The 72,089-nt window shown below is 38.8% G+C and overlaps 1 long non-coding RNA gene across 1 annotated transcript; it reads left to right on the top strand.

The window, feature by feature from the left end:
* Positions 1 to 17,750: 17,750 nt before the first annotated feature.
* On the top strand, positions 17,751 to 69,335 carry LOC144330845 (uncharacterized). The gene is made up of 2 exons (XR_013397408.1): positions 17,751 to 17,978; positions 68,169 to 69,335. It is a non-coding gene; the product is annotated as an uncharacterized LOC144330845 (long non-coding RNA).
* The last annotated feature ends 2,754 nt before the right edge of the window (positions 69,336 to 72,089 follow it).

Here is a 72,089-nt window from a genome sequence, read left to right as displayed (position 1 = left end):
TGGCAATTAAAGCACTTGAGATAAAATGTGAGGGATATACAAGGGGAGTTGTATAAGAAAAGAACATATCTTGATGTTATTCTAGGCCTCTTTCCTCCCCCACCATATACTACCTGCCACCTCGTCAATTCTTGTTCCAACAATCATTGGGTCACTGACCTCCTGAGCTTAAATCTGATCAACACATTCAATTCTTTCCAGCCTTGTTAGTCCCACTGAACACATGCCATATGACCATCCTTGGCACAGAATGCTACTAAGCTCAAACTGTTACCAGAAAGGGGTCCCAATCCAGACCCCAAGAGAGGGTTCTTGGATCTTGTGTAAGAAAGAATTCAGAGCAAGTATGTAAAGTGAAAGCAAATACAGGAAAGTAAAGGAATAAAAGAATGGCTACTCCGCAAACAGAGCAGTCCCCAAGGGCTGCTGGCTGCCCATTTTTATGGTTATTTTTTGATGATATATGCTGAACAAGGGGTAGATTATTCATGCTTCCTCTTAAACCTCATAGGGTAACTTCCTGATGTTGCCATGGCGTTTATAAACTGTCAAGGCACTGGTGGTAGTGTAGCAGTGAGGATGACCAGAGGTCACTCTTGGTTTTGGTGGGTTTTGGCTGGCCTCTTTACTGCAAGCTGTTTTATCAGCAAGGTCTTTATGACCTGTATCTTGTGCTGACCTCCTATCTCATCCTGTGACTTAAGAATGCCTATCTGGGAATCCAGCCCAGTAGGTTTCAGCCTCATTTTAACCAGCTTCTACTTAAGATGGAGTTGCCCTGGTTCAAACGCCTCTGACCAAATGATCCCTAAAGATCTGTGACCAGAAGATCCACTCTCCTTTCCTGACCTTTTTCTACTTGTCAGCTGTAAAGTCAACAAAGGACTATATGGAGTCCTTCCCAAGGTCACCTTACATGTTGGACTTGGGAGTTGATGTCAGTCACCTTGAAACTGTACTCAAATAATAATCCTCAAAGGAGTTCTCAGCCTCTTAACCTCCTGGACCAGGTCAGACCCAAAAGCATTTTTGCAGATATTATTTATATTCCATTCCCTCTAGTTTGGAGGAAGAATTAGGGATAGAGCTTGAGCTTTAAATCAAATCCAGGACCTGTCATTCAATGGCCTTGTAGTCTGAAGCATGTTTCTTCAAATAGCTGAGCCCTGGTTTCCTCATCTACAAAACAAAGACAAGGCTGCTACCCTCACAATATCATTGTAAGGATTATGTAAGAGAATACATGAGAGAATACTTTTTACCAAGGTTGCCAGACATGACTACATTACCCATCCACCCACACACCCTCCAAAGGAAAACTCCCTCAGTAGTCCCCGCTAATGCTATTTAGCCTGTCTAATTGCCATTCCTGTGATCTGAGATCCCGTCTCCCACTCATCCACAGTGACTAAACCAGGGTAGTCACCTGAGCCAAAAGCAGGCAATCCATAGACCAGTCAGCTACCATGACAGGTTGGCCTGGGTCAAAATCAAATAAACAAATCAGCAAGCTGAGCCAACCAAATTCTTCTCTTTGGAATTTATTATAAATTTAGAAAAAAGGAGAGGCTGAGATAGTTAACAACAAAGAAAAAGTAAAAGGAAGTTAATGGCTGCTTTAGTGCAATGGCAAGCTAAAGTCATAGGCAGGCATAATTTATGAACAGGCAGGAAATGTGTAGACTGGAAATTGAGAAAGACAGCTATAGAAAGAGGCAGACAAAGCAGACACGCAGAGAAAGAGAAAGACCTTGAGAGGACACAGCTTCCTCTTAGTTCCTGAGCCTTCTCTTCTGATTCTATGTCTCTAAGGGGATTCTTAGAATAGCCCCATTTGTATTGAGATAACTTGGGTTGAACAAGAGAGGCCTGATCAGGCGTTCGATAAATCTTAGTTCCCTTGCCTTACTTATTTAGTTAATTATTTGTCTCATCACTTATTCATGCACCTATTCTTTAATTTATTTACTAAGTTAAATAATTCCTGACCACCTACTCTGTGTCAGGTGTATTCTATCTGCCATATTTGTACTGAGGGCTTAACTTGTATCCTTCCCAAATAACATGTTTGGAATTATCTGGGTATTAGAGAAGGGGACAAGAAGGACGCAGGAGTGATCCTGATGGTGAGAAAGATATTTAGAGAATTAGTGGAAGACTTATCAAATTGTCTGTGGCGGTGGAGCGGTCCACCCCTCCAATTCTGACCAGCATCAGTCCCGCTAGCTTCAGCATCCGCCCCAAAGCCAACAGTAAACTGCCAGGCTTATGTCTAAAATCACATCTTCCTGTATTTCTCTCTCAACGTGCCCAGCCTCAAGCAGGATTAGGGGAGGAACATTCACAGCCTCTCCCTCTGATCCCGCCCTTCATGACTGTGTTTCTTTTCCGCCTGCTCATTCCTAAGTCTTTCTCATATACCATCATCTGTCACAGGGATGGTGACAGCCCAGCATAAGCCAGCTTTAATTCCATGGATTATTTTCTCCTGTCAGCTTTTAAAAAAAGAAAGAAAAAAGAAGGGGAAAAAGCAGTCTGCCCAGGCTCTCCTTGAAAAAGGATAAAGAACCAGACCATGCCAGAGATCCGTGGAGCCATCGGCTGGTCTGAAGAGGTCGGTAAGTTCAGGTTCGTGTTAGTGTCCAAATGTTAAACAAACAGATGGCTTGTCACACGGATGTTTACTAGCCTCACAGCTCCGCACTGGCCATGCTTTGAAAGGACTGCTGCTGCGAGCAGAGTATATGTCAGGCTTTTACCCTGCAGTCACCTGGAGTCAGCCTATCTAGGTCAGGGACTCCAAGTTGCCTCTTCAAATATGGGAGTGGGAGCCCATAGCCTCTGTTCAGTATTTCCAAACCTAACAGACACTGCCTGTTTATCCACAATAAGACTGCACAAGCTGCCAAAACATCCAACTTCTTTGCTTTGGGCTGGAATGATATTAACCCAGGCTGGCTGTGTTTGTCATTTCTCAGTTTCCAGAAACCAAAATTGACACTCAGCAGTCTCTTTGATGAATACCAAATAAACAATAAATTAATTGCATTTAAAAAAAACGGATTTGTTGGATCATAAAAAACCTTTCAAATATGGGGGGGACGATGAAATGGAGGCCTGGTGAGGAGAAAGATGGCAATATTCTTCCCTGATGTTACAGAGCATCTCAGCATTTCCTCCATCCAGATTGTAAAAGGTTCCTCCACTAGAAAAACCAAAACCTTCCTTTAGGAGAAGAATAAGGCTAATGGTCCATACTATCACCCTCCAACATGCTTTAAAAGGTCAAATCGTGGTTCCATCAAACCTGGGCTGGCTCCCAGTTAGACCGCTGAAAGGATGAAATTTTGACTTTTCCAAAAGGAGGAGGATGGAGAAGGCAATGCTGTCAGTAGAGAAATTAATTCCTGGCAGGGCAGTGTTAAATATCCTAGTGGATTCTCTGGCTCGCATTTGTTTAAAGCATCTTGCGGATGGAGCCATGAGAAGCACAACAGCTCGGAATGTGCAGCTAGTTCTGAGGCGGAGGGCGCCTTCTCGCCACAAGATGGCAGCAGGAGCCTGCGTTTGAAGCCAGGGCTCCGCGGTCCTGCAGCAGTATTTCCCCCACCGCCCAGGAGGATCTGATTCCCCTTGAATTTTAACCAATTGTGTTACAGCTTTTGTCTCCAAAAGGACAGAAATAGGTTTTCTCTTTCCCTCTAATTGATTTTAAGTTTCCTTTTGTTCAAGCTCTGCTAAAAAGAAGAGAGAGCCCTATTTTTCAAGACGTCTATTAAGTGGGCCAAATAATTATACCCCAAAGATAAACCTTTTCTCTGAAAACCACGCTCAGTATTTGCTCCAGAAGCAATGCTTGTGCTCTGTCAACCCGCTGACACACCTTAGGGAAGCAGTCCACCCCCCTGGGGATGCTTTGGCTTTCTCCTCCAAACCCAGTTGTTGGCTGATTGAACAACAATTACCTGCTGGGACGCGTCCTCTGGTGACTAGTGGGCGCGTCTAAAAAGGTGATAAATTTGCCCTTTGGTTTCCAGGCCTCCTTACTGGATTCTCCATCACCCTTTTGCAAAGAATAACATCACCTAATAAGGACAAACAGCCTCCAATGTGTACTCAGTCATTTGTCCAGTGAATAAACAATGTTACCGATTTCCTAGTCTTCCTTCCATACTGACTTCCTGTTGCTTACCGCAGCAGCCCCCAAAACAATGATGAATTCTTAGTCTTTGTGTACCCGGATATCCCTCTGCCTGAACACTCTACCCCAGGCTCTTCACTTGGGTAAGACCACTGCCTCCTTAGTTCTCAATCTAAATGTCACCTCCTGTGGATAGGCTTGTCAGCTGTCAAGGCCAGTCCTAATGAGAGTCCCCTCACAAAGCTCACATCACATCCTGCGCTTCCATCATTACAGTTCTTCCAAAACTATGTAATAACTACTAGTTGATGAGTCATCTCTCTTCAAAGAATGTAAGCTTCTCAAAGGCAGTGCCTCCATCTGACTTAGTTTACCCTATAGCCTGTAGCTTAAAGTTGCCTCCTTAGTACTTCATTGAATAAAGTAATTGCAGAACTAAAAAACATACTGAAATTTTCGAGCTTACCTTTTCACATAATGTAACTATGAATTCCACCTACTGTTTTTTGAGGTATCTCATTTACTTGGATTTCAATACGCCATTTTCAACCCAGAGTGGTGCTGGGGCAGGGCAGGTAGAGAGAATTATAAATCGAAAATGTGGAGAATTGTGCAAATCTCTGAGTAGCTAACGGGCACATGTCACAATATTATCTGTATTATCATTTTCTATGGGGGAAGTGTCTGGGTGTCAGAGCTTAAAGGATCAAGTTAAAATACCCCTGTTTTATAGTCAAGTTATTCTGATATCTGACCCTATCTTTATCAATCACCTTTATCACCTGTGTGGTATCTCCCCAACCAGGAGGATCTCTCATTTTTCCAAATATATGCCAGGCTTCTCTCACTTTTGCGATTATTCTGACTGCCTGATGTAGGATGACTTCCCGGGTGTCTCTCTATTCACACACTTCCCACTCATCCTCACAAACCCACTCAAGTTCTCTTCCTGCCGGAAGCTTCTACTGACCAACAAAGCCCATGCTGATTTCCTGTCTGAAAATCAACAGTTTGGAGGGTCTGGATCCAATGTCCTTGGTTTCTGTAATTCAAATCACAACTAGATAAGCTCTAGCATGCTAGAATCCTAAAAACCAGGCTCCATGTTAACTGGGAGTGAACACTCTACATTTTTGCTTTTTCTCTAATTATATGCTGTCTGGAAACTTATTCTCCCCAACCTAAAAAATACAAGCTACTCAAAGAAAGCTTTGTGTTATATATCTTTGATATCCTGCAGGGTTTCTGATATGATCCTAAGCATAAACCCTCCATAAAGGTTGATTCACATAAGCAACCCTGTAAACTGACTAATAGTACTACATTAGGCCAGGTGTGGTGGCTCACGCCTGTAATCCCAGCACTTTGGGAGGCCAAGGCTGTCGGATCACCTGAGGTCAGGAGTTCGAGACCAGTCTGTCCAACATGGGGAAACCCCATCTCTACTAAAAATACAAAAATTAGCCAGGTGTGGTGGCACATGCCTGTAATCCCAGCTACTCGGGAGGGTGAGGCAGGAGAATCACTGGAACCCGGGAGGCGGAGGTTGTGGTGATCCAAGATCACGCCACTGCACTCCAGCCTGGGTGAAAAGAGCGAAACTCCCCCCCCACCAAAAAAAAAAAAAGCACTAAATTCATAGCCCCCCAATCTAGTATTATTTAGCCTATTCTAAGTCTCAGCAGGCTGTTTCCCAGAGGATGACTCCCAAAGCAGGACTTTAAACGTAAGGAATAAAACAGCACCAGCTTCCTTGGGTCCAGACCAGATAGGATACATTTCCCAATTCCCGCCCCACCTCACATACACACATACATGAAAGTCTGCAAAATTCAGTCTGATTTAGGCATTATCCAAATAACCCTGCCTGTTACCAGGATCGTCACTTAATTATGGTCCATTTCCTGAGCATTCAGCCAAAGGAAGATGTAAAGTGCCGTGACTGCTTCTGCAGAGCTCACAAATTAAAAACCTTGAGGTTTTCTGTGGTTTCCGAAGCAAAGCCGGAAAAGCTGAAAGATGACTGATATGGTTAATACATTTATTGGCATTAGGACATTGTTATTTTATTGCTGGTATCAGGGTGATATCATTTTTCATAAAGACACCATAATTGTTCTTGAATGTCATAAAAGGTGAAATTCATTCTCATGAAAATTAAAGAGAATATTACAATGCTTCAGTCAAAAGGGGACTAAATGATACAGATGATAAAATGTACTGGCTTTAAATTTCTGTCCATAAACCAGGAGTGAGACTAAAGATAATTAGGCTAGAGATGAAGACTGTAATAACCTGGAATTAGTTTAGGCATCCCTTTAATCTCATTTATTCATGGCATAGACTATTCATTGGGAAATCTGTTTTCCTTCATTGGCCAATATTTTAGCTGTCTATGGCCCAAATGAAAACACTGAATGGCGGGATGAAGAGACTGTAATGAAAATACATCTTACTGAAGATGGCAGAAGCAACTCACTTCTCACTAAAACACACAAGACGTAGGACCTAAAGTAACTAATGTGTCAAGTCCTTTGCTCAAAATATACTTTCATCCCCTCAACCATCAGATTTTTTTTTTTTTTTTTTTTTTTGAGACGGAGTTTAGCTCTTATTGCCCGGGGTGGAGTGCGATGGCACTATCTCAGCTCACTGCCACCTCCACCTCCCGGGTCAAGCAATTCTCCTGCCTCAGCCTCCCGAGTAGCTGAAATTACAGGCACCCACCACCACGCCCAGCTAATTTTTTGTATTTTTAGTAGAGATGAGATTTCACTCTGTTAAGCAGGCTGGTCTTGAATTCCTGACCTCAGGCAATCCACCTGCCTTGGCCTCCCAAAGTGCTGGGATTACAGGCGTGAGCCACCTCGCCTGTCCTGCCATCAGAAATTTTCAAGGGCAAATTCTAGAATCTGTCACATACAAATTCCTTTTTTGACCTGCTGAGGTGATGAAACTTGGAAAGTGTTTAGGAATTCCTTTCTGCTGTATGTCCAAATTCCATTTCTTCCTCTTCTCCACCCCCATCTCAACCTGAGCCCCACTAAAAATTCCTTCTGCTGCCAAGCGCCTTAGAAAACCTTTACATTATTTATTGTTTTCTGTGGATTCATTGTGTGTTGGAAGCCTCACAAGAAGCTGAGTGCATAGTTTCAGGGCAATAAAACAGTCAGAGCAAATGGCAAACTCTTTGGTTTGGCACTGAGGAATCCAGCATGCATCTGTGCATTCCTCCCTGTGTGGCTGGAAACCTCTCAAATCTGGTCCTCAGTTTATGTCCCTCGGGTGACTGGTTCTTTGGTTACTCTATAGGAGAAAGCCCCTAACAGAAATGCAACATCATGGGCCAGCAATTCCCAATTTTCACGTGCACAGATGTCTTTTGGGGGTCTTGCTAAATGTAGATGCGAATTCAGGAGATCTATGTATAGGGTTGAAAACTCAGCATTGCTAAGAAGCTTCCAGATGATGCTACGAAGCTGGTTCATGGGTCACACTTTGAAATGAAAGGCGTGCATTAGCTCACCTTCAGTACTAGATTGGGCTTCCTGCAATTCAGTCAGTGCTTACACTTGCCTTCATTAAAACAAATTTGAAATTAGCCCCATTCACAATGTTTGCAAAAATGAATTCATTTCATTACCATTTTGATCCTGTATTTACTTGGAGGCAAAATAGGTATTAATTAATCTGGGGAATGAGCTGGGTGAACAAGGAAAAACTCTTTGATCTTTTTACTAAAGCATTTTTCTTTCTCACTTTCCAACTATATATTTTGCTTCCTTGTTAAAGTAGCTAATGCCAATTTCATCTTGCAGTTTATTAAAAAGTGCATCTTGGCTAAGTACCAATCAGTTCCAGAAATGTCACTGAAGCCCGTGTGCATCAGGCACAAGGATTAGACAGAGCAGAGTTTTGCATGGCCTGTTTTATTTTGCTCACCCAAAAGGAATCTCATGTTCATTCCAACCCAGATGTCATTTGGGGTGGTATTATATAGAAATTCCAGTAATTAAACTCACTAAACTATGACCAGCTGACATTAACCCTGTTGTTAGGTCACAAATTGCTTCCTTCTCTTGTACGAGAAGATATCTAAGAGCTCCTCTGTATTCTGAATTAGTCACAAGCTCTCAGGAAAATGACCTCTGAAGACATGAGCTCAGAAAGTCACAGTGATCAGAAAGAAATTTGTATGTGTCTGTAAGTGTAATGTCCACGGGCATATGTACACAGACAGGCTAAGTGAGATGGGGGAAGAAAAACAGTGAACTTGAATTTCAGATGTTAGCACAGACATATTAGCATCATGACCTAAAGGAAGCATCCTCTCCTTCAGAGGAAAGCTCGGGGGGAGAAGATATTTTATCAAAAGGCCTAGAAAGGTCAGAAGGTCAGAAAAAAATCAAAAGCTATAAAAAATGGCACTGGAGACTCTGTCCTGCATCTCAAATAACAGTTAAAGAAATGTATCTACTTTCTACACACCTACTATATGCACACTAGTCGTCAAAATACAGAAAAACTAAAAACATAGTAAAAGCAAGATATTGTTCAGCTATTATTTACTGATACCTCCCATTAGGAGTGCAAACCATTGCCCTCAAGGGCCCACTTGGGTAGACAATATTGTGAAGGCCTCAACAATGTCCTCTTCTGTCCTGGAAGAGACTAAAGCTCAGTTGGGAGGCACAAGAGAAAGACAATTACATTACAAGACTGTCTGTATAAGGTATGGAGCAGAGCCTAACGTGACTACAGGTATCAAAAAAGGATTCATGAATAGAATGGGATTTGAGCTCCACAGAATGTGTAGCAGAAAAAGCAGCACCAGAGCTGAGCAGAAAGATTTGCTCAAAAGGATATTTTTGTCTATTAAGAAAGACTTGAGCCGTTAGACATATTATTAGAAAACAAGTAAAATAAAATTTTAATGAAAATTAAAGAAAAAGTTAAGAATACATACTACTGAACTTATGCATACTGATCTCCCTCTGACACACACAGAGTAAATATAGATAAACCTAGGCACAGTGTTGTTGTCAAGAAAACAAGTCTTCTCTCCTGTAAGAGGAGTAAAAGATGAGCAACTAAACTGAAGGTGGAAAATACATCTTATTCCCTTTTCGAGCTTCAGGATCCAGCATGGGGTCTTGTTGCAGCAGGTGCACAAGACTGTCTGAATGATAAAGGAATAAATCATCATTTATTATTTGAGTTCCAGGTCAGAAATGAGAATCTCCGTGAGTATTTCTGCATCGCTCTCCTGAATCTCTCTGCTGTTTCAGCTGGCACTGCCTTCCCTTCCTCCTTGGCAGTTCCACAGCCTTGACAACTGCACTTAGGCATCCTAAAAACAAGAAATGATTCATAAAGCATCTTCAGAGATCCTTTGAAAACACTTGTGGGATGGTTGTGATGACATAACAACAAGCTATCTTTTCGTTTAAAATCATCTTATTGGTTACCCAGGGGAATTGTGAAGAATACAGAAAATGCTTCAGGCAGGCCAAAGTGTGGAGCATCGAACATTCTCAAGCGTGGTTGACAGAGTATCTTCACCTTTCTAGAGTACAATTTTACTCTACCCATTGCAAATTAAAATTCATATACATTTTAACACTTCCACCTCTGGTGATTTTTTCCTACAGCTATACCCACATGCACAATGATCTACAGACAAAAATATTTATTGCAGTATTGTTTGTAGAAGCAAAATACTGAAAACCTAGTAAATGTACATTAGTACAGGGATGGCCAAATGAGTTCTGGTGTGTTCGTCTAATAAACACTATACAATCAAGAAAAAAAAAAAAAAAAGAAACAATTTCCAAGATCCATTGTTAAATTGAAAAGAAATCAAGATATACAGCAGTAGATATAATGAGTGGTTTCAAAGGAATGCATACACACATAAATTATCGTTAAGTGCATAGAACCTCTTTTAAAAGATGTACATATCGATCTCTGGTGTTTTGGAAAAAAAGTAAAAATAAAAAAAGATGTACAATGAGCTAGAAATAATAATTACTTCAGGGGCAGGGAAATTTGGGGGCTAAAAGAGAGCCGTAACTTATCATGTAAACTTTTCTGTATCATTTGCTTTTACCAAGTATCCACATTAGTTTTGAAGAACAATTTTATAAAATTACTGTTTAGAGAAACAGAAAAGCTTGAGGGTATTTAGATACCACATTCAGCCTCAGGATGGCAGTCTAGTTCTTCCATTTTTTTCATTACCCTAACCAGAACTTAATTTGGATTTCCTCTGAGTGTTCTCTAACTTCACCTGCAATGTCTGAATCTGCAGTGAATTCAATTATTAAGGAACTACTTCCCCAAAAGGAAGACTTCGGTTTTATTCTATTTAATCCACTTGATCATTTTCTTTTCTAACTTTCTCTCCCTTTCAAATGCTTTCCAGTCCAATCTCACCTCCCTTACCACAGATTGCACCTGCTAAAGTGAAGTTTTCCCATTACTAGCTTGATGGGTGGTCAGTTTCCAGAATCTTTCCCTAAGGAATCCCATTTAGACACCATAGATGTATATGCCTTGTTTTCTCATTATTCTAAGTGGTGTTTTTATTTTATTCCCTTTTTAACCCCTATTCCTCCAGCTCTACCCACTATATAGTGAGTATATTATTTTATACCCACTATGTGGGAGGGGGAGCTTCTCAATGGTGCATTTCATCTCAAAAACATTGTAGAACTATTCATAGGGTCAAAGTTGGTTTCTCTGGCTTAAGTGGTGGATGAGGAGGGGTATGGTGACCCACCTGCTCACTTATTCATCCCACTGTTTACCTACCCTTCCTCTCCATTCTACCCCAACCCTATGGACAATTTTGCAGGATTGCCAAAAGATGCTAGGATTCCACAGTTAGCCTTTGAAAACCTCTAATCTAGAGCAAGAAAACCTGGCAATATGAGAAATCTGCTCAAGTCAATATTTTCAGAAAGAGGAATTTATTATGGTGAAATGAGGAGAATGCAGATCTAGGATTTAGTTCTTCTAATTCAGATTAGAAGAACTACAGAGCATGCCTAAAATATTTTGTGCAGCAACCTTCTAGGAAAACCACAGCACATTAGTAAAATGGCAGCTAAACAGATTCCTGTCTGCCAAAAAAGAATCTACTATTTTTTTTAAAGGTGAGAATAGAGGATTTTAATTTTTTACGATTCCAAGAAAATGTTATAAAGGTTATACCTACAAAGCCTGTCTTCCTAACATGAAAAAAAAAATTTTTTTAAATTGATGTGCTAGAAGGCTCTATTACATCTCTCTCTCTCTCTCTCTCTCTCTCATCCCAGGCAGGGTTAAACAGCCATGGTTCCAATGCACAGCTGCCTTCTAAGGCAGAAAGATTTATCAGAAAATATCAAGGCCTTGGAGCCCAATTAGGCTCAAATTCCAGCCTTGCCATAAACTTGGGCATGCTACTTGGCCACACTGAATCTCAGTGATATGGTCTGGCTCCATGTACCCACCCAAATCTCATCGTGCACTGTAATACCCACGTATCAAGAGAGGGACCAGGTGGGAAGTGATTGAATCATGGGGGTGGTTTCCCCCATGCTATTCTCGTGTTAGTGGGTGAGTTCTCATGAGATCTGATGGTTTTATAAATGTTTGACCATTCCTCCTTCACACACTTCCTCTCTTGCCTGTTGCCATGTAAGACATGCCTGCTTCCTCTTCCGCCATGACTGGAAGTTTCCCAGCCATGTGAGACCACCCCAGCCATGTCAAACTGTGAGTCAATTAAACCTCTTTTCTTTATAAATTACCCAGTCTTGGGATCTTGGGCACTTCAAGCAATATGAGAACAGACTAATACAGGAAATTGGTACCAGGAGTTTGGGGCACTGCTATAAAGATACTTGAAAATGTGGAAGTGGCTTTGGAACTGGGTAACAGGCAGAGGCTGGAACACTTTGGACAGCTCAGAAGAAGACAGGAAGATGTGGGAAAGTCTGGAACTTCCTAGAGACTTATTGAATGGTTTTGATCAAAAATTCTGATAGTGATATGGACAATTAAGTTCAGGCTGAGGTGGTCTCAGATGGAGATGAGAAATTTATGTTTAAAAGGGAAGCAGAACATAAGGGTTTGGGAATTTTGCAGTCAGATAATATGGTAGAAAAGAAAAACCCATTTTCTGGGGAGGAATTCAAGCTGGCTGGAGAAAGTTGCATAAGTAAAGAGGAGCCAAAGTTAATAGCCAAGACAATGGGGAAAATGCCCCCAGAGCATTTCAGAGAACTTCACAGCAGCCACTCCCATCACAAGCCTGGAAGAGTAGGAGGGAAAATGATTTCATGGGCCAGGCCCAGGGACACACTGCTCTGTGCAGCCTTGGGACACAGCACCCTGAGTCCAAGCTGCTCCAGCTCCAACTGTGACTAAAGGGGGCTGAGGTATAGCTTTAGAGGTGCAAGCTCCAAGCTTTGGCAGCTTCCACATGGTGCTGGGCATTCCAGTACACAGAATTCAAAAACTGAGGTTTGGAAACCTCTGCCTAGATTTCAGAGAATGTATGGAAACACCTGGATGTCCGGGCAGAAGTCTGCTGCAGGGTTGGAACCCTCATGGAGAACCTCTGCTAGGGCAGTGTGAAAGGGAAATGTGTGGTTTGAGCCCACACACAGAGTCCCCAATGAGGCACTGCCTAGTGGAACTGTGAGAGGAGGGCTACTGTCCTCCACACTCCAGAATGGTAGATCCACTGACAGCTTACACCCTGCACCTGGAAAAGCCTCAGGCACTCAATGCCAGACCGTGAGGAGCTGCCCAAGGCTGTGGGAGCCCACACCTTACATCAGCATGCCCTGGATGTGAGACATGGAATCAAAGGAGATCATTTTGGAGCTTTGAGATTTAATGATGGCCCTGCTGGGTTTCAGACTTGCACGGGGCCTATAGCCCCTTTGTTTTGACCAATTTATCCTGTTTGGAATGGGAGCATTTATACAGTATCTGTACCCTTACTGTATCTTGGAAGTAACTAACTTGCTTTTGATTTTATAGGCTCCTAGGTAAAAGAAACTTGCCTTGTTTTGGATGAGACTTTGGACTTGAACTTTTGGGTTAACCCTGAAATGAGTTAAGACTTTGGGGGACTATTGGGAAGGCATGATTGTGTTTTGAAATGTGAGAGAGACATGAGATTTGGGAGGGGACGGGGTGGAACGATATCATTTGGCTCTGTGTCCACACCCAAATCTCATCTTGAACTGTAATCCCCACGTGTTGAGAGAGGGACCAGGTGGGAGGTGACTGGATCATGGGGGTGGTTTCCCCCATGCTGTTCTCATGTTAGTGAGTTCTCATGAGATTTGATGGTTTTGTAAGTATTTGGCAGTTCCTCCTACTCTCTCTCTCTCTCTGTTTCTTTCTGTCTCGCACCTGCTGCCATGTAAGGTGTGCCTGCTTCCCCTTCTGCCATGATTGTAAGTTTCCTGAGGACTCCTCAGCCATGCAGACCTGCAAGTCAATTAAACCTCTTTTCTTTATAAATTACCCAGTCTCAGGCAGTTCTTTATAGCAATGTGACAATGGACTAATACACTCAGTTACTCTCTTGTAAAACAAAGCTGATGTCTGTAAGCAGCATGGTGTAGTAGTCAAGAGCTTGGAATCTGAAGTTAGAATGCCTGGGTTCAAACCCCAGCTCTAGCACCTTCTAGTTGTGCTATGTTGGGTAAGTCTCACCACTTCATGCTTCAGTTTCCCCAACCATAAAGTAGGGCGAATACTAGTACCTATCTTATAGGGTTGTTATGAAGATTCAATAAACTGTCTTTGGAAATGACTTAATAAGTGCTATGTAAGTATTTGTTAAGTATTAACACATAGTAGCATTATGTAGTAAAATTCAAATTACAACAGACAGTTAAAAGAGGAAATGATAAGTGCAATGAAACAGGACTGGATGTGGGAGTATTGGAAACTGATGGTTTCCATCATAAGCTCTTATAATGGCTATGATGTGATTGCTTTATTATTGTTCATGTACATGCATTACTTTGATTAAAAAAAAAAACGTTGAAAAATAAAACCCAGAGTACTTGATGTTACGTATTAGTCATGTTATTTAATCTCACTGAATCTGCTCTCACTCTCATAAAATTAGGAAAATAACCTCACTCATTGTTTATTATCCTCCTATATCTTTATTTCTAGGAGGAAACACTGTTTCTGAGTATATAGGACAACTAGCTATGTGACCTTGGAAAGTAATATAATCTTCCACAGCCCTGTTTCATCAGAACTGGGTTGAACTCTGAAGTTCTTCTCAGCAATGAGGCCAACGCATGATATTTTGTTGCCTTTTTTAGCTTCAAAAAATACAAATGTATTACCTTACAGTTCAGTAATAACGCTCTCACTAGGCCAGAATCGAGGTGATTGCAGGACCATGTTACTTTCTGAAGGCTCCAGGGAAGGTTTTGTTGCTTGTCTTTTCCCACTTCTCAAGGCTACCCTCATTGCTTGGTTCCGACCTCCCCACATCTTCAAAGCCAGGAACAGCTGATAGAGTCCTTTTCCCACAGTATCACTCTGACCTCCTCTTCCAGTTTTTATTCCTTCAACCTTCACTCTACTTTATTTCTTTTAATTGAGGTGAAATTCACATAACATAAAACTAACCATTTCAAAGTGAACAATTCAGGGACATTTAGTACATTCATGATGCTGTGTAATCACTACCTCTATCTAGTTCCGAAATATTTCATCACCCCTAAAGGAAACCCCACACACATTAATCAGTGCTCCCCATTTCCTGCTATCCCTACTCCCTGGCAACCACCAATCTGCTTTCTGTTTTTATGAAGTTACCTATTGTGGATGTGTCTTATAAATGGAATCATACAGTAGAATTCCACACAGCACACTGAGGTTCATCCATGTTGAGGCATATGCCAACACTCAATTCCTTGTTATGGCTAATACATATTCCACTGCATAGATATACCACAATTTGTTTACCCTCTCATCCACTGATTGACATTTGGATTCTTTCCACCTTTTGGCTATTTTGAATAGTGCTGTTATGAACATGCTTGTGTATGTATTTATTTGAATACCTGCTTTCAATTCTTTTGGATATACACCTGTAGGAGTTGCACTCCTGTGCAACTCTGTGTCCCATGGTCATGCTAAGTACCACCCATGGTCATGCTAAGTACCACCAAACTGTTTTCCACAGAGGCTGGACCAAATTACCTTTAATTTTAATACATCTGCAGAGAACTCCACTCCCTTCCTTCATGTAGCTGCCAATGCTGCCCAGGATTGCAGGGGTTCCTCTGACATTAGCTATAGCAGGAACGTTCCAAGAGCTTCCAACAAGCAAGACTGCCAGAAATACCTAGAAGGTTGACAAGTTTTTTTTTTTTTTTTTTTTTTTTTTTTTTTTTTTTTTTTTTTTTTTTTGACAGAGTCTCGCTTTTGTTGCCCAGGCTGGAGTGCAATGGTGCAATATCAGTTCACCGCAATCTCCGCCTCCAGGGTTCAAGCTATTCTCCTGCCTCAGCCTCCTGAGTAGCTGAGATTACAGGCACCCACCACCACACCCAGTTAATTTTTGTACTTTCAGTAGAGATGGAGTTTCACCATGTTGGCCAGGCTGGTCTCGAACTCCTGACCTCAGGTGATCCGCCTGCCTCAGCCTCCCAAAGTGCTGGGATTACAGGCGTGAGCCACCACACCTGGCCAAAGATTAACAAGTCTTTCTAAAGAGTTTTAGAATTTTAAAAACTTGTGATGAAGCTGCTTTATGACAGGCACATGCTCAAAAAACGTTGAGTGTTTAGTAAACGTGAGAAATAGCATAAAGTCAAATAAGCCAACTGGCTTTTAGAAGCTGAAAAGTAAAACAACAACAATTTCACAGTCTGTATCTTTTTTACAACTTTTTATTCATTTGGCAAAAACTTATTAACTGCCTGCTGTGTGCCTAGCATGGTGCACTGATTATAGAACATGATTCTTGTTTTCAGAGAACGCATGATCTAGCTAAGAAAACAGATGATAAGCAAATAATCATGCTAAACTTTGACAAGTACTGAGAAGGGGGTGTGTAAAGCATTATGAAGGTTCAATAGTAGAGAAGTTTAGTGTGCCTGAGAAGCTGGAAAAAAAAAAAAAAAAACCATGGCAGGAAAAGAGATTTTCAGTTAGATCACAAAGATTGCATAGGAATGCGTTCCTCAGAGATGGGCTGAGGCTTACGGTGCTATAATCAAAGGCTTGGGAGCATACAATTGCAAGATAAATTTGGGGAATCCTTAAATAAACAAGCTTAGAAATAATGGAGTATGTGAAGGTAAGTATGAGGAGTGAAAGTGGAAAGGAAATATCTTACCAGCCAGAAATGAAGGGGATGAAGGGACTTCTGCCAGCATTTGACCATCTCCTTGAAGAGCAGCCCACTCCCCAACACTGAGAGTCCTTGCGGTATCAGCAGCCTACAGAGGCTTAGCATTGGCATCAAGCACATGCAGGAATGTGTGACTTACTTCTGGGGGCATTATTAAGAAGATTTCAGTTGGGTGCGGTGGCTCATGCCTGTAATCTCAGTACCTTGGGAGGCTGAGGTGGGCGGATCACCTGAGGTCAGGAGTTTGAGACCAGCCTGACCAACGTGGTGAAACCCCGTCTCTACTAAAAATACAAAATAAATTAGCTGGGCATGATGGCGCATGCCTGTAATCCCAGCTACTCAGGAGGCTGAGGCAGGAGAATCGCTTGAACCCAGGAGGCAGAGGTTGCAGTGAACCGAGATCGTGCCACTGCACTCCAGCCTGGGCAACAAGAGTGAAACTCCATTTTAAAAAAAAGGAAGAAGAAAGAATTCAGGACTTTAGAACGGCATTTCTCTGAATTTCTAAATGGATTTCTCAAAATTCTAGAAAGCCCTATAGTACAGTATATAAGCATATAAGCTTTGGAATTGAACAGCCCTGAGTGACTACTGTTTCTCTCTAAACAACAGTTTTCTTACCAGTAAAATGGCCTAATGGCAACATTTATCTTGTAGGATTCTGAGAAGATTAAATGACCAAAATGTGCATACATTTACTAATATAGTATCAAATACACAGTAAGCATTTGTAAATGTGGCCTAATATTCTTGGTAAGAGGCTTTATGAAGTCAAACTGATCTGGTACTTGGGAAAAACTATCTAGTTCAGCTTTCTTTTGTGAAACATTTGGGTCAAGGGGGTCAGTTATGGCGTCAAAATCTTTATCACAAAAATTCTGAGAAGATCAGGATTTTTTTGTTGTTGTTAGTAAGCTTAGAAAGAAAAACATCTATGATATCTAGTTCTTTGTGGAATCTTAAATAGATTGCTTCTCTTGAGAATTTTCCAAGACGTGTTCTCAGCTGAAAAGCACACATCTCTGTGATATTTTCCCATACTTCTTGAACATACCCCTGAATAAAGGTCAAGTGTGACTAGGAGAAGGAACTCAAGTTTTTAATAATGGTAGTCTCTCATTGGTTAACATCATCTCGAGTATATTACATTAGTGTTTGCTATTCAAGTACTTGTAACTTTTCAAAGATTTACATTCCAGACTATCTAAATAACTCAGCAAAACCTAGACTTACCTTGACTAAACTCTACACTCAAATAAATTTAAATTTAGAAAAATGGAGATGATTCTGACATGGCTTCAAGATTTTTCTTCAAAATCTGTCATATTTAACCACGGCACCCAGGCAGAAGTTTATTCCTTCCACAGTGACAAAGAAGAAGACAGACCAAAGAGATCAAGTTCAGACATTGAGCATGCCTTAGCTTCACTCAAAAAAGAACTGGTAAGAACATTGGAAATATTGTTAAATTTACACAAAGAGAAAGATGGGAGGCAACATTAACTGGATCATGGGAACCATAACTGAGAAGTAGATAACATGTCTAGTGAATAACTAAAAATTAGCTGAGAGTAGAAAACGCTGCATATATTTTACATGCAGAGCATCTTTTCCTAGTAAAAGTTGTTTAGGGTGACTTTTTTAAATTTATTTTTACAAAAACAAGAAATGCCCACCATAATGGCAATGTATGGTTCTGTATAGGCAATGTATTTGCCTAAAATCTGATAACCTATAAAGCCATCAGCAATTTATTGATATATAGCTACATCTCCCCTGATATACCCATGAACGATTGAGGGTCACTTCTTCATTTGCTCTACTGCTGTTTCTGGGCTATTCTTAGAACTGTAATCAGCAGGGAATTTCCTATGCTCTGAAAATGTCTAAGATCTACCCTTATTAAATGCTACATTTTCATCAAACTTAAAACTTAGGCACAGCTTCTTCAGTTTTAAAAAAACAAACAAACATTGCACCATTAGGAACTACTATACTTTAAATATTGTCATTGTGTTTGGAAAATCATCCTCTTTGTCTTGTCTAATAATTGGTTTCCAAGTGACTGCTCAAAGAGTGAATTTATCTTCAATGTCAAATACTCTGACATTGGACTTGATGATTCTGAATGTGTTTGCAGTGTTAGATGACTCCAAACAAACACAATAACTCTGCACAGGAGAAAAACTGTCTCAACATCAGTTTTCTGTTCAATTCCTATAATTTACTTGTTTATAATTATCTTTCCATTACATTAGCTGTTTGTCTGAGAGACAGACATAGCTTCATTAGCCATCACAGTGAGCTGGGGAAAGGCAGAACTACTGATCCACTTCCAAAGCACCTCAGCAATGTGGGGGTTATGATGATGGGCTGATGAATTTAAAAGCTTTAATTTTAGTTTTCAAAGCAAGTCAAAATTATTCAAATAGTTTCTGTGGTTTCTTTCTTTTTTGGAGATTTGTTTTGATGTTTTAACCTTGAAGGTCTGGCTCTGAAACTAAATTTCCAATCTCATTGAAATTCTCTTAAAACAAAACAAGTAATCTATGCACTAGAAGCACTAAACCCCCACAACTAGAAGGTGACTAGGTAACCAGAATGGAATGCTGAATTTCTTATGACAATTGCAAGGACCTGAGTATTAAAAGTGGGTAGTTAGTCCACCTTTTAGCCAATACAAAAGTTGACAATAATTAAGATAATGAAATCATCGACTGACAGATACTACCTGTGAATGAATGGAGGAATTATTGAGTAATCCTGGCAGGGTCAAAGTAGCTCATCTTAGAAAAATGGATAGCTCAGCATGGGGGCAAAAGATACCATATTTCTGTTTAGAAATGTTGGAAATAGAAGTTTTACCTTTACTTAGCCTTGTTAGTGGTATCTCTTTAAATGAATGCATTTTTTCATGAATACTTATTTCTTTTCCAGTTGGTTATATGGATAAAATAAAATACTGTTGACATTATTTGCTCACTAAGAAGTAATATGTCACTAGGGCAAATGAAAACTCACCCTGATTTATTTCTGGTAAATTGAGGCCACCTCAATTTATCCTTAACATTGTCCTTTACTGTTATCTTAGACAAAGGTGCCAATTGTTTGATAACCTTTATCCATTAATTATATTTGCTTTATTATTTATAGACACACATATTTCTTTCGATATATACAATGACATATATATATTTGTCATATGTATATCATATGTAATCCTTCTACCTGCTTATATCAGCTAAGGGGAAAAGATTCAGTGGTTCAGAAACTTTAGATTGTACAAGAATTATATTTCTACTTCAACAAAAAGAACATCCCTCTTTGACCTAGTCTTCCTAATTTAGTACTCCTTACAATAAAAAACAAAAACTGTGGTGAGAAGATGCAGAGATTTATACATGTCAGAAAACATTAAGGCTAGCTCTTGTTTCTAATTCCAAAATTTTCAGACACTATCCAGCAACCCTCTGAGGTCTAGAGACCGTCCCAGAAACCAGGGGCAACAGTGCCATGTTTGCACTTCTTACCCTTTTTGTTTTTAACGATTTCATGAAATGTTTGTTGTATTCATATTTCAGGAAGTGATCTGACTGGTTCACTATGTAAAAGACCTGAACTTTTATGCTGCATTTTAAAAATAACCACTATTAACATTTCCATCTGAGTTTTATTTTTTATTGCTATTAACGGCCTAGCAAGTATAAGTGATTGTGATATTACATCAGACAAAAATTATTGCCTCCAAGGAGATCACAATCTCATTTAAAACAGCTTTCTTCCTCTCTTTCTCCACTGTTTTTCCCTCCAGCATCAACAAATCAAATGGTAGTCGACCAACACACAGCAGCCTTCAAAACCAAAACTTATTTCCAAGAAAGTTAAAGTCCTTGGGAAAGAGGGGGGAAACATAGTCTGCCAGACACTGTTTTACATTCTTTGTAAATATCTTAATTAAGCTCAGGATAATCCTATGAAATATTTTATACATGAAGCAGCTTAGGCTTAGAGAGCTTGAATGACACACCCAAGGTCACTCTGTAAATGATAGAATTAGGATTTAACCCAAGTCCTGTGTAACTCCAATGACCCTCCTTTTTCCCATAACTTATACCTTCTCCAAAGGTGACAGCCAGCAGGGTGGCAGGTGAACATAAAAGCAAAAGGAAACACCTATTCAGAAATGAAGAAATGAGAATTTTATTATTATCTTGTTCTTTAACTAGAAATGATCCTTAAGAATCACAGTGAGACTGGAGTACAGGTTAGCATCCAACTCAGGGTCCTGCCTAGGTTTCTCTGATCTCCTCTAAAGCACTGGCATTCATTTCTTCATTCAATACCAATTTACTGGGCACCTAGTAAGAGCTTAGCACTGTGGGAGTCAACAATACAGTACAGTGAACTACAGTGTTCAGAAGAGCCAAACAATTAACAGGTAAATAAACAAAAATATAAGCAAAATAATTGGGAGGCCTGGGTTTTTCTGACATACTGACATTTGAATTGAGACCCAAAGAAAGGGAAGAAAACAGCTGTAGGAAGAATTTTCTAGGCAGAGAGAACACCAAATACAAGGATCTGGGGCAAGGAAGAGTTTGACTTGGAAGAACCTGAGAACAGGCTAATGTAGCCTCGTGAGCACTTGCGTGGGTGATAGGAAATGGTGTTGAGAGGTAGATGCAGCCTTGAGGTCAAGATGAGCCCGTCCTTTTTCTCCCTGTATTCAACTTTCTATCCCTGTTGACAAACACATGCCCTTTTAGTTTGAATGATGCTCTAGCCAGAAAATACACCATATTTTCATTCTCGGTACACTTCCTACAAGACCTAGCTCTCAGTAACCACGATGAGTGCTACCCAGTGATAACGCCTCACATTTATATGGGGATTTACAAATTATAACGGGCTTTCAGGCATCTCTTTTATTCCTCACAACCAGAGTGTTAGGGTAATTTAGTGGCACCCGGACCATGGAATCAGTCACACCTAGACACATCAAAGCTCTGCTACCCCATCAGCTATGTGACCTCAGATTAGTCACCTAATCTCTATCAACCCCAGGTTTCTTGTTTTAAAATAGAAATCTCTCTCTCTGCATTCATCTTGTGAGGATTAAACAGATAAAGTATCCAGATTGCGTAGCACAGGGCCTACCAGACAGCAAGAGTGCAAAACACATGTACGTGTTTTAACCATTCCTTCCCTTTTCTGCAGATAAGAGAACCAGGAATCAGAGAGATAAAGTGACTTGTCTAACAGTATACATTTAGGAGGGGTGAGCACCAACTTTGGATACTTCATCTAAGAGCTTTTCTCTTTCTACTGTAGTGAATCACTGCAAAATAAAAGGAGGCTAATAAACCTGCTTCTGCCCTATGGGAGAGAATATCATGTACAGAGAGAGGGAGGTCAGTTCCTCGGAGTGTGAGATTAGTTTGAGCATTGATCTAAAAACTCTTACCCAAGAATTTCTTCCGGGCATACTTGCTTTCCATTAACCATTTCTCTTTGCCATTTCTGCTGAGCAAAATAATATATATATATATATTTTCTGCCCTATGCTTTCTTAAAAGAAAAAACAAATGGAAGTTTCATGAAATTGTGTGGGTGCTCTTTTTATCTTTATCACCCTAAAATGTGCCTGTATTGAAGACAAATAATATTATTACATGCAATGATTAGAACTATGTTCAAAAAATGCTGACATGTCACTAATCCCATGAAATATATGGAAGTTAATTATAACTGAAGCATACCAAAGTCAGCCAGGGGATTGCAATCAACAAGATTCACTAAAGGAATGTGCTATTCTTTGCTGTGAAGGGACAGGCAGTTCTCTCTCCTTTTCTCCCCCCAACCCCCGCATCTCCCTTCTGCCTTGCCTTCATAACTCCTAAAATGCAGCTCCGTGTTACGAACAAATGCACCATCACCCTGAGAAGGAAAGGAAACATTCACATTGGCTCATGCCCAGGGGATGCTTTAAAAGCCTTGAGGCTGCAGATAGCCTGGTGCTATCTCTGTAACCTTAATCCTGAGACCATTAAATGCCATTTTCTTCTCCCAAGAAGAGCATCCATCAGGTATTCAGCACAGTAGCATCTTTCCCTGAAATATGGTTAGTTGCAAGGCCACCAGAAGTTCAGGCAGGTACTGATTGCTATTAAAGCTCTATTAGGAAGCTTAGGTAAGATTTCAAGAGCTGTGGTTCCTGTGAAAAGGCAATCAGATTTTCTGCCCTAGAGATATAGGATCAATCAGCCTTGGATCAAAGAAAAGCATGGAAGAAGAGAATATGAATGGAACTGGAAATAAGGATTTGGGTTTCTGTTGCTCATTTCCTTTGGCTGTCTGGAGGAAGAATAGTGCTGTCATTGTCCCTAACTCACTGGGAGTTCAATCATTCCTTCATTCAAAATATATTTTATTACATGCTTAAGTGTGCAAGGGACATAATCTTTCCAGTATATATCCCAGAGAACATTAATCATTCAAGAATTTCATTGAGAACTCTACTTTTGTAATTTAAAAAATAAATCTAGAAATGCTGACTACTCTTTTTCAAAAGGCTCAAAATGCACAAAAGTTCTGAGAAGTTTTGCATTTAAAAAACTGATTCTGTTTAATCGAGCATTTCTCAGATTTCTAAGCTTAAGGCCCCTTTCCCATTTTCTGGTTTATAAGAGGGACACTAAAGGTCATTCATACCAGACCTCTTTTTTGCGTATTCCGCTGTTTGAATCCAGCTTGTATCATCCCTAACTCATCATCATGTACCTAACATAAAAAATGGAAGATCCTAATGTCAATGCAGTTCAATCATCAATCTTCCCCTGATGGTTAGTGTTTTTTGACCTTTTTAAAAAATTTTTACTTATCTCAAGACCATAAATCTATTTTCTTATAGGAACTTAACTTTTTAAACTTTTACATTTGAGCAACAATTTATCTAGTATCAAGATTCATTTTTTTTCTCCCATATAACTATCCCACTGACCCAATATCATTCTTTAAAATGGTCATCTTTCCCCATTACGCTGCAGCAGCACTTCTGTCACAAACTGAGGGTCTACATCTGTGTAGGTTTATTTCTGGGCTCTCCTATTGTGTTCTGTTGATTAACTTGTGTGTCTTTGGACCAATACCATACTGTTTTAATTATTATTGTTGTATAATAAATGTCTTGATAAATGGTTGTGTAAACCCCACAACTTTGTTCTTCCTTGAGATTCCCGTGTATTTTCTTGACCTTTTGCAAATCCATGCAAGATTTTAGATTCAGCTTGCAAATTTTCACACACAAAAAAAATAGCAATTTTTAAAACCTGCTTGGGTTTTTGCTGACATTGCCTCAAAAATGTAAATGAATGTGCTGAGAAAAGACATCTTTCCATTATAGGATCCTCTAATCCATGAGCATGGTATCCCTCTATATATTTGGATATTCTTTCATCTGTCTCAATAAAATCTTGCAGTTTTTGTTTTTGTAGAGGACACTGTGGCTGGTTGGAGGATCCTACAGCAGATCCTCTAGAAGCACATTTTAAGAAAACAAGATGCATTTAGAAGAAAAGAACAAAAATATTAAAATGAAATTGAGGTGACTTCAAACAAAGTCACTAAATAATAGAGAAATGTGTTATCTATTTACTTCAAATTGTTTTCAAAGTACAAGTAGGGATCCTCAAAGTTTTAACAGATCAGAGGGCAGCAAACCTTTTTGATAAGTTCTACATGGTAACAATTGTAGGCTTTGAGGACCAAGAGGAAAAAAATCAAGGCTATTATACTAGGTACCTATATAACCATTTAAAAGGTAACTGTTTAAAAATATGACAATCATTATTAGCTCTTGGACCATAAAAAATGGCAACTGAATTCTAACCACCCAGAAATTACACCATTATACATTCTACTTTCTCTCATTGGCCAACTTTTTAAAGTCTTTCTAAAATTTTATTTCTCTCCCTTTTCTCCATCTTCTTTTCCATTCTCACAAATACCACTGCAGTTCAGAAGTAAGGGTCTATTAAGTCTATCGCGTATTATTCCACTCTTTTCTTTAGGTTTTTATAGTCATATAAAAACATCTACAGATGTTTATAAAGAGAGAAGGGTCATAACATTGTTTGATATTCAAGAATGAGATAATTTTATACCTTATCAGTGTCTTGCTTTTCTTACAAAATAATACAATACCAATATCTCTCCAAGTAAAAAAATAAAGATACTGTTCATTCTTTTTAAAATAGCTGTATGAGATCCAATTTTATAGATGTGCCAGAATTCATTCAACTATTCCCCAATTCACCATTTTCCTGTTCTTTTATTCACAACAATGGTGCACTAAATATTCTTGTGCACATATACTTAATTACTTGGATTTCTATTTGTAAGAGCTAGATTCTCCTGAATGAGATTGCTAGGTCAAGAACTATGTATATGTTTAACTTTAATTATTAGTACCAGATTGCTTTCCAGACAGTTTGTAATAATTCACATTTTCACCAACACAGTAAGAAGTAACCTTTTCCTCCTACCCTTGACAATATTTAACATTACCATAATTTTAATGTTTACCAATTTCATGAATAAAATGATAGTTTGTTAATTTAATTTATATTTGTCTTTCTATTGTTTATCTTTTTATTGGTTTTTCATTGGAGAATGAGCCTATAAAATTTCCATTTATTTAAAATTTATTTAAAGAAATTTTCTTTGTAGCCAAATGTAGGGCTAATTTTACACAACCTCCATGTATTGAAGAGGCATTTATTTTCTCATCTGTTGGAAGCAAAGTTGCAACAACTGGCTGCAAACCCTCTCTCTTTCATCAGAGTCTTCTCCTCCCATGACTGAGGCCTGCACTGAGGCGGACAGGCAATTGCATTCTATCATCTTGTGCCCAGCTGTGCCTTTTCTTACCTGCCTGACTCCTGCAAGTACTTAAGCTCTTAGCCTTCAGAATAAAATCTGAAAGTGTTGTTGTCCCACATGTTCTTTGAAGATGTGTGCTGGACCTATTGCAATCCAGGGCCTCACTCACTACACTCTCCCCTACCATGCCCTCAACATTCCAGCCATACCAACTACAGTTCTCAAAACAAATCTTGATTTTCTGGTATCACTGCTTCTCAATGCCTTTGCTTGCACTGTTTCCTCTGTCTAGAATATTTTTCCAACACACCATCCCAAGAGCCCATTTCATAGATTTTAGCATGTTTTCAAACACTCTTTTCAATACAGCACACCCTCCATGTTCCAGTCCCTGAGCTAGGTGCTGGGATTACTACTGCAACCAAAATGGGTCCATTTCTTGCCCTCAAGAAGGAAGCAAAAAGGAACATTAAACAACGAATGATGCAATCATTGCTTAAGACAAATGCGTGTTTAAAGAACTGGGAGTTATGAAACTGAAATCTGTTGCCCTCTTGTAATAGGATAAATGAAACAACAGAGGGAGCATTCAGGAATGGTGCTTAATAAGGCAATGTAGAATCAATGTGTGAAATTTGAGGCAGGGGAAATAAGGAAAGTGCTGAAAATTAGAAACTGCCTTTATTTTTTTATGAAATTGTGACAGAATGATCACCAGGAGTAAACACCTGTTAGTCTAAAAGTAACTTCATAACTGTGAGCACTAGTCTACATTGTTATATACACTGATTCATTTTTAAAAATGCATTGAGCTTCAGCTATTGCCAGGCCTTGTGCTGAATACTCAGGATATAACGTGGAGTAAGATGGGTCCTGTTTCTGGAACCTCACAGTCTCTGTGGGGATTGTTGTGATAATCTCAATAGAGAGTCTGAAAATTTTTTCTTAAGGGGCCAGAGACTCAATATTTTAAGATGAAACCAAGACTACTTCTGGTACTTACATGACCATTTAAAATTTAACCATGTTGAAAATTTTTTTTAAAATGCTTAGCTGGTAGTTCATATGAAACAACAGGTGGGCTGGGCGCGGTGGCTCACGCCCATAATCCCAACAGTTTGGGAGGCCGAGGTGGGCAGATCACCGGAGGTCAGGAGTTCAAGACCAGCCTGGCCAACATGGCGAAACTCCGTCTCTACTAAAAATACAAAAAATTAGCTAGGCGTGGTGGTGGGCCCCTCTAGTCCCAACTACTTGGGGAGGCTGAGGCAGGAGAATCACTTGAACCTGGGAGGCGGAGATTGCAGTGAGTCAACATTGTGCCACTGCACTCCAGCCTGGGCAACAGAACAAGACTCCGTCAAAAAAAAAAAAAAGTGCTAGCCAGATTTGGCCCAAGGGCCACAGTTTTCAACCTGTGGTCTAGGCCAGCACTATCAAACGCAATAGTGCTATGCAACACAGTGGCGCTTTCCAACACGGTGGCACTTTCCAACACAGTGGCGCTATCAAGGCAGTGGTGTATCCAAACACTGTGGCGCCAACCCCCTGTGGCTGCTAAGTATTTGAAATGTGGCAAGTCCGATTGAGATGCGCTAAATAAGCATCAAAGACATTATGGACTTTGAAGACTTAGTAAAAAAAAAAAGAATATAAAATATCTCAATGATTGTTCATATTGTTACATGTTGAAATAATATTTTTGATATATTATGTTAAAATACATTGTTAAAACTAATTACAACTAATTCTTCTTTACTTTTACATTTTTATGTATTTATTTATTTATTTATTTATTTATAAGAGACAAGGTCTCAATATGTTGCTCAGGCTGGAATGCAGTGGCTATACACAAGTGCAACCCCACTGCTGTTCAGCATGCGAGTGTTGACCTACTCTGTTTCTGACCTGGGCCAGTTCATCCCTCTTTAGGCAACCTGGTGGTTTTCTGTTCCCAGGGAGGTAACCATATTGATGCCAAACTTAGTGTGGACCCCAATCAGCATAGTGCGCTATAGCCCAGAATGCCTGGACTGGAATGATCCTCCCACTTTAGCCTCCCCAGTAAGTAGCTGGGACTACAGGCAGATGTCACCATGCCCAGCTCTACGAACTTCTCAAATATGGTTACAAGAAACCTCAAAATTATGTAAGTGGCTCACATTATGTTTCTATGGGACAGCACAAGTCTAGATAACTTCCCTGTTGGACAGAAAGCCATCATCGAAAATGAACTCATTAATAAAAAGAAATTCATCTCTTCCGAATCTTCTCCTCCAACCCAGAATCTTCTCAGCAAGGTCTTTCATGGCCTGGGCAGCCAATAAAAGTTAGATTTCTCTGCCTCATTTAGTCACTCTCACATAATGCTTCCTTTTCTTCACAGGTATTCTGAAATTGCTGTATTTGCTTGTTTCTTTACTTATTCTCCACCTGCCTGAACTAGAATGTCAATTCCACAAGTGCACGGCCCTTTCCCATCCTCTTCACTGTGGCTCCACATCAATTTGACTTTGGTGTTGGCTTCTGCCTTGCTTCTATTGGGCCAAAAACTATGCCAGACAGAGAGTGTTTAGTAAACATTTTGATTGAGAGAAAGCACTACAAACATAGAAAATACAGAAATGAAATGCTGTTGCAACTGAGATAAAATTTAGGTACAGGGATGAAGAAACCTTATATTCTAATATGATTTGGCAACTTCAGAAACTGAAGCAAAGTGCTTGAGAGCAGGCTGATATTAGAACACAAGAGAAAACCACAGCACCACCCTGAGCCACTGGACCCTGTAACTATGATCTTTAATAATAATATTAATAACAGTAGAAATAGCAAGCATTAGTACTCTGCTACATTTACTTTGTGCCTGGTACAGTTCTAGTGCCTCATATATATTAACTCATTTAATCTCTAAACAACCCTATAAATTAGACACTATTTCCTTCCTTTTACAAATTAAAAAACTGGGGAACAGAAAGTAAAGTGACTTATTCAAGGTCACACAGCATCAAGCAACAGAGCCAGGATACAAACCCAGGCACTCTCTTAAACACCTTACTATACCTTAAACCTCAATGATCTTCCCTGATTTTATTAGCTTTATCTTGTTGTGAACATGCTAGATGAATATTATGTAATGTGAATTAGAAATATAGATCTTTTAAAAATCTGTTTAAAATGTGAATGGCAGTATCATCATAACAATGAACAAAGCTTCAGAATAAATGGAGAAAGAATCACTATTTTTCATGCTGTTCTTAAGCATCTACCCTCATGACAGGAAGAAAATGAGGTAAATGCTTTCTCTTAAGCTCTAAGCATATTTGTACATTTTAATCTCTCTCCTTGTATATTCATCAGAGCAATCTTTTGTTAGCTATAAACTTGCTATGTAAATATATATAAAATACGTGCTATCTACGGATATTCTCTGCTGAAATGATGACAGTATTTGTTTTCAGTGACTAAACAGGGACCCCAAAGTGGATACTAAACTAGCAGCTGTTAGGGTGCATTTCAACAGGAGGAATGAGAGACTTGAGAGAGATGTATTTATTTGGCACCTCAGCCGGGAGTTGATAGCTCCCTTGTTCTCTGCCCGTCTTTTCCTGCTCAGTTTTCTTAACTTGATTTTCCTCTTCCTGCAGCACCCAGCCCAGCTATAGTCTGATATTATATCTGATCCTCAGCAGAAAGAATGTTTGAAACCACCTAACTCGAAAACTCTTTGATTCAATATCAACTTCTATTATCTGCTGGTGTCCATTTTCCAAAGGCTATTTACTCAGCATTTTCTGTGCACAAGGCTAGAACACCACCTAGCTTCCACAAACTATTTTCCTGGGAACCTACCCCTTTTTCCCTACAATATGCCAGTTTTGGGGTTTCTGGATTTCTACTTTCTTCTGCCTGGTCTAAAAAGACAGCCCAGGTGACCTCTCCAGGACTGATTCACCTGATTGAAACCTTTATGCCCAGTATTATCCCCCTTCTCTCTTACTAATGTTTGCTCTTGTTCCTTCTTATTCAAGCGCATTCCACTGCTGCTTCTCCTTCCTCTTCTCCCAAACCATTAGACACCTGTCATTTGTGGCAGAAGTTAAGCTACTCAACAAGTACTTCCGCCCATTGTCCTGAGTGTTCAATAAATGACCCTGTGGCTCTCCCCAATGTACCAGATTGTAAAACACCAGTGAAATAAAGCATAACACCAATTAGGATTATTTGAAGAGAAAAACATATGGCTTAGAGTCATCTGCTATATTTAATATTTCCTGCTTACTACGAAGTTTTCTACTTTAGGCCTGTGTCACAAAGTGAGTCCCAAAAAACACTGATACTAAGACCGATATGAAGAAAACTGCTCCCTCTAGAAAAAAACGTGGGTGGGAAACGGTTCTGTGCAGGTAACTCTGTATTCTGTGTGCCCTTCTTGTTTCACAAACAGATTTGACAAGAAGCCCTCCCTCGCCCTCTTTTTTTGGGGGGAGGTGATGCGCATAATAGCATCTAATTTATTATTGTAATGTTTCCCATTGGGCCCACTTTAGGAAATGCAGTTTTAAGAAGATGAAGATGAACCAGATATTTTTTCCACCTTCAAAGGACCTATATCTTGGAAGGGACCTTGGAGAAAAATGAACAGCACAAAATAAGAGTAAACAAAGCACAGGTGTATGTGTTTGTGTGTCTGAGCAGAGGGAAAACGTTAAGTATGGGCTGTTTACTAAGTTTCATTGTAAGGTGATTGGCCTCGTATTCTCCTTGGAATAATGATATATGGATTTTTGTCCTAAATCTCTATGTGGTGCAGAACATATAAAGTAAGTCAGATAGTGGGGAACTTTTAAGAAGTTTTATGGTTGATAGTAAGATCCTTAATCCTCTTGTATGTACCACTCAGTTTCCTATAAGTTCCCCTCACCAACATCTGGTACTTTTAACAGCCTCTAAAAAGAATTTCCACCTTCATCCCAAATTCTGATTCCAGCTCAAGTATCTATCTATATATATAGCGATATATATAGATATTTGTAACATATATATAGATATATATAATATATATTTGTAACATATATATAGTTGTGATGTTACCAAATGCCAGGGGTTCAGTCTAGGTCCCTTTGCTTGCTGCATAGAAAGCCAATCACTGAGACAACATACATTAGCAGAGAAGAAGGTTTTATTCATGTGCTATCAGCCAGAGAGACAGAAGACAAACCTCAAATCCCATCCCTCTCCCACAGACTAAAGTTAGGGGTTTACATAGCAGGGAATTGAGGAAGGGTAAGAAAAGGGAATTGGACAAAGGCAGTAGATGCATCTCATTTCCCAGGGGCAATGACCTACCAATAGAAAGCCTCAGCTCTCTGATATTTGCCGGAAGTCCTGATGATCAGTTCCCTGAGAAAGGAACTCAAATAAGACATCAGTAAGTTAAAATTGGATCCGTTTCAGCGAACACTATGTATTTGTTTTGCAACCTATCCTCTCATAGACACTTGTTTTACTTTAAGTCCGAAAGGGATCTAAAAAGACCATCCTATATTCTTTAGATCTAAATATGCTCAGCATATTTGCATGACTAGCATCATGTTTAAACAGCTAGCAGTTGAGGAAATAGAATCAAGGTATAGGGAGTCACCACCATAGCAGCCATTCTCTTTCCTTGGCCAACCCCTTGAGGATTTCCTCAAAGTTGATAGCCTCATTCTTTGTCAAGACTTCATTTGTTACACCCTTGTTACTCTCAGTCACATTCTGGAAACTAAGAAGGACTGGCCAGGAGCCAAAGGCTAATATGGTAACACTTGAAAAAGAAACCCCACTGAGTTACTAATGGGAATATTTATTTGTGAGTATAGATCTGATCACCTTTTCAGAATCATTACTGATCCCCTCATCTTCAGCATTCATGTGCCCGTATATTAGGTTGGCGTAAAAGTAATTGCAGTTTTGCCATTAAAAGCAGTTGGCAAAAACTGCAAATACTATTGCACCAACCAAATAAAACAGCAATGCCAAGTTCACCAAGAGCTAAATGAAAACATATTGATAGTCTGTTTCACACTTTTTTCAAAACTATTCTAAGTTAAAGAACCTGTAGCTATTAAGGGTGAAGGATTTCATTAATTTAATGGCTAACAATTTATCCTTAAATGTGCTATCACTGAAAAAATGACTGATAATGATTAATACATTCTCACATGACCTACAAAGAAGCTTTGTTTTTAAACATCTCTATGTAAAACTAAAATCTTTAAGAAAAAAATGAAGATAAATAGGAAAGCAAAGTAAAATAGAGGGATTAAAATGGACTTGCAAGAAAATACTCTTCATTCCCTCACCTCTGTCCCTCCTAGACAATTCTTAGGCCCCAATAGACTCCAGTAAGGAGGATTTCCATCTTCATCCCAAAGCTTGACACCAACTCCAGGTATATATATGGTTGCCATTTTTAAGCTGTAAGGTGCTAATATACCTGACACATTGTGGACGAGAAAATTTACTGAGAAAAAAAAGAATGAATATTAGTATTTTATTTTTCTTTTTTACTTCCACATTTTCTTCTTTTATCTACCCTAGAGCAAGGCTAGGTGCTGCTCAAAAGGGGTGCCTAGATGATTTGATAACATTTCCCACTGAACATCTTTGTTGCTCAGTTCTTGTATTCCCAGTCTTTTGTTATTAAATACTTGCTACCTTCTACAACTCTTTCAAATGTGGAAATGAGAAGGAATCATGCAGTAGAGAGAGATAACAGAGGAAGGTGAGCTGTATACAGAAAGCAAAATTCACAAAAAGATAACTGCTAAAATGGCAAAGAAACATTCTTATGCTTTTCCTTGTGCCTCATTGTCCATGCCTCTACTCCCTCTTATCCTCCAAATTTCTTGACATTTCCATCCTAGAGCTGAAGGAATACAAATCCATTTTGCTAACATTCTTCACACAATTGAATTCTCAAAGTTATACCTCTCCTGACCCAAGTAGTAATGAATTTCTAAGAAATAAGAAGTATTAATAGTTGCAGAGAAAGCCAGAGGAAATGCCAGGGTCAGCTTGCTCTTTCATCAAAAGTAGCCCCATTAGAATGAGACAGTCATGTCAACAGCGAATTATTAGATCTTTTTCTTAGATATGTCAGATGATACACTGTTGTCATGACCACTATAATTAAAACACTGAGTTTCTCTGAAATGCAAAAGCATTATGATTGGCTCTAGAGTATCAAAAGGTTATAAGAAATATATGCTGACTGCCTTCAAAGGTCTACAGTCTATTTGAGGATCCACCGTGTGTGTGTGTGTGTGTGTGTGTGTGTGTGTGTGTGTGTGTGTGTATACTTATGTCTACGTGTGTGCACAACACACACACACACTGAAATACAGTCATCCTTCTGTATCCTTGGGGATTGGCTCCAGGAACTCCCGAGGACACCCCTGATATAAAATAGCATAGTATTTGCATGCAACCTGCACACATCCTCCTATACTTTTTTTTTTTTAAATATACTTTATGTTCTAGGGTACATGTGCACAACGTGTAGGTTACATATGTATATATGTGCCATGCTGGTGTGCTGCACCCATTAACTTGTCATTTACATAAGGTAGATCTCCTAATGCTATCCCTCCCCACTCCCTCCACCCCACAACAGGCCCTGGTGTGTGATTTTCCCCTTCCTGTGTCCAAGTGATCTCATTGTTCAATTCCCACCTATGAGTGAGAACATGCAGTGCTTGGTTTTCTGTTCTTGCGACAGCCTCCTGAGAATGATGGTTTCCAGCTGCATCCATGTCCCTACAAAGGACATGAACTCATCCTTTTTTTATGGCTGCATAGTATTCCATGTTGTATATGTGCCACATTTTCTTAATCCAGTCTGTCACTGATGGACATTTGGGTTGGTTCCAAGTCTTGGCTATTATGAATAGTGCTGCAATAAACATACGTGTGCATGTGTCTTTATAGCAGCATAATTTATAATCCTTTGGGTATATATGCAGTAATGGGATGGCTGGGTCAAATGGTATTTCTAGTTCTAGATCCTTGAAGAATCACTACACTGTCTTCCACAATGGTTGAACTAGTTTACAGCCCCACCAACAGTGTAAAACTATTCCTATTTCTCCACATCCTCTCCAGCACCTGTTGTTTCCTGCCTTTTTAATGATTGCCATTCTAACTGGTGTGAGATGGTATCTCATTGTGGTTTTGATTTGCATTTCTCTGATGGCCAGTGATGATGAGCATATTTTCATGTGTCTGTTGGCTGTATAAATGTCTTCTTTTGAGAAGTGTCTGTTCATTTCCTTTGCCCACTTTTTGATGGGGTTGTTTTTCTTGTAAATTTGTTTGAGTTCTTTGTAGGTTCTGGATATTAGCCCTTTGTCAGATGAGTAGATTACAAACATTTTCTCCCATTCTGTAGGTTGCCTGTTCACTCTGATGGTAGTTTCTTTTGCTGTGCAGAAGCTCTTTAGTTTAATTCGATCCCATTTGTCAAGTTTGGCTTTTGTTGCCGTTGCTTTTGGTGTTTTAGACATGAAGTCCTTGCCCATGCCTATGTCCTGAATGGTATTACCTAAGTTTTCTTCTAGGGTTTTTATGGTTTTAGGTCTAACGTTTAAGTCTCTAATCCATCTTGAATTAATTCCTGTATAAGGAGTAAGGAAGGGATCCAGTTTCAGCTTTATACTTATGGCTAGCCAGTTTTCCCAACACCATTTATTAATTAGCGAATCCTTTCCCCATTTCTTGTTTTTGTCAGGTTTGTCAAAGATCTGATGGTTGTAGATGTGTGGTATTGTTTCTGAGGGCTCTATTCTGTTCCATTGGTCTATATCTGTTTTGGTACCAGTACCACGCTGTTTTGGTTACTGTAGCCTTATAGTATAGTATGAAGTCAGGTAGCATGATGCCTCCAGCTTGGTTCTTTTGATTTAGGATTGTCTTGGCAATGCGGGCTCTTTTTTGGTTCCATATGAACTTTAAAGTAGTTTTTTTCCAATTCTGTGAAGAAAGTCATTGTTAGCTTAATGGGGATGGCACTGAATCTATAAATTACCTTGGGTAGTATGACCATTTTCACGATATTGATTCTTCCCATCCATGAGCATGGAATGTTCTTCCATTTGTTTGTGTCTTCTTTTATTTCACTGAGCAGTGGTTTGTAGTTCTCCTTGAAGAGGTCCTTCACATCTTTGTAAGCTGGATTCCTAGATATTTTATTCTCTTTGAAGCAATTGTGAATGGGAGTTCATGACTGTCCAACACGCCCTAGTGAGATGAACCCGGTACCTCAGTTGGAAATGCAGAAATCACCCGTCTTCTGTGTCGCTCACGCTGGGAGCTGGAGGCTGGAGCTGTTCCTATTTGGCCATCTTGGCACCCCCTCTCTGTACTCTTTAAATCATCTCTAGATTATACACGATACCTAATACAATGCAAATGCTATGTAAATAGTTGTCATACTGTATTGTATGGGTAATAATGACAAAAGTCTGTATGTGTTCAGTACTGACACTTTTTTTTTTTTTTTTAATATTTTCAATCCACAACTGGTTGACTTCACTGGGAAGTCTGGAATTAGAAAATTAAATTAGGAAGATTAACTACTAAAATATTTTAACTATCATTAAAATAGCATACAGACAGAAAACATTGAACAAAACAAAATGTACAAATTAAAATTAAGAAGTAAAGAACTTTATAGGAAAGGAACTCTGTATTATTGCTTGCCTATCTTTAATTTTGCATATACTCTCCAAATTTAAAAAAAAAAAAAGGTTAAAATTCCAGACAGCATATGCTAAATGCAAAATGAGCTTTATGTGAGCAACTAATACAAAAGTTCAGAGGAGAAAGCAATCTGGAATTATTCTGGGTTCTTCTCAAAGTAAGCTGAGTACACAAAATTTCTGTCCTCAAGGAGCTCAAAATCAGTATGAATTATTATGTTACAAAGACTAAAACTTACCCACTATGAAACAAGTGCATGGAATGAGAAAACCTTCTGAATTAATAAAATTCATATTACACAAGGTCTTATTTGAAATAACTGTCTTAACACTTTCATAAACTAGAAGGTTCCAAAATACTTATCACATAGTAGTCCTGCTTATGTTTTATTGAGTAATTAAAAGTTATTTGCCATTAGATGATTATTAATACGTAACAAAATGCCATTAAACTTTAAGCAGCTTTGGAGGATTGAGTATTTTATTTTTCCCAAAGAGATCCAACATCACCCCTGGCTGCTTTTTGCACAATAAAAGTGAATGCTATATTTTTGGCAGTGCCCAAGGATAGCGCAAAATTATAGAGGGTCCACCACAAACTCTAAATTAACAAGTCTAGAGCCCTGAGCTGGCAAGAAGTGACTTCTGCTGTCAGCTCTCTCTAGGCTTCTCTCTGTCACAGGTGCAGGAGTGGGTAAAGAACAGGGTAGAAGTATTTAATTTGGAAACTATCTACTCCATTGCAAGTTTACCTTAGGAGTTTCACAAACATCGAGCTATTTGGCATTTCAAGGAACTTCGCAATAAAAGGGCAGACTAAAAGTATTAGCTTCATTCAGGCAAAGAGGACACAACCTGAAAAATGAAACATTGGTCAAGACTCCTGATTACAAGGGACATAAACCCAGTTAAAACTACTTGGTCAAAGAGAGTTGGTCCACATTATTGCAAAGACCAGGCGAGGATCTGGTTTTGTGGACTCCTCCATGTAACCAAAAATCTGCACCCTCTTCCCCCACTGCCCCTCTCATTCTTGCTCCTGTTCTTATGGCCATTTCTCCCTATGAGTTACCCTTGTTCTCTCGAGCGGTAGCCTAAGAATGGAGTAGATAGGAGTTTAGTGTGGGAGAGTAGAATCTGAAGAAACTGTGGAACACCCAGATAGACGACTGATATGGTTTGGATCTGTGTCTCTGCACAAATCTCATGTCAAACTGTAATCTCCAATGCTGGAGGTGGGGCCTGGTGAGAGGTGATTGGATCATGGGGGCAGTTTCTAATGGTTTAGCACCATCCCCCTGGTGTTGTTCTTGTGACAGAGTTCTCACGAGAGTTGACTGTTTAAAAGTGTATAGCACTCCCCCCATCTCGCTTTTGCTCTTGCTCTGCCATATAAGATGTGCCTGTTTCCCTTTCACTTTCCACCATGATTGGAAGCTTCCCGGGGCCTCCCCAGAAGCAGAAGCCATTATGCTTCCTTTACAACCCACAGATGTGAGCCAATGAACCCTCTTTTCTTTGTAAATTACCCAGTCTCAGGCATTTCATTACAGCAATGCCAGAACACACTAATACAATGACCAATTACATCAGTGACCAATTACATCAGTCACCAATTACATCTGTGAATGTAGAACTCAGGAGAAAGAGATGAACTAATAATTTTCATAAAGCACCATGTAATAGTATCAACGCTTTTCAAGCATTGTCTAATTCTAGGCACTTTACTAAGCAGTAAAACTCATTCAACTTCCAACATCCTGTGAGGTAATCTCAGAGATCTAAACGAATGGCTTAAATTCTCATAACTACTAGGCAGTGGAACTGCCAGATTCTAACCCGAGGGTATGACTCCTGTTCTGGACACTGTGGGAGCTGGCTGAAACTTTATCTGCTGAGGGCTCACAACTGACCTTTCCCGGAGTTTCCCTCCACAAAGGGAACTCCCTCACCCAAAGTCAGGCCCCATTGATAAGAGAAGGTTCCAGGGCCTAACCACCTTTCATCAGTTTGGAAGAGTACAACAAAGGTCTCATGGGGTCTTCTGAGGTCTGTTTCAACTCCATCCTCGTTAAACTTCTTCCCCTGCCTAATTCTACTTCCTCCAATTTTTCACATGTGATGTCTCTAAGCCTACCCTCTGATAAAACTCATGTACACAAAACTCCGTCTCAGAGTCTGTTTCCAGGGAATCAACCTCAGACATATTCAAAGCCTGTGCTGTTCAAACCTTTCTCATAAACAACCTCTTCAAGTGCGTTGGCTTTGCCTGTTTCACTCCAAAAAAAAAATATGACATGAACCATGAAGTTTTAAAAATGAGCAATTTCCAAAGAGAGGACAAAAAATGTTCCCATGACATATTCAGAAAGCCTGCATAATCTTATGTGAATTGTAGACCCAGTCAACAATTTTCCCAGGTAAATACTGTATATTCTCTGTTACAAAGCTAAGAAAAAGCCCTTCATCATATTGGTTTACTCTTTTCTGTCTCTCCAGCAAATTAAACTGTTCGATAAACAGCCTGAATTTATCAGCTTCTCCTTTACAAAGTTTTACAAAACCCAGCTTGCCTGCGCATCAGAAACTGTTTTGATACAAACTGTTTTGTTGAAGAGTAACTGTGGATTCCTGCAATCTCAGGTCACTGGGGATTTGCTAATATTCATTGGGTCCCCATGATTTGTCATAAGATCACAAAATTGTCAATCCCCAATCTTAATCTGAATTGCAACAGAAATCACATAAGAACAACAAAAAACAAAGAGCAATTTGTTCATCTAGTTCTTGAAGGGCAATTCAAGTTCATTTGGTCATTTTAGAATTTTCAGAAAATAGTCTCTTTTTCTTCCCTCTCAGTTTTTTCCAATACAAAATTCTGGCCTCCATGTTATGATTTCCGGAGCTCCAGAAAAGATCCATGCTCTTTCAAATATCTCCCTTCACTGACCTAAAGCATTAGAGATTCTTTCTTTAACGTCAATCAAAGGTCTCCAAGGAAATAGAAACTCTTTAAGCCTTCCAAGTCCAGCAGAGTTTAGTTTGAGTATGACTGAGTTTATCAGCAACCAGCAACTTTCTAAGCAGGGGATTTTGATTACTAAGTCCTTGGGTAGAAGGCTGGGGTGGGAAACCAGCATTGGTAGAAGAATTTGTTCAGGATACTTCACAAACATCATCTCATTTGATTCCCAAGTAATCCTGTATTATTCCACTTTTACTGCGGAGGAAACTGAGTTTTAGAAAAATAGGTAGATTGCCCAACATCACATAACTAGACACTCCAGATGTGGGCCTCTCAACAGTCCTCTACCCTAAAAACACTGGCTGATAAGGGTTAAGAAGAAATAGAAACTAAGATACAAATGCTTGACCTCATGAGTATCATCAGACTAGGCTCTGGGGCTGAAGGTAACGTTGGGCTACACAAAACATGACCTGAAGCAGAAGGGGGCCTTGAGGTAAAAGAACCCTTCCCAACAGATAGATACAGTTCTTATGTACTGGATTGTAGAATGGCCACCACCTCTGTAAACAAGGCCAGGAACATCTATAAACTCACTGCAACCTTAGATGGCAGAGAGTACACTCTGGATTGCAGATACTTGACCATTTGACATATCAGTCTTACCAATAGTTTCTACAGCCCACCCTCAGACAGAATGAGGTTGCTCTGAATAGGACTTTGGAGGCAGGTATAGAGAAAGTGACCTGAAGGTATCTAATGTAAGTGCCTTTCTGAGTAAGTTATCTATATGAGGCTACATATTCATTCTCAAATAAAATAGCTTTTCTTTGGGATTCTCTCCTGTTACAGTTGACAATACCTCTCCCTATAAGAGGAAAAGCACTAACAAGTTTGAAGTTAAAAATATACTTCTAAGTCATAAAGAAATACTTCTAAAGTCAACTTTAGTCCTCCAAATACAATAGGTTTCTTATTGGTATTGTTAAGATCAAAGTCCATCCAAGCTCAAAAAAATTTATACTAAGTTGTTTATTCATTAACCACAATTCTAGTAGTAGCCTTCTTTTCTCATCTTGCAATGTTGGCAATGAAGTTCAAATAGTTTACTATGTAGTGGGAATATAGCATGTGATTAAGAATATGGGTTTTGCCACTACCAGCCTCTTACCAATTGCTCATTTTCCCCAATACCCATTACCTTAAGGTTGAATGTAGAATTGCACAGCCATTATCATATATCATTTTACATTTTCTTTTGTCTCCCTTTCCCTGGGCAATGATTCTAATTTGTTTAATTTGTATATTTGCGGTTTTAAGTGTTTTCGTGTACATCAACTTTTAATATATTAAAAGATATTACGTGACTTTTTTTTAAAAAAGAATATTTTTTAGAATCAGAAAGCCTTTGATCCAAGTTTCAGTTCTACTGTTTACTAATGTGTGCCCTTAGACAAGTTATTTAATCTCTCTATGCCTTAGTTTCCATAAGGATAAATGGAAATCAATAGGTATCCAGCAGAGTTGTTGTGAGGGTCAAATGAGATAAGGTATGCAAAACCTTTAGTGTTATCTCTTTAACTCACACATCATGACTATGTATTGTAAGAAAAGAATTGAAATGGATTTAACATGAGATTGTGCTCCTCTGCCAGGTAAGCACATGGCTGTTCAAAAGGAAAATACATTTGTTTGGCTGAAGGAATACTAAAATCACTGTGTTCACCTGCCTCCAAGCAAAAATCCAGAATGTTAGTAACTAAAGGGCAGTTTTCCAATTCTAAAATCTCAGTTTACATTTACCCAAAATAATCTACTTTAGAAAAACAGTGTGAGAGGAAAAGAGATTTTAACTTTTATGAAGCCAAAAATACATAGAATTCATCAAACACCAAATGCCTCCAAAACCTGTTTTGCAACACATAAACAAGAATAACCTTAATTTATACTCTAGAAAGTAAATGTTTTTTAACCATATATATCTCTCTTACTGGTATGATAAGATAGTTGTCTACCTGCAGCTACATTTTTCAAATAGACACATCACCTCTGAGACTATGTGCTGCAACAATTTTAGAATTCAAATTACCTGACTCCCCCAGGCACAGTGGCTCACGACTGTAAACCCAGCACTTTGGGAGGCCGAGGCAGGCGGATCACCTGAGGTCAGGAGTTCAAGACCAGCCTGGCCAACATGGGGAAACCCTGTCTTTACTAAAAAATACAAAAGTTATCCAGGCGGGGTGGCAGGCACCAGTAATCCCAGCTACTCAGGAGTCTGAGGTAGGAGAATCGCTTGAACCCAAGAGGCGGAGGTTGCAGTGAGCCGAGATAGCACCACTGCACTCCAGCCTGGGTGACAGAGCAAGACTCCGTTTCAAAAAAAAAAAAAAAAATTACCTGATTCAACTCTCAGCCTTAACACTAGCCATGTGATGTTACCTAGCATCTCTGAGCTTCAGGGATCCATACACTAGAGATATTAATTCCAAACTGCAACAGACATGGTAGACTAATGACGCACCAGCCATTCTGCCCCACTTTTTCCAAGCCAGCAGATCCCTACATACAGTAGAGAGGCTGAAATTGTCAGACATTTGCTTTCCCAGCTTCTTGGAAATAGGAATAGGAATGTAACTCCTCCGTGGCCAATAAAACATAACAGAAAGTCTACAAGGGTCTTCTGCGGAAAACATTTTTCTCCCTGGTAAAATAAAAGAAACACACAAGAAGAAACATCTTTCCTCCCTTCCTGCTTTGGGAACAGCAGGGTGAGGGCATAATGCTTATACTCTATCTTGCAACCGTGAAAAAAAGCCAATAGGATCACACTGAAACAGACTCAGAAGCCTGACAACGCTGAGCCACTGAATCAACTCTGTAACTGCCTCCGCCAAGACTTTGTATTATGTAAGAAAAATAAACCACAATGATTTAAGCCACATTTGCTCAGGTTTTATGTTATTCGCAGCATCAGCATCCTAACTTCTATCCTACTCGCTTAGAGTTCCTGAGAGGAATATGTAAGGTAGCTTAAGTGGAGGCTCAGAGGTTATTAGTGCCTCTGGATAACACTACCCTTAATCTTACTACTTTTCCTGTAAAATCCAATTCCATTTTTCACAATAGTTTGACTGCTGGTCCAACCACCTAGTAACTATTTAATTTATCCACGCCTACATTTGCTCACTTTTAAGTCACAACTAATAATACTTTCTGAGGTTGTTTTAAGAAATATGCAAACTGGATGCAGTATCTATCACTTGAGGGTAAATCTGCCAAGTGAAATGGCAAAATCTGTTGGAGGCTCAGAGTTTCATGAAGTTGATGAAATTAGGTTGGAAAACTGTTCAGGTTCTTTCCAAAACTATCCGTAAACGAGGATCTGTCAAAGTCGGACAAGTGAGCAGTTGAAGAAGTAAAAAAAATGATGATGACAAATAGCTATTTTGAAAGAATGTGGGAATGTAAAATGGAATAGCTGCTTTGGAAAACACTCGGGCAGTTCCTCAAAACGTTAAACACAGAGTTCTCATATGACTCAGCAATTCCACATAGATATATATATCCAAAAGAATTTAAAACAGATATATTCAAACTAATATTTGTACATGCATATTGATATCAGCACTATTCACAATAGCCAAGAGGTGGAATCAACCTAAAAGTCCATCAATTGAGGAATGTATAAACAACATGTAGTATCTTCATACAATGGAGCATTACTCAGCAATAAAAATTAATGAAACACTGATATGTACTCCAACATGGATGAACCTTGAAAACCTCATGTTAAGTGAAAGAAGGTAATCATAAAATAAAAGACATATGATTTATGTGATTCCATTCATATGAAGTGTCCAGAATAAGAAAATCTACACAGACCAGAATAAGAAAATCTACACAGACATAGCAAAGATTAGTGGTTGCCTAGAACAGGAAGTCAGAGGGAGAGCGAAAGGGTTTGGTGGGAATTGGGGAGTGACAGCTAATGGGCATGGGATTTCTTTCAAGGGTTATAAATACATTCTAAAATTAGCTGTGGTAATGGTTACACAACTCTGCGTAAATAGTAAAACCACTGAATTGCACACTTTAAATACATCGAGTGATATATGTGTTATATTTTAATGAAGCTGCTATTTTTTTAAAAGGTAGGGACAGGAGAAAATGATTCCAATATAAGAGAATCGAGAGGCTCTTGGAAAAACAGATCAATCTTTGAATATGTTTGCAAAAATGCTTCCATTTATAACCAAGTTGCTAGAGTCAAACATGCATCGAAAGATGGCATTTGGTACTATTATACAATTTACACAGAAAATTACAGCAAAAAGAAAAATAAAAACAGTCAACACTTGATATATTCTTGGTTCTAATTAGTGCAGACATTCATATCTTCACTGTATCAAATGTAAGAGAAAGCATCCTTATTTACAGAATTCTTGGTTTCTGTTTAAAGATAACACTCCAATTAAATCTTTTGTTGACTGAATGATTATTCACCATGAAATACTGTGAAGTAGATTTACTTTCAGAGCACCTTTTCTGGTATCAATTATCGTCAGAGAAGGAGTCAGTGTCTGTCCACATAGACAGGGACATGCTGTTGGATGCTATCAAAAGCTCATTTACAGTTGATGACTCATACCAAAGACCTCAAAGATTCAAAAAGGAAACACTGTCTAACAAGCATCTATATGCTCACCTTAGTGTGTATTTCCCAGGACTTTATTCGAGGTTTAGACCTTATGACGGAACTGTTTTGAAAAGGACTGAGAAAGATCTATTCAAAATGTGTCTCCCAGCCCCCTTGTCTGGCTAACTTTATTCTGCAATAACTTTGTGACACTTTAAATAATATGTCCATTAGCTGTGAGAGGAATTTCAGGATGAGATATCTGGAAGAACAAAAATAAGAACATGTACAGATTAAAAGGTGACTGTGGGTATTAATATCCCCTTGAACTTGATTCAGCTGTATCAAATAGAGGCACATAAACAGGGATTGGACAATGAGGTGCTGCTGGATTTTGTTAGTGCTCAGATCCTCAAGTTGGTTTTAATTTTCAATATCATCCACCATGTTTCTGACTAAACATATACAGTTGTCCCTTCAAACACGTCTATGTAAAGTCATATTGATAAAGTGGGTTTTTTTACATTCAAGATTCTCGCTTTAATGGAAACATTCTTTTCAGGACCAAAAATTAAGGAGGAGAGAAAAGACGTAGAGGATAATAAGCAAGACAGAGATGTCCAAATGTTTTCCTCTGGCTCATATGACAAACAGCATTAATTAATTGCTTCACTCTGCCAATGAATTACTGTAAATAAATTAACAGGGAAACCTATTTGCCTTCACTGCTTATGCTACTAAGATTCTAAACAGCCTGGAGAATAAAGTGCTAATTATTTTCACCTACCAAAGCCCTACTGATCATTTAAGGCACAGATCAAATATCATCCCTTCCAGGAAGCCCTGCATGTCCGTGGCCAAGTTCCATAGTGCCTATTTTCTGTATTATACAGAAGAAAGGCAGCAGAATGTAAAGACCTTCTTGATAAACTTTACATCAGAGTACCAGCTCTGCCATTCTGCCTTTCAAATTCAAGGATAAAAACAATCATGATATGTATCAATATCTTACCATACACAAAGCTTTATGTGCATTTTAAAGCTAAGGAAACTGACTAGTTAAATAATTTCACTAGGCTAACAAACTCAGTAAGCTAGTATAGAACTTCAACCAACATGCCCCTGCCAATTCATTATGCTACCTTTCTCACTTTACCTACCACTTAGTAGGTACTCAATAAATGGTAGTTTTTTTTTTCTTTTTATTATACTTTAAGTTCTAGGGTACATGTGCACAACGTGCAGGTTTGTTACATATGTATACTTGTGCCATGTTGCTGTGCTGCACTCATCAACTCGTCAGCACCCATCAACTCGTCATTTACATCACGTATAACTCCCAATGCCATCCCTCCCCCTTCCCCCACCCCATAATAGACCCCAGTGTGTGATGTTCCCCTTCCAGAGTCCAAGTGATCTCATTGTTCAATTCCCACCTATGAGTGAGAACATGCGGTGTTTCGTTTTCTGTTCTTGCGGTAGTTTGCTGAGAATGATGGTTTCCAGCTGCATCCATCTCCCTACAAAGGACACTAACTCATCCTTTTTTATGGCTGCACAGCATTTCATGGTGTATATGTGCCACATTTTCTTAATCCAGTCTGTCACTGATGGACATTTGGGTTGGTTCCAAGTCTTTGCTATTGTGAATAGTGCCGCAGTAAACATACGTGTGCATGTGTCTTTACAGCAGCATGATTTATAATCCTTTGGGTATATACCCAGTAATGGGATGGCTGGGTCATATGGTACTTCTAGTTCTAGATCCTTGAGGAATCGCCATACTGTTTTCCACAATGGTTGAACCAGTTTACAGTCCCACCAACAGTGTAAAAGTGTTCCTATTTCTCCACATCCTCTCCAGCACCTGTTGTTTCCTGACTTTTTAATGATTGCCATTCTAGCTGGTGTGAGATGGTATCTCATTGTGGTTTTGATTTGCATTTCTCTGATGGCCAGTGATGACAAGCATTTTTTCATGTGCCTATTGGCTGTCTGCATGTCTTCTTTTGAGAAATGTCTATTCATATCCTTTGCCCACTTTTTGATGGGTTTTTTTTTTTTCTCGTAAATTTGTTTGAGTTCTTTGTAGGTTCTGGATATTAGCCCTTTGTCAGATGAGTAGATTGCAAAAATGTTCTCCCCTTCTGTAGGTTGCCTGTTCACTCTGATGGTAGTTTCTTTTGCTGTGAAGAAGCTCTTTAGTTTAATTAGATCCTATTTGTCAAGTTTGGCTTTTGTTGCCGTTGCTTTTGGTGTTTTAGACATGAAGTCCTTGCTCATGCCTATGGCCTGAATGGTATTACCTAGGTTTTGTTCTAGGGTTTTTATGGTATTAGGTCTAACATTTAAGTCTCTAATCCATCTTGAATTAATTTTCGTATAAGGAATAAGGAAAGGATCCAGTTTCAGCTTTCTACTTATGGCTAGCCAATTTTCCCAACACCATTTATTAAATAGGGAATCCTTTCCCCATTTCTTGTTTTTGTCAGGTTTGTCAAAGATCAGATGGCTGTAGATGTGTGGTATTATTTCTGAGGGCTCTGTTCTGTTCCATTGGTCTATATCTCTATTTTGGTACCAGTACCACGCTGTTTTGGTTACTGTAGCCTTATAGTATAGTTTGAAGTCAGGTAGCGTGATGCCTCCAGCTTTGTTCTTTTGACTTAGGATTGTCTTGGCAATGCGGGGTCTTTTTTGGTTCCATATGAACTTTAAAGCAGTTTTTTCCAATTCTGTGAAGAAAGTAATTGGTAGCTTAATGGAGATGGCATTGAATCTATAGATTACCTTGGTCAGTATGGTCATTTTTACGATATTGATTCTTCCTATCCATGAGCATGGAATGTTCTTCCATTTGTTCGTGTCCTCTTTTATTTCACTGAGCAGTGGTTTGAAGTTCTCCTTGAAGAGGTCCTTTACATCCTTTTTAAGTTGGAATCCTAGGTATTTTATTCTCTTTGAAGCAATTATGAATGGAAGTTCATTCATGATTTGGATCTCTGTTTGTTACTGATGTGTAAGAATGCTTGTGGTTTTTGCACATTGATTTTGTATCCTGAGACTTTGCTGAAGTTGCTTATCAGCTTAAGGAGATTTTGGGCTGAGATGATGGGGTTTTCTAAATATATAAATGTCATCTGCAAACAGGGACAATTTGACTTCTTCTTTTCCTAACTGAATACCCTTTATTTCTCTTGCAATAAATGGTAGTTCTTATTACATATGTGTTGACAATACCATTTTGTTTCTTGATTAACCATATAGGCTCTGATGGGAAATTTTAAAGATCATATTAACCACTGTGGTCTTAGAGGGCCTGACTTTTACATTTACTAGGCAATGTGGACCTTGAATTTTATACTCAGCAGCAAAAGTGCTGCAGCAGAAAGTATTGAAGGCTATGACATTCAACAAGATTAGATTACCTGTCAATTCTCTTTTTCTCTTAATGAAAATAAGCCCGTTTTCATAGACACAGAATACTTCTATTATTTACTGTATGAGATCCATGTTGGTTAATCTGGGCATGATAAAATATTTCAAAATATTGAAATTCACAATAAATGGATGCTGAAAAAATAACATCTTTTGGTCGGGTGCAGTGGCTCACGCCTGTAATCCCAGCACTTTGGGAGGCCAAGGCAGGCAGATCATGAGGTCAGGAGATTGAGACCATCCTGGCCACCATGGTGAAACCCTGTCTCTAGTAAAAATCCAAAAATTAGCTGGGCATGGTGGCCCGTGCCTGTAGTTTCAGCTACTCGGGAGGCTGAGACAGGAGAATCACTTGAAACCCGGAGGCAGAGGTTCGAGTGAGCCGAGATTGCACCACTGCACTCCAGCATGGCAACAGAGCAAAACTCCATCTCAAAAAAACACAAAAACAAACAAACAAAAACATCTTTCAATAGAAATACTGAATCCTCATTATAAATCACATTTTTATTCTAGAAATTTTTAACTTTTAAGGCAAATTGAAAAAAAAATGTATTTTTAAAGGTATCTTAAGGTGGGGCAAGAATTCCAACGTCTTATTTGGAATAACCAATGTTAGGTCTGGAATACAGGTTTTCAGCTCTATTTAAAGTACTTAGGGCAAGGCTTTTGGATGTCAACTTAAGGCACGTAATTTGTAACAGAAAGAATTCCATTGAGGGCTAGAAACTACTTGGGCTTAGCAACCTGGAGTTTATCTATCTCATCTCTCTCGTTCTTGGCAATGATCTAAGTCTACTTTCAGAAAAAATGGCAAATGTGATGAAATTAGGAATTGACTCTAAAAAAGCTAAACTTTCTCAATTGACAGCTACTTGCCTTAGATACCAATCCAGTAAATTAGACCACAAACAAACTTCTAGTAATAATGGGATGGAATTTTTGATGCACTGAATCAATGTGGTACAGTGACAGAAGCAACGACTTTGGAGGAAAGCAGCCAAAGGCCCCAGGCCTAGTTTTGAGTTCACTTGGGCAATTAATTAACACACAACAATTATTTATTGAGAGTTCAGCATAAAGGGCACTATTTTAGGTACTAGGCCCTAAAACCATTCTCTAAGCTTCTGTTTAGAGAATGGTTTATAAATAAACCATTGATTTAAAAATTCTAAGAAATAACTAAAGAAAATGTAAGCATAGCACCTAGCAGAGCTCCTTAAACACAATAGGCGACTGCTGAATAGTGGCTAATATGATATCATGGTTTCTATGGCAATGAAGTTTATCTGGAGGAAATCTGACTTTTCCAGTTTGATTTTCTTTATTCTCCATCTCCTAACCAATGTAACTAAAGCTCAACTTTATTATTTCAGAAATACGACCTTAGCTCAGTTTCAAAGCTTAAATGTTCACATGAAAAAAATCTAGTCACCTGAGTATTTTTCTCAAGGCCAATAATTAACATCATTTTAGAATGAGTCAGCCATTTGGCATGTTGCAATAATAATACTTGTATCAGGATGCTTTCAGTTGCAAGTCATAGAAAAATGCTACTCCAACAGCATAAACAATAAAAGAGATGCATTCACTCATATAACTGAAGAGAGAGAGAGTCACGCTTCAGGTGCTCCTTGATCCAGCTGCTCAATGATTTCACCAATGACCCAGTTTCTTTCCATTTCCACAGTCTGCCTTGCAGGATTATCAACTTCACGAAAGACGCCTCTTGTATTCTCAAAATGGCTATCAGCAGCAGCAAGTCTATGTGCTTTCTTATTTACCCAAAAAGCAAAAAGAAAACTCAAAAAAAAAAAAAAAAAAAAGGCCCCTAGCAAATATTTTCTTCTACCTTATTGGTTCAAATTGGGTCATCAGCCTATCCCTAACATAAAACATACGGCCAAAAATTTAGGAGAACCAACTGATTGGGTTAGGCCAGTCAGAGCCCACCCTGATATATGGAAGGTAAGGTTACCCTTACACAAACCATATAGTGGAGAAATTCAATATTATGCTGAAAAAAGATGAAGGGGAAAATGGATTCTGGGAAGGCAACCAACAAATACTTCTACATTATCTAATGTTTATTAAGAGCTCATTAACGTACTAGGTATATACTAAACTCTATGTATTATTTTTAATCCTCACAATGTGCCCATTATCATTTCCATTTTAAATGAGATAAATGAAGTCTAGAAAGGTTATGTAACTTACCCAAGTTCACAAAGCCACCGTGTAGTAACATCAACATTTGAACCCAGGTCATCTAACTCCAAAGCCCATTCTACTATTAAACCACTTAGAACAATTCTTGGCACAGCACCCAACCACTATTAGATATTAATAATAACTGCTACACTATTTTGCTTTCTTTTATTCATTTTTCTTTCTATCTTAACATCTGAGCATCAGCGGATATAGCCAAATAACTTGGATTAATATGCTACTTTATAATTATTTTCACGTTTCAAGTCAACAAATGTCTAGATCCAGGCACAAAACTAATCACATTAGATAAAATATTTGGTCTTCATTTTAAGTTTACAATTTATACACTTTTACAGCTCTTCAGAGCTTGCAAAATAGTGTCTGGATTAGCTAATTTGATCCTTATGACAAACCTGGTCACAATTTCTACCTTACCTGGCCTGGCAAGGGTCAGGGCCCACAGTGAGGGTGGACTGACTAAAAATCTTCACACAAGATTTAAATGTGTGCCCTCGCCCAGGTCCAGACAACTGGGTCATAGGAATTTGTGCCCACTCCCCCATCACTGCCCACACCCACCTCATTGGCCCCAGTCTTGACTCTAAGACTTGTTCTGATTTCAAGAAATAAGAACTGTTAACCACAACACAGAAGACAAGGCTAACAATGCTTGATATGACTCATAGCACTTAAAATAGAGCAACCAGCTCAATCAGCTTGAACTGGAGAAGAAAATTGTGGGCCTTTTTCTCCGTCTATTGTCAGTAAGTGGAACATGTCCCTCAAAGGACCAGACTTCCCACTAAGGATCTCCCAAAGACCAAAATGCCCAGGGCCATGTTAGCTTGCAGGGCTTCCTAGGACCTACTTTCTCATGAACAGAAAACTTTTAGGAAAATATGTCTATTGTTGTTCTCTTGGCAGCTAATAAAATTCTATATAATTATTTTCATATCTGCTTATTAATCTTTTATGTCTGCTTTTTGTTTCATAATTTCTTTCCTTATAAATGTGAAACTTTACCTCTGCATATCCTATTATAATTATTTTAATGCCTATGTCAATATAAAATATCAAAGAATTTATGGTGTGAAGTGAGATACTAATGTATCAGAAACGGGAAACCTCATTTATTAATGAAATAAATAAGTAAAGTCTGTGTCAGGCACTGCAATAAAATTAATCGCATCTGATATACATTTATGTTCCAGTAGCTGATTCTGTTGGCTGTTTTTCTTAATGCTAGTTTTCTTCATGTGTTTATGAATTCATGGTTGCAGTCTCATTTTGAACATAAGCCTTTTGGTTTGGGCTTGGATGGGGACTTTATGTCTCCTCACACCCACATACTCTTGCGCTGTCACTCACCTTGTCTCTCCCTCTCTTGCTGTCACTCTCACGCTCACTTGTCTTGCTACCAACCACTGCCTGCTTTCCTCTACCATTGCCCTTACATGCCTTCCACACCCAGCCCCCAGTCCAGACCAGGTCTTTTAAAGGAGGTGTGAGGCATAAGTTAAGTTTTTTTTTTTCTTTTTTCTCTCTTTTTGAGATAGAGTCTCCCTCTGTCACCCAGGCTGCAGCGCAATGGTGTGATCTCGGCTCATTGCAACCTCCGCCTCCTGAATTCAAGCAATTCTCTTGTTTCAGCCTCCTGAGTAGCTGGGATTACAAACATGCACCATCATGCCGGGCTAATTTTTGTATTTTTAGTAGAGACAGGGTTTCACCATGTTGGCCAGGCTGGTCTCAAACTTCTGACCTCAGGTGATCTGCCCACCTCAGCCTCCTAAAAGTGCTGGGTGGCGTGTGCCACCACGCCTGGCCCATATGTTAGTTTCTTGGGGCTGCTGTAACAAATTACCACAAGCCTCATGGCTTAAGACAACAGAAATGCATTGTCTCATAGTTCTGGAGGCCACAAGTCTGAAATCAAGGTGTCAGTAAGGCCATACTCCCTCCGGAGGTATTAGGTAAGAATCTTCCTGTGTCTCTGCTAGCTTCTGCTGGCTCCGACATTCCTTGGCATGGTTTGGCTTGCAACTAGTTGTAAGCTATGTCCCTCTCTCTCTTCACGTGGCCTTTTCCCCTATGTGTCTGTCTTCTCTTTTTATAAGGACACCACAGTATTGGGTTTGGGGCCACTGTAATCCAAGTTGATTTCATCTCAAGATCTTTAATTACATATGCAAATCTACAAAGACCTTATTCCCATATAAGATCGCATTCTGAGGTTCTGAGCAGCCACAAATTTTGGGGGGCGCTCTTCAACCCATTGCAGGGCATAAGCCCTCAGATGAAATTGAAGAGAATTACAGACATAGTTACCAAGACAGTAGGATGATTTTATCAGCTCACAAGGTTGTTCATTGATACTTTGATTCAGGCAGCAATTTGCAGAATTTTTCCTAGCTTTTCATTTTAAATAGTATGGGAGGGACTTCTGTCTCCTGTAGTGGACCCTCTGCTTCTTGAAGAAGCCAAATTTCTGGTCATCATTGCCAGTTGAGAGCACAGTGCATCTTCACTCTAGCCCTATCACCTGTTCATGTTTCTGTTCCGTTTCCAGTTTTTGAAGATGTTTGCCTTTATTTGAACCTGTCTGTGTCTGCTAAGCTTTCTTTTTTCATATTTTATCTCATATTGTTATGCGTTTGGGTTCATCAAGACATCAGTCTACTACATTATCTTGATGAATTTCCTCTTCAACTTTTTTATGCCTGCTGAGTAAGTCTTAAATAAAATCAGCCTGTCACCCTATAATCTCTGCTTAGATCAAATATTCTGAATTCTGGCAAGTCTTTTTAGACTCCACAGACACAGAAGAGGAGCCCATTCTGCTTTATACACAGCTCCTTTGCAGCAATGACCAAGTGGTAGCTTTGTTTCCATGCACCTGTCTCATCTTTAGAATGGGAACCACCTAAGAACACAGACCCTGTTTTATCAACTTTATACTCCCAGTTTCTGGCACTATATATGGTTCCCAGGAGGCCCATCTATGCTCACTGATTGAATGAATGAACGACCAGAGCAACTCCAATAACTTCACAAGCCTTGGATCTCATTTAATCATATTTCTACCTGTTCCTCATTCCAAAAAAATTCCTCTAATAAATATTCCTCATTTTCAAAACACTGTCTGGGGTGTTTTGCTACGTACCCTGACCAAAATAAAATTTCCAAGTCCTATTTTTAGATCAAATTTTACTTGACAATAACGTTTTGGTAAGTAAATTTCATTTCCCGGTATTGATCTACATTCAATGCAAAAACATCTCAGAAGCAAGCTACTTTAAAAAAAAAAAAACTGCTTTAATTTTCTAATAGCTAAATCATTAAAACTGTTTATCATCTTCCTTGTAAATAATCTAGCAGCTGTGAATATCCTATACATCTAACAAAAAAATATTTTTAATAGAGGACAAGAAAATGTCAAATAATGAGACATTGTAAAAATTAATGTTTTCGCATTTTATGGTTCATCTGCAATGAATTATAGATTACATTTTGAAGTGTGCTCTGGGCTCCCATCTCATAAAGATTATCATCAGAAGAACAGGCAAACTATTCAGTTTCTCATTTTGTAACCCATTAACCCCTGGAAGGTCATGCTTCAGAGGTGGATGGTAAGCATGGGATCGTGGGCTCCACCACTTATTTCATACGCTTCGTCTTCTGCCTCTTGCAGTTCAAACGTGCAAACAGGTTTTTAGAAACTGTGCCCACCTATCATTCTACTCCTTAGAGACACACATACTACACATATTTTCCTTGCTAAACTGGACTCTGAAGAGTGAAGTTAGGCGACAAGAGCAAAACTCTTGTCTCCAAAAAAAAAATTAATTAATTAATTTTTTTTAAAAAAAGCCTCCTTTTTGAAGCACTCCAAGTCTCTATGTTCAAATCCTTTTCTACTTAGGAAACAACGCAAACAATGGGGTTTGGAGTCGGGCCAAGTTTTCATTTGTTTTTGCACTTCTCTTCTGATGACAATATTCTGCATGCCTTTTCAAATGCCTGATTAACACTGAGTAGGAGCCATATATACATGCAAAATATCAAACTTTCAAAGTTTCATAGCTACCAAATAAATGGACAGCCACCAACATGTCTCACAAGCTTACACTTGTAGAACAGCATACACGGGGTTTGCCTGTACAGGGATAAATGTGTGATGACCTGTAAGACCTACACGGGATAAGAGTAAGGTCTCTATCCGGCCAAAATCATCCTTCCTGATCAGGGAGAAAGAGAAAGAGAAAGGCAGGTAAGTAGAGACAGAGAGAAAGAAAGTTGGGGTTTAGTGAGAAGTAGTATGTCTAAGAGTAGATTTTTAAGTGCCCTCACCACAAAAAAAATAAGTATATGAGGTAACACATGTTAATTAGCTTGATTAGCCATTCTACAATGTATACATACTTCAAAACATGTTGTACACCATAAATTTACGAATTTTGTTTATTTAAAATAATGAATTATTTAAAATAAATAAAAACAATGGGTATTTTCAAAGTATAAATACCTGACTGAAAGCCCAAAGCACTGAGTTCTCACCCCAGTTTAGTCTCTGAACCTGTTTCCTCCTATAAGAGAGCTTTGGACAAGACAATGTCTAAGGTCACTTTTAGAGCTAACATTTTGTGAGACTAAAAATAAAAATACTTAAACAATCCACTTTGTCACGGGTAGTGACTAAGTAGGGCTGGTGGTGTGGGTGGTAAAAGAATTTACCAAGACAGTTGGAAGTAAAGAAAGGCAGATTAGAGAAAGTATGAAAATACGTTGCAAGGATGCAATGGGCAGATCAGCAAAAAAGGAGCTGACTGCAAAGAGGCAAAGGCTTGCTGGGGATTTTATAGGATGGTGCTTGTGCTGGAGAGGGTTACATGCAGTACTGAAAATGCCAACATTGCAGTGCATTAACTTGCATTTTTTTTTTTCTATCAAGTGAGGGTCTGGTGATAAGTCAGGTGCAAGAAGATTGTGAGTTACCTGAGCAGGACGGCTATGAGTCCTGGACCATGAAGTAAGCCAGACTTATAGCTTATCTCCTTTTGCTTTTTGCTTTTCCCCTGCTCCCCATCAGCCTGACTCCTTTTTCCTTGTTAGGACTTCATATACTTCACTTATTAGAAACTTTTCTATTCTGAGGATACAAAACACTGCACAGTGTTGCTGTTCAAATGACTCCCCTCCCTACTGTGCCCCCAATACATTCAGTGCCTGCCACATCACCCTCCCCTTTGGGCTCTGTTGACAAAGTGTCTTAGCTGCAGTAGCTCATACGAGTCACCAGCGGGGCTTTCTAAAGGGGCACACCCCACAGCCTGTACCTCCAGATACAAATTCCGTAAGTAGGGAGGGGTTTTCATGCTTTTATAAACACAATTCTGCTGTGTACTGCCAGTGGAGAATCACATCTAATGGGAAATGAATTTTTTTCATCTTTGAGGTGTGGCTATGAAATAACTAAGAAACTTGACCCTAGGTGGCCTATTCAGATGGCTTTATTTGGTGGCTTATTTAAAGTTCTTTATGTCTAAAACCCATGGGTCTTTCAAATGATTTCTCGGAATTTCAAGAGCTCTTCATACTCAAGCATCTCTCAGCACTTTTCAAGCAAAGATGTATTAAACCTTGCTTCAAGGCAAGGAAAATGGCATCACAGCCATCTCAGGTACAGCAAAATCAGTTTAGAAGCTGAGGTAGCGCAGAATCAATTTAGAGCCCAGATCTCTTCTAGGGCAGCTTTGTGTCTTGTTTTATGTTATATTTACACTACATTACATTAACAATTGAAGAGGCATTAGCATGACCCTCCGCATACTTGCTAATTACAGATGCGAACACAGTCACAACTGAAGAAAGGGAAATTACGAGAAAGAAAAAAGAATGTGTTTAACATTAGTCTGATTACATTTTTGCAGTCTTCTTCCATAATCAGATGCATAATTCATTTAAAAAGAGCCCTTCTTCTACCAGCTAAAACACACACACACACGTCATTTCTCCATGCCTCAAAGTACATGAGTTATACATGCTAAAAGTTTTTTTTTTTTCTTTTTTTGAGACAGACTCTCGCTCAGTCGCCCAGGCTGGAGTGCAGTGGCCCGATCTCGGCTCAGTGCAAGCTCTGCCTCCCAGGTTCACGCCATTCTCCTGCCTCAGCCTCCCAAGTAGCTGGGACTATAGGTGCCCACCACCACACTTGGCTAATTTTTTGTATTTTTAGTAGACAGGGTTTCACCATGTTAGCCTGTATGGTCTCGATCTTCTGACCTTGTGATCCACCCACCTCAGCCTCCCAAAGTGCTGGAATTACAGGTGTGAGCCACTGCACCCAGCCATACATGTTAAAATTTTGAGGACTAACTTCATTTTTGGGAAGGAGAGGAGAAGTATAATACACATACAGAAGGATCCACAAATCCCACATTTACAACTCAATGAGTTTTTTACAAAGTAATCTACCTGTGTAACCACTTCCTGAATCAACATATAGTATATTGCCGGGACTGGAAGTCCCTCTCTCGAAATCATCCTTCTAAGTAGCCACTTCCACTTTGAATGAGCATAGTTTTTTGCCTGTTTCTTAACATAAGCAAACAAAATCCCACAGAACTATTTGTTGTCTTCTTTCAGCTAACACTATTTCTGTGAGATTCATTCATGCTGAAATGTGTAGCTGTAATTTTTTCCATTGCTAAATGGTATTCTATCATGTGACTTGCCACAATTTGTTTTTCCATTTGGCAATGCCTGAAGTCATGTTCCCATCATAAGTAATGATACTATGAACACTTGCACATTCTTTTCTGTACACAAATGTAATCTCTTCTATTGAGTCTAGATCTGGAAGTAGCATAATATAGTCACAGGGCCTGCATATATTCAGATTCAATAGCAGTGCCAAACTGTTTTCCAAAGTGGTTGCACCAGTTCACTTTCCCACAAATCATAGAGGTCCAGTTGCTCCAAATTGTCTCCATTCACATTCCCTTGAATCATTTCTGTGAGGTAGTTTTATTTCTTCTTTAAAAATTTGGAAAAATTCACCAGTGAAGCTATCTGAGCCTAGAGTGTGTTTTTTTTTTGTTTGCTTGTTTTGTTTTGTTTGTAGCAAGATTTTTAATTATAGATCCCATTTCTTTAATAGGTATAGAAATGTTAAGATTTTTAAATTTCTTCTATCAGTTTTATCGAGTTGCATTTTCAAAAGATTTTCTATTAAACCTAGTATTTTAAATATATTTGTATTACATTTTATAATATCCTCTTGATTGCATTCTTTATGAATTTTATATTATTTATTATTCTCCTTACTTTGTCTTTCAGATTGGATATTTTCTGCTGATATGCCCTTCATGCTACTAATCTTGTCTTCTGTCATATCCAGTATGTTTTAAGCTTTTTCAGAGTTCTCAATTTTAGATACTGTGTTTCACAGTTCTAGCATGTTCATTTTATTCTTTTTTGTAAATTCTGGTTATCTGTTTATATTCTCCATATTACCACCTAATTTTCATCTTTTCCTCTATTTTTAACACAATAATTATGGTGATTTTGACAGGCTTAGATGCTAACTCCAACACTAGATTGTCTCTGGGTCTGAGTCTGTCTTTTCTCTTGATGATGGATCACTTTTCCTGCATCTTTGCAGGTCAGTAATTTTTAGACATTGTAGATGTTTTGAATTACCACTGTGAACTCAGTTTTCTTCCTCTAGTAGACAGTTAAATTATAAACAAATCATCTTGATTCTGTTAAGGCTTTGCTAGTTCAGTTCTTAGGGTTTAGTTTTACCCACACTTGTAGGGCATTGTGCTGACTCCTAAAATGTGGACTTCCTATTGTCCCAGGTAAAATTTTTTAGGGTTTCCTGAGGTTGCTCCACCTTGCCTGGATCTCAACTCCACACCCTGCCTCTCTAGCATTGTAGAGCTTCTAAAATCTTTGCTCAGCTCTCAAGCAACTATTCTCTACTAAGCCTCTCAGAGTTGCACCCTGTGACTAGATAGTTTGAGATTAGGCCAGGAATTCAAGGAGATTATCTATTATTTTGACAGCTTTTCTCCCACTAATAACTTGGCTATGTTTTCTGTAAGACCATGCTTCTAAATCTCAGCCACCGTGGCACTCTGAAACTTCAATCTCTGTATCTTCTTCACTCGACACAACCACAATTCTCTGCGTAGGCTCTGTCTTCTTGTGCTGCAAATTGGAAAATTTTGTGAGAGAGAAAGCATCAGGAATGCGGGATTACTTCTTATGCTCTATTTCTCTCAAGGATTACAGCTTTTCGTTGCTACTCCATGGCTGCAAATAATTATATGATTTGTTCAACTCTCAGATATGTTTATTACCATAGTTTAAGTCCAATGCAAGATACGAGAAGTTGCCTCTCCTTAGATGTTAGCCTCATAGCCTCCTCCCTCTGATTTCTGAACTTTTTTCTCAATGCAGGTAGCCCTTGGTCACTGATAAGCTCCTCACAGGCAGACTGCACACAAACTGCTGGAACCACTTGCGACTGCTTTGCTAGTCCTGCTCTCTAATTTTTGTCCCTCCCACCCATGAGACATCCACAAGCTTCAAGACACCACTTTTTTTTCCCTTAACTTCTAAGTCTCATATTGTGTCTAGGCAAATGCTCTAAGACGACAAAACCCATCACAATTTAGGGCTCACTGTGTACGTTCTTTGCCTATGGAATCTCGGCCCTATGCTTCTGGTCACCTTCAAACATCTGCTTTTTGCTTTGTTTTTCAGTTTTAATCCAACATTTATAGTTATTCTTGGCAGAAGTGTTAGTCTGATACGAGTTACTCACTGCGAAACTCCTCGTTTGCATTTTCACTTTAACTTTCACGTTCTGGCCTGTAAGTTAAAATAAGCTAACACCTCATCAAGAAAAAGAATGACATGATTGTTTCTTCTCAGCCCCGTCACCTTGTTATTTTTTAATCCCCCCTACATAATTTATACCATTTCACCTATAATATACTTCATTGATACAAGTAATTTTAATGCATTTCAGTCAAATAAATCTCCCCAGTAAAATATTCTTAGTTATTAATAAGACAGACATAAAAAGCCAGAAGTATTCACCGGAACCATAAATTTTAAGCTAATTTCACAACTGTTGAAGAGCAAGATGCTATTCCAGGATGTAGACCCTACACTGCAACTTCAGGGCCACAAGACACTTACTGCAAAACTAAATGGACCTTGATAAGCATCATCTGATGTGGCTGTTGTGTTCTTTTTCCGCATTCGCAGTGGGCCCTTGCATGATTCCTTAGGCTACAAGTCAGAGGGAAAGTATTTTTCTAGTCAAAAAAAGTAATTTAAATTCCAGTATTATGAATGTGTACCGACAAATATCAGCAAGGGGGGAAAGTAAAAAGATCTGAATTTACATATCTATTGTCGTGGCAAATCTTTTATTTGGTTTAAAGATTAAGATTCACAACTGATACCACGAAGGATAAAAAGGATGTCTAAGTTTTGTAAGAAAATGGGAAGAAAATAGGCCAAGCACGGTGGCTCACGCCTATAATCCCAGCACTTTGAGAGGCCAAAGCGAGTGATCACCTGCAGTCAGGAGTTCAAGATCAGCCTGGCCAACATGGTAAAACTCCATCTCTACTAAAAATACAAAAATTACCCGGGTGTGGTGGCGCATGCCTGTAATCCTAGCTACTAGGGAGGCTAAGGCAGGAGAATCACTTGAACCCGGGAGGAAGAAGTTGCAGTGAGCCAAGATCATGCCATTGCACTCCAGCCTGGGTGAGAAGAGTGAAACCCATCTCAAAAAAAAAACAAAAAAAAGAGAATAGAAGGTAGTTTGCAATATTATATAAAAATATAGTTAGACATCAAAAAAGAAAAGATTCTTGATTAAAGATAATAGAATGAGTATTTGAGAGTAAAAGTGCAAGGAAAATTTTTAAAACGATGACTATTCTTCTAGAATCTCATTCGTGAAGGGAAAAGAAGGAGGAAACATTTTTCTATTGTAAAGGAGATTTGAACATAGAATGGCAAATAATAACTAAGTCACCAATAACACTCATCCCAAAAGACCCTCCCCAGATAAAATGTTCTTATTCCAAAGCCCAGATTCTTCAGGTCTACATTATTTGAACAAAGTCCCAATTCTCTGTCTCTTTCTCACTCTCTCAGTCTTTCTGTCTCAGACACACACAGATGCAAAAATACATAACTTTTTAAAAAGTTTCATTTATCTGGTTGTTTTTAAATAAACTTTTAATTTTATAATAATTATAAATTTACAGAAAGTTGCAAATATAGTACAAGGTTTCTGTGTGCCCCTCACCCAGTTTCCCCTATGTTAACATCTTACATTATTATGGTACATTTGTCAAAACCAAGAAACTAATACTGGTACATTGCTATTAACTAAGCTTCAGACTTTATTTGATTTCACCTGTTTTCCACAAATGTTCTTTTTCCATTCCGAGACACCACACTGCATTTAGTCATCACGTTCCCTCAGACTCTTGGCTCTGATATTTCTCACTCTTTCCTTATTTTGCATAACTTAAGACAGTTTTGAGGAGTACTGGTCAGGTATTTTGTAGATTTCTCCTTAATTTGATTTTTGCCTGTGTTTCTCATGATTAAATGTAAGAGTTTTAAGTTTTAGGGAGAAATACAACAAGGTGAAGAGGCTACATCATGTTAGAACGTACATAATATCAATGCAACTATCATCACTGGGGAGGATAACCTTGATCACTTGGTTTGCCAGATTCCTCCACTGTAGAGCTTTTTTTTTTTTTTTTTTTCCTTTCTAAACACTATTCTTCAGAAGCCATACTCAAAGGGAAAAGGGAAGACTGAGTGTCACCTCCTGGAGGGGCAGTCAATGTTTCTGAAACCTGGGTTTTAGGAACAAGCAGGAAGAAGGGGAAAAAAATCCAAATTTATTTTCTCAAAAACAGTAACAACATTAAAGCAGTGTATAGCATGTTATTTCAGCATCCAACACAATAAAAATGTAAATATCATTATTTCAGCCTCAGGAATTGGAAACTGCCTTGTAATTCTTGCTATTCAATTGAATGACTGGGAAGATGACATAGACCTAAGATGATAAATGCACAGGCAAGCTATTCCCATCTTCTGTCTCATAGCAGAGACACCACTAATCAATCAAGGAATCTTTTCTAATTTTATCTGATGTAGCCTTGGAATTCTTTTATTATCAATTGACTAGAATCACTGAAACACAAGTTGAAAACTGTTTGCCATTCCTGGCAAATGTGACCAAAAGACTGACCATTGGGCCCAGGAAGAAGTTGTTCCCCAGAATACATTTCCAGGTGGGGTTTTACTTCGATCATCCTCAGAGTAGAGACTGAAATGTCCTCTTCTGCATACACTTATTGTTATTCTCAATTGTACACAACTTCATGTCCTACTGCTTCCTTCTACAGTATCTACATTCACCATCATTTTTCTATTATACTTCTCTTCTTTCAGGATTAGATGACAATAGTCTTGAGATGAGGTAGATGGAAGAATGAATAATTTTGGTAAATAATAAATATTGGTTTTGAATAAATTGAGCACACTAAATTAAATTAAGTTTAATTTACTTAATTGAATAAACAATTTAGGTAAATAAACAATTTAGGATGAAGTAGCTGAAAGAATGAACAATTAGGTGATTTTACAGCCAACGGCTTCAGACATGTTTTCATATACTTTACAAAATTTAAAAATGCCTCCCATTACTATGAAATTTATCTTGTCATTACACCTAGCTTAAAGCATTAGCAATGATAGTAGATGCATAAATAGACACCTAACATCACTTCTTAGTTTGCTTTCCAGTATTGAAAGACACCACCACAAATTTGCTCTTCTTCTTTAGCAAGCATTTTAGCATTGATTCAACAGTCTTTATTGGGGAATTAAAACTGTACAGCACATTTGAAGTTGCCATCATCTTTATTCACCTTCTCCTTCATGCTTAATTCGGCATACATATGATATACTTCTAAGAAATGAATAAATGTGATCCTGCCTATTTATCTCTTCGTATGTGTTCACAGTTGTTTTTGAATATCTACCTTAGCCAATCACTTGTGTTAGGGACCACAGAGTTTCATAGGATAATATTACTGCCCTTGAGGAATTTATACCCTACAGGAAGAGACTTTTCCACAAGTCAGGAATACAATGAAAATCTATATGAATGGGAAGAGTACTACAGGCATTAAGAAGACAGGGATTCCTTCTCACTGAGATAATTCAGAGTTGTAGAGAAGGCAAGTAGAGTTCCCAATGGAAGCCTTAGTTTATCCAGTTTCTCTACAAATATTTATCAAATTTTAAGTATATGCCAGAGGTTGGGGATTATAGTAAAATAACAAGAATATGGAGTTTATTCTTGCTGAATAAACAATACTACCAGCATGGTTTTTGACAATTGTTCTAAAAGCAACATGCATAAGATACTAAGGAAGCTCAGAGGAAAAGCAACTAAAAAGGATTAACATAAAGGCAAAAATTACAGGAGGCTTCTAAGAGGAGTGACTCTTGAACCAAGTTTTAAAGAATGAACAAAAGGTATATGTGAATGGGGCCAAAGCACTGCTCCCAAAGACAGAAGAGCTTGGGGAAGCCCATAAAGCAAGAGACATCATGATGTACCTGGTGCCATGAGAGGAAAAGGAGCTGTCTATGCAAGGGGGACTGGATTGCTAGCCAGTAGACAAAAAGAAGCCCTGAGCTTCACGGTACTTAATGGTATCAGTTGACTATGTAGTACACAACATAACAGCATGAAGAGTGGAGCTCACCCTAAAATATCTTCTAATTATTTGCCATGAGCTCCTCTGGATTGAGATACTGCCCCCCAAATGCCCCTTTGACATGCTGCCCATCAAGATCACTCATCATCCCCTCTGCATGGGTGAGTTTATCAGAGGAAGAATGAGCACATACCTCACTCTTATAAGTCTAAAACTTGGAGCTTGACTCCAACTAGGCAAAGTGCCAAATGTGGATATCTCAGTCTAGGGGAGAGGGCAAGAGAGCATCCACCAGAAAAAATAAAAATAAATAAGTAAATAGATAAAAGTATTAAGGGCAGCCGGGTGTAATGGCTCACACCTGTAATCCTAGCACTTTGGGAGGCCAAGGCAGGCAGATCACTTGAGGTCAGGGGTTTGAGACAGGCCTGGCCAACATGGCAAAACCCTATCTCTACTAAAAATACAAAAAGAAAATTAGCCAGGCATGGTGGCATGCACTTGTAATCCCAGCTACTCGGGAGGCTGAAGCAGGAGAATCGCTTGAGTCCAGGAAGTGGAGGCTGCAGTGAACCGAGATCGTGCTGATGCACTGCAGCCTGGGCAACAGAGTGAGACTCCATCTCAGAAAAATTAAAAGTAAAAATAAATAATAAAAGTATTAAGGGTACACTTCACCTAGCTCATAGGCTATGGATTTTCTTTTTTGGTAAATAGTAGTGAGATGCCTGGATCAGAAGCTAATTAAACAGCTGATGGAACTTCATGTTGGTAATTCAACACTTGAAAAAGGAATACAGAGACTTAACAGACATGGAATTAAATTTCCCTGAGTCCAGCCTATACGATGTTTATTTTAATCATCCATCCTTAACAGAAACTTCCCCTCATTATAAAGTCTTTCAGAAAGATATCCTGTAGAAGTTCTATACCATGACATAAATAGAAACTGGATTCCTAACTTGGGCAATACTTATCCTATTTCTCACTCTGAAAACTGACTTTTCTTCTATACCAATGTGCTACTGTCAGTGGGGTATCATATTGTGTTTTTACTTAGAGATGTGTCTCAACATGAGAAGACTAAACAATAATGATATAGAGCTATAAAGGACTATGTGATGTATCATTTCATTTACATTTCTTCTAGAACATGAAAGGTGGTAAAGCAAGAAGAATAAAGACATACAAAGGAGAAATGTTTGATTTTTCTTGGGTCTACATTGTTTTCTCCATCATAACCAGCTTTTAAACAATAAAATGGGCTCATTTATGAGGATCATCATGATGAGTTGCAGTGAAAATCCACTTCAAGCCATCTGCCTAGTTACAAAACCTCCGAGTGCCTGCTCTCCCCTCCCCAATCCTGCACTGTGGTTACTGATGACTGAGAAAGCTGTCATATCCAGCTTTCCTGACTGGGGTATAACTGATTAATTCTCCCTGAACACCATACAAGATGAGCTGCTAATTTTGTTTGTTTTTCGGTCTATCTTCTGACTTGGTAATTGATTCCCACTGCAGATCATTAATGGAAATTAAGCATTTTGATCCAGCTTTTAATTTGAATTTTAATTAAGTTTTCAATTCAGCTTCCAAAATGTCCAATAAGTAGAACTGCCCTTTCTACCCTATCGCCTGCTCATCAGTATGGGATTCAGTGTGACCTCCTGTCTCCGTCTGATACCCCAACCAGGAGACTACAGAGGCTCTTAGTGCACTAGGGTGAGGATGTGTTTGCTCAGTTCTCTCCCACCCCGCTACCAGACTGGTCAATGAACACAATGCTTATGTCCCCAGTGCTCAGATCAATGCCAATAGGATGATAAATAAATAGTAATTAGATGAACACATATATGTGTGGGTGAACTGATGACTAAACTATGAAGAAAACTAAGAACTATGTATTGGGTATTTTTCTGTTTACAAAGAATCTTCCCTCAATCAATAACCATTAGGTGTTCCTGTTAGACTCCTAGAATTATGTGGCGGGAGGGATATTTCCTACCGATGACCCCTCCAAAGAATCCCATTCCTTCCCTTATTAGAATGAGAAAGTGGAAAGTTGCTGGCTCTCTAAAGACTCATCCCAGCTGCTTTCAGAAGCATCTCTTTTATTTTATAAAACCTTAACACACATTCCAAACAATTTTTACAGGATAAAAAATAAAACTATGTTCCTTGATAACTTTCTTATGACACACATATGCATGCACACCCCATCTCTTAAATCTATTTAGAATGCATAAAAAACAAAACGCATTTCTTGCTTCTCAGATAGGCAGAAAATAAAAACTTAGGTAATTTCCAGAGTAAGTGAGGACACGGGAAAACTGGTACTTTCATGCATTGTTAGTAGAAGTGTATTGTGACGCTCCATTTTTAAAGAAGAATTTGTTGATATTACCAAAATTGTAAAATCGTATCTGTAAATTTAATAATTGTAAAATTATATCTGTAATTTAAGAATTTCATGTCCAAGAATTTATTCTTCATACTTGAACATTACGTACAAGAACATTTGTTGCAGCATTACTCATCATAGCAAAGAAAATTCCTACAAAAACCTAATTTTCTATTATTAGGAGGAAGGTTATATATATTATCCTTGCAGCTGTTAAAAAATGAGAATGATCTTTATATACTGCTGCAGAGAGATACATCAAATGTCCCCTTTGGGTTTTAAAAAATACACATACGTGTGTGTGTGTGTGTACGCACATGCTTACATATACTTAGAGAAATTCTAGAAAGATATACAAGAAATTAATTATAGTAGCTACCCCGGGAAATAAAAGTGGCAGTAAGTAAAGGCAACTTTTTTTCTCTAATTTTACCTTTCTACATTTCTGCGTGTGTTATTTTTATAATATAAAACTAGACAGTAAAAAAGTCTTGTGTCTAAAATACATGTGTTAATTTTATATTTTTGGGTTGGCGATAACCTTCTCAAGCTACACACAAACACAGAAACCGTAAATACAAAGACCAACAAATTGGATCTTGTAGTTTTATTTTTACATTTTAATACCAAAGGGGAGAAGTCATTAAAAGTTACTCTTATGCCAGAAAAGGGTTCACAGACTTGACACCAAAAGCACAATCCAAAAAGAAAAAAATTATAAATTGGATTAAGTCAATATTAAAAATTTCCTCTGTGAAAGATCCAGTGAAGAGAATAAAAAGATGAGCCACAGACATGAAGAAAATATTTGCAAATTATGTATCACACAAAGACCTTGTATCTAGAATATACACTCTAAAAACTCAAGGAGCTCTCAAACCTCAGCAGTTGAAAAGCAGGCATTTGTAGCCATTGAAATGCAAAGAGAAAAAAATAAAATGCAAACCACCCAATTAGAAAGTGAACAAAATATAACAACAGACATTTTACGGAACAGGATATACAGATGGTAAATAAACACGTGAGAAGATGTTTAACATCACATGCAAATTAAAACCCCAATGAGACATCATTACACACCTATCAGAATAGTTAAAATTAAAAAAAAAAAATACCAAAAGCTAGCGAGGACATGTAGAAACTGAGTCACTCATATATTGCTGGTAGGAATGGAAATGACACTGCCATTCTGAAAACAGTTTGGCTGTTTCTTAAAAAACTAAACATGCAACTACCGTATGACTTAACAGTTGTACTCCTGGTCATTTATCCCAGAGAAGTGAAAACTTATGTTCACATAAAAACCTTTACATAAGTATTCATAGAAGCTTTATTAAAATAGACAAAAGCTAGAAACAATCCTAATGTCATTTCATAGGTGACAAGTTAAACTATGACACATCCACACCATGGAATACTACACAGCAATAAAAAGGAATGATTTTGTGATGCACACAATCTGAATGAAAAATCAGTTTCAACGGGTTGCATATTGTGTGACTTTATCCATAACAACATTATTGAAATAAAAATTATAAAAATGCATTAACAGATTAGTGGTGGCTAGGGGTTAAGGGTGAGGAAAGAAGGTGGGTATGGCTGTAAAGGATCAGTACAGGAGCCTTGTGTTGAAGAAATAGCTCTGCATCTTGATTGTGATTGTGGTTAATCTATACATGTGATAATTGCACAGGACTGCACACACACACACACACACACACACACACACACACACACGAGCACATGTAAAACTGGAATAAGATCTGTGAGTTGTACCAATGTCAATTTCCTGGTTTTGATATTGCACTGTAGTTATGTAAGATGTTACCATTAAAAGAAACTAGGTGAATGATACATGGAATCAAGTGAAAAAGCATTTAAAATAGTAGAGGGGAAAAAGGAAGACCAAAAATATATTAAAGAGGCAAAAAAGAAAGTAGCAGCATAGAAAAAGTGAAATTCCAATCATATTATTAAGCAGAGTCATTTCGTGTTGATAAAAGTTACAAAGTCAAATGACAAAGCATGAAAGTTTATGAAAAAAGTGTGTGAGACATATGCCACAAAATACAACTGTAGTGGAAAAATTTAACACACCAGTAACACTTTTTGAGAAGTACATTGACCCTTGCACTCTACAAATGGAGACTATTCTTTTCATGTGCCTTGGACTCTTTCCTAAAGTGTATCTTATTGGCTATAAAATAACCTCAAAAATTTCAAAAAGTAGAAATTCCAGAGCTCACAGCCTCTGATCATTTTGCCCTGAAAGACTCACCAGGAATTACAATTAAAAATAAAAGGTGAAATATGCAAAATTATATCTCGGAAAGGGACTATACTCATAGACACAGATAAGTTTTTTAAATGAGAGAATGCCTCTTAATTTGTATCACTCAAGATTAATTTGACAATCTCAATATAATAGTTTTATAAGTACACACTAGTAAAATAGAAGTTATAAACACTAACTTGCCAATAACTTCAGAACAATGTAACAATGACTCCCCAAAAAATGCACTTGGTCAAAATGGTTTAAAAGGTAGATTCTTTCAATTTATCAAAGCAAATATAAAAATAATGACCTATGACAGAGTACAGAGATTATATTTAAAAAGTGAAAAAGTTCTCTTTCATTTTACTAATGTAGTATAGCCCAGATAGTGACAAATTCAGCACATGCACACACAACACCCAAATACACAAGCACACAAAGGTATTCTCTGACACTTGTGATGGAAGTATACATTGATGCAGCTTCTCCAGGGAGCATAATTTTTTTTTTTTTTTTTTTTTTTTTTTTTTTTGGAGACAGAGTCTTGCTCTGTCGCCCAGGCTGGAGTGCAGTGGCCCGATCTCGGCTCACTGCAAGCTCCGCCTCCTGGGTTCACGCCATTCTCCTGCCTCAGCCTCCTGAGTAGCTGGGACTACAGGCGCCCGCCACCACACCCAGCTAATTTTTTGTATTTTGTTTAGTAGAGATTGGGTTTCATCATGCTAGCCAGGATGGTCTTGATCTCCTGACCTAGTGATCCTCCCGCCTCGGCCTCCCAAAGTGCTGGGATTACAGTCATGAGCCACCACGCCCGGCCCATAAATTAATTTTTTTAAAAAAATGCATGTGCCTCTTTACCTAGGAGTTCCACTTAAGAAATTTCCTCTGAGGTGATAATGTTTCACCTGTGAGAGATTATTTGTGCAGCAGATTCTGGAACAATGTAATTTGGTTCAATGTCATTTTGTTTTAGCATTGATGGGGAAAAAAACTGATTCTGACAGGAATAAATGGGATTGATTGATCAGTGGTGTCTTGCTCACGGTGGCTTCCTGCCTTGTCCCTGAGCTTCAGGGACACGTTCCAGCCACCTGCCATGCTGAACTGGACTAATTAAGTAAATAATTATCTTATTTGTTTTTATTCATCTTTCTTGTATCGCTCACATTTATTGTAATATAAAATATTAGAAGTATTTAATCTCTCTTTGGAAGTTTGGTGATGTTTTGTGACGACAAATATGCTGCAGAAATATCACTGTTGTTTCCATCAGTTAGCCTATGGTAAAACTGGTCTCCCTATATATTGTTTTGCTTAAAGTTGCAGTCTCCAAGAATCTATGGACAATGATGTTAAATGAAAACTTACTGTGTATGAATATTCATAGTGGCATTGTTAGCAACAAGATATGAAAAAAACTGGAAACAACCTAAATGTTTACAGTGGAGATTTTTTTCAGTCACCTCAAATTCTTCAACATTACATATGAAGGAATGCTCAACATGACTAACCATAAGAGAAATGCCAATCAAAACACAATGAGATACCATCTAACATCAGTCAGCATGGCTATTACTAAAAATGAAAAAATAACAGATTCTGGCAAGGTTGCAGAGAAAAGGGAATGTTTATACACTGCTGGTGGGAATATAAATTAGTTTAGCCATTGTGGAAAGTAGTGTAGCAATTTCTCGAAGAACTCAAAGCAGAATTACCATTCAACCCAGCAATCCTATCACTGGGTATGTACACAAAGGAATGTAAATCATTCTATCATAAAGACACATGCACACGTATGTTCATCACAGCACTATTCACAATAGCAAAGACATGGAATCACCCTAAATGCCCATCACTGGTAGACTGGATTTTTAAAAATGTGGTACACATACACCATGGAATACTACACAGCAATAAAAAAGAACAAGATCATGTCCTTTGCAGCAACATGGATGGAGCTGGAGGCTATTATCCTAAGTGAGATAATACAGAAACAGAAAGTCAAATATCACATGTTCTCACTCATAAGTGGGAGGTGAACATTTAGTACATATGTACACAAAGTAGGGAAAAACAGATACTAGGGCCTGCTTGAGGGTAGGGAGAGGGAGGAGGGGGAGGATGGAAAAACTACCTCAGGGGCTATGCTTATTACCTGGGTGGTGAAATAATCTGTACGCCAAACTCCTGTGACATGCAATTTACCTATATAACAAACCTACACATATACTCTTGAATCTAAAATATAACTTTAAAAAGAATAAGTAGAACTGACTTCTTCTCCTATCAGGGCCTGCTTGTGACTTCACATGAGTATATGAACCAACAGAGGACTGTGGAAGGGATGCTTCGTGAGTTCTGAGCCTTGGTCAAGAAAAGTCATGTAGTTTCCACCTGGTTCTCTAGAGCACCAAGCTGCCAAGCAAAAAACGCAGCTACCACAAAGCCATCATACTAGAGTGAGCAGTCCCAGCTCAGCAGTCTTCTAGCCAACACATCACCGCAAACTGCTGCACATCAAAGTGAAGTTATTGTGGCAGTACATCCTCCAGTCCAGCCATTCAACACCTCCAGTCCCAGCAGATGGCCAAGACATCACTGAGCAAGAGAGTCATCCCATGAGCTCTGCCTGAATTTGTGACCCTCAGTATCAGTGAGTATTTATAAAATGGCTGTTGTTTTATGCCACTAAGTTTAGGGTGACTTGTTACCCAGCAATAGTAATTAGAACAACCATGCATTAAATAAATTTGTTGACTAAATTATGGTGAAATCCTATGACACCATCAGAAATGATAGTGTCTTTTTAATAATTAATATGGGAAAATCACAGCAGCAGAGATATTCATATGTGCATTGGTCGAGAGGTAACAGGTATGTCTGGAAGCATAATCACCTAAAGGTGATGGTAGTTGCCTTTGGATGGGGGTGTGTTTTGAGATTATTTCTTCATTCTTTACCTTGTTCTGCTGCAGCATAGAGTTTTCTATTCCCCTTTCCAGCTGTAGACTCTTCCAGTTGCTGTGTTTGCTGGCTGATAAATAACTCACAGTTGTCCTTTTTTCTGGAGAATTGCTCTTGGTCAAATGAAAATCTTCTTGCCAGGGTGGCGATTTATATCCCCAGACCTCACCCAATGACTGACTGACACAAGGAAATCAGAGCCAGCCTCCTCACTTCGAGGAAGGATCAACTGTGTGGTGTGATTTCTGCTCCAGAACTTCCTGTGGGATGAAATTAAAGCTGGTCTCCAGCTGAGACGGTATCGTGCTCAAATTCTACCCCAGCCCTTTCCTGCGACCTCAGTCCCCTCCTCCCAAGACGACTCTCCCCATAGATCACCTGGACAAGACTCCCCATCTCAGGCCCCGCTTCTGTAGAATCCATTCTAAGACAAATATGTGTTACTTTTACAAATAAAACACAGTAAACTGAACAGCCCAAAACTACCAAAAAAGTGTTGGATCAATCACATGGCAGGGGTTAAGATAAAATTAAGGCAATATGTACTTATTTGAAATTTCAGTAGCCAGATTATAAAATCTCTACGAAGGTTATACAAAGTTTCTCAAGCCTCAGAAGGAGCAGGGATCAAGGAATCACATCCACAGTCGTTCTCTTTGTGATTTTTAGGAAAGTCAAACTTGATGTTATGCTTTCTTCACTTTCTTTTCTTCCTTCCTCTAAGCTTCTGTTTCCTTGGAAACGATTCCATCTTCACCTCATGAAAGTTTTTAATTTTCCTTCTCATTTTAATTCTGCTGCCAGAGAATGCTATTTGTCAGCACAGTCCCAGCAATGAAGCTCCTGGGCAAAAAGGTCCAGGGCAGAAGATAACAGACTGCTTTCATGGGTAGCAACATCTTGCAAATGCCTTATTTCTGGGCCCCTCATAGGGGAAGCTCACCTCTCCCTGGACAAGTGGGTACATGAAGGATTCACTTGTGTTGGCCTCGCCCTTATGCTCTGTGCCTCCGTAGCCTTCGTCACAGGTTCTGCCTTTTTTCTTCAGCCAGTCCCTTGAGTACACTGTAAGGAAACTTGGTCCAGAAACTTTCAAGACTTAGACAAATGCCTTTCAGAAATGGGTCTGAGACCACCAGTACCCAAAGATCCATTAAAGTCTCATCATAGGACCACTAATCTCCTGTCCTATCTAAACTTGGCAGAATGGAAGCCAACGACAGGGAAAGAAAAGATGTCCTGCTCCATTTCTGGACTCCCCAAGATATTCAGTCTCTATCCCTTCTCTGCTTTATGCATTTATATTTTCTTTGAGAAGGATAATGTTGGAGTAAATTGGAATCTAGTCACTCCTAGAATGAGTGCTTAAAAGAGACACAATTATCTTTATAACTTTTTTCTTTTTTTTTTTTTTTAGACAGGGTCTCATGTTATTGCCCAGTCTGGAGTGCAGTGGCAAAATCACTGCTTACTGCAACCTCCGCCTCACAGGTTCAAGCAATTCTCATGCCTCAGCCTCCCAAGTAGCTGGGATACTACAAGGGTGTGTCACCGCACCCAGCTAATTGTTGTATTTTTAGTGGACACGGGGTTTCGCCATGTTGCCCAGGCTGGTCTCAAACTCCTGACCTTAAGTGATCCACCCTCCCCAGCCTTCCAAAGTGCTGGGATTACATGCATGAGCTACCATGCCCAGCCTCCTTACCTCCTTATGATTTAAAAAAAAAAAAAAAAAGAAAGAAAAGGAAGAAAGAAAAAGAAAGAGCCCTTCACAGGTAGGATGACAGTGACTCACAGGTGTTTCTAAAACAGAAATGCACATGTGAGTATATTGTGTGTGTGTGTGTGTGTGTGTGTGTGTGTGTATATTATATATATATGAAGCAGGCTTAAGCCACTGGAGACTGATGCATTTTTAAGGTCACTGGACTTGGCCTCAGAAAATTTCCAGAAAATATCTCCAATGGGCAGCATCAGATCATGTCTGAACACGTAGACATATTTGCAGTAAATACACAGCATGGGGCTTTCTTTCATAACATTTTTGTGAGATATTTTATTTAAGCTCTTGCACATGTAATGAGAGAAAAGAGATAAAGGGAAAAAAAGAGCAAGCAACAATCACCACCTGTCAGACTTACTGCATTTTTATCCTCGGTTTGCAATACTACTGATCACCTCATTTAGATTAAGAGTCTGCCAAGAAAAGACTATAGTTTTTATGACACGTTTATAAAGCATCAAGCATCAGGTATGCTCAAAATAAATGTTAGTGCATCATAGCCAGTAGTTTTATGTGTTTCATTTCTATTCAATGATGCAAATGGTATCCAAAATTCTTACCCCATCCTTCCCAAAGTCTTTTAATGGTAACATAAATTTTACATAACTATTCCTCATTCAGTCAGTCAACAATCATATTCATTGTTAATAATAATAGCAAACACTAACTAAAAAAAAATACAATATGCAAGGTACCAAGCTAAGACTTTATATATGTAACCAGTATGTTGATAGACCAGGACTTTTATGTTGAGTAGTAGTTAGAGAATAGGCTACACTGGTTTGAAAAGGTGACCAAAATACAGGAAGGTTACAGGAAGGTTAAATGGGAAAGGTACTTTTCTTTTTCAGGACAATCTAGAGGGGAGCTGACCGAAGTTGGCAAGATAGCTCTGCCATCTTTAACACGTTCTTCAGGTGCTAGCCATTTCCCAGCAAGCAGAAAGGAAGAAAAGGAACGTTCATGGCAAACAGTTTACCTTTAAGAAATTCATGTAAAATATAACCACCAGAGCCGAGAAAACTAAGCTGAGCTTATTCATCGCCAGGCAAAACAGCTTCCCCTTTCTCCACATCCAACAGAAAGTGGTAGAGCAGGCTGGGTGTGGAGGCTCACGCCTGTAATCCCAACACTTTGGGAGGCCAACGTGGGGGGATCATGAGGTCAAGAAATCAAGACCATTCTGGTCAACATGGCGAAACCCCACCTCTACTAAAAATACAAAAAAAAAAAAAAAAGGAAAACATTAGCCAGGCGTGGTGGCCGGCACCTGTAGTCCCAGCTACTCGGGAAGCTGAGGCAGGAGAACGGCGTGAACCCAGGAAGGAGGTGGAGCTTGCAGTGAGCAGAGATCATGCCACTGCACTCCAGGCTAAACGACAGAGCGAAACTCCAAAAAAAAAAAAAAAGAAAGGAAGGAAGGAAGGAAAAAGGAAGGAAAGAGAAAGAAAAGGCCAGGCACAG

The sequence above is a fragment of the Macaca mulatta genome, chromosome 8, assembly GCF_049350105.2.
Source record: "Macaca mulatta isolate MMU2019108-1 chromosome 8, T2T-MMU8v2.0, whole genome shotgun sequence".
Lineage (NCBI taxonomy): Eukaryota > Metazoa > Chordata > Mammalia > Primates > Cercopithecidae > Macaca > Macaca mulatta.
The sequence above is the reverse complement of the archived record's forward strand: the minus strand, read 5'-3'. Positions and strand labels throughout refer to the sequence as shown.